The 71,696-nt window shown below is 50.6% G+C and overlaps 3 protein-coding genes across 4 annotated transcripts; all 3 read left to right on the plus strand.

The window, feature by feature from the left end:
- Positions 1 to 2,023: 2,023 nt before the first annotated feature.
- LOC119109531 (phenoloxidase-activating factor 3) lies at positions 2,024 to 23,861 on the plus strand. Its single transcript, XM_037233186.1, has 8 exons — positions 2,024 to 2,126; positions 8,459 to 8,616; positions 9,984 to 10,254; positions 10,562 to 10,736; positions 17,255 to 17,306; positions 20,298 to 20,469; positions 20,777 to 20,878; positions 23,131 to 23,861. The coding sequence occupies exons 1-8, from the start codon at positions 2,078 to 2,080 to the stop codon at positions 23,442 to 23,444; spliced, it is 1,293 nt and encodes a 430-aa protein (XP_037089081.1). The 5' UTR covers positions 2,024 to 2,077; the 3' UTR covers positions 23,445 to 23,861.
- A 3,794-nt stretch (positions 23,862 to 27,655) lies between these two features.
- LOC119110364 (mucin-19) lies at positions 27,656 to 40,089 on the plus strand. Its single transcript, XM_037234162.1, has 3 exons — positions 27,656 to 27,768; positions 35,096 to 35,186; positions 37,889 to 40,089. Exons 2-3 carry the CDS (start codon positions 35,096 to 35,098, stop codon positions 39,553 to 39,555), a joined length of 1,758 nt encoding a protein of 585 aa, XP_037090057.1. The 5' UTR covers positions 27,656 to 27,768; the 3' UTR covers positions 39,556 to 40,089.
- A 3,660-nt stretch (positions 40,090 to 43,749) lies between these two features.
- On the plus strand, positions 43,750 to 50,617 carry LOC119112163 (uncharacterized). Of its 2 annotated transcripts, XR_005095685.1 has the most exons (5): positions 43,750 to 43,990; positions 45,196 to 45,296; positions 49,055 to 49,203; positions 49,788 to 49,863; positions 50,168 to 50,617. XR_005095685.1 is itself a non-coding variant. In XM_037236225.1 (4 exons), exons 1-4 carry the CDS (start codon positions 43,949 to 43,951, stop codon positions 50,381 to 50,383), a joined length of 483 nt encoding a protein of 160 aa, XP_037092120.1. In that variant the 5' UTR covers positions 43,750 to 43,948; the 3' UTR covers positions 50,384 to 50,617. The 2 variants fall into 2 exon arrangements, 1 of the variants encoding a protein (XP_037092120.1); XM_037236225.1 differs by lacking the exon at positions 45,196 to 45,296.
- The last annotated feature ends 21,079 nt before the right edge of the window (positions 50,618 to 71,696 follow it).

The raw sequence follows: 71,696 nt of genomic DNA on the forward strand, positions 1-71,696 counted from the left end.
CTGTAATGGGCAATCTACAGGCCAAAACTAACCCTCCACAGTAAAAAATGGCCCGTCGACATATCAGGCCTCATTAGACCGGAAGAGCCTTTCACAGTTAATAATATGGGCCCTCCACGGTTAATAATATGGGCCATGTACAGCTAATAATGGGCCCTCTGCATACTCAGAATTGCGCTGTTTTGGTCAGGATGAAGCCTTAATAGGTCAGAATGAGCGATCGACGGGTCAAATGGACTCACATGCTTACATGATGTACTTGCAGCTCAGAATGATCCTCGACATACATTAGTAGGTTCTCTACAGGCCCTCCAAGTTAATTGGAGGGGAGCTGCCCCTACTGCCCTCTCGTCTTCCAGGTTTCCGGGTCCTCTCCATGAGGGTAGATTGTTGATCGAAATGGGACCACAAACATGTATCAACATGGCCGACCCATATTCCTTTGGGAATCTTTAGCCCTTAGCCAGAACAGCTTAGCGGAAAAACAATACATAACATAATGAGCATGCACGTTAGCAAGTCTACAAAACGAAAATCCGGCGCTGCTGTCTCCGCAGTCCACGCCGTGTCGGCCTTGCGGCGTATTCTAGGCGGTGACCGAAGTCACAATGACGAGACGTCCACAGTACTTACCTTTGAATGCTTTCGGGCATCAATTTATACGTTAAGAAGGTCGTCCTCTTGTATATGTGACCTGTGCTATTTTGTATTGATAATGGAGTTGGAATCCTGTGTTAGAACTGGCAGAGTAAAGGTATAAGTCTTTATTTCTAGTGTTGCTGCAACTGCTCACCTGTTCAGAGGACAGCCTGTAAGTTATTAAGGTAAAGGATGCATACCAGTCTAGTCTTTGAACGGCTCAAATTGATTTTAGAACACTTTAGGAGTCGATATTTCGCGACGATCGTTTTCGCCCGGCCGCCGCCCGCCGCCTGGTGTTATCTGCGGTGCCCAACCCCGCTCGATTTTACAGAGACTGCAACCGTGGCCATAGCTGTTTGTAACCCCGGCCATAGCTGAAATTTGTTTCAAAGGTAAATTCTACCAAAGGGTGGACGTTCTCATACAAACGTGGGCTGGCCATCTTTTCATTAACCAACTGAGTGAAATGATGCCGTAATTCACTCAACTGAGTAAAATGATTGGGTCAATTGGAACCTCGCATTGATGCGTGATTTCGTATACAAAATTCTGCGCGGGCACGGAGAAATGCAATAACGCGATGTGCTGCCTGAAGCTAAGTCCTGCAGCGACCGACGACTCGCTGCTTCGCCGAGCTAGCTCCTTCACCGCCCGATGAGTCGCTGCTTCGCCGAAGCCAGGTCCTCCAGCGACAAATGACTCGATGCTTCGCCGAAGCTAGGTCCTGCAGCGAACGATGACTCTCTGCTTCGTCCAAGCTAGGTCCTGCAGCGACCGATGACTCGCTGCCTCGCCGAGCTAGGTCCTGCAGCAACCGATGACTCGCTGCTCCGGCTAAACCCTGGGCCTTTGTCGGCAGCATCAGTAGCAAGGCAGCCGTTGTCCTATCCCGAGCGGTCTCGAGCTGATATGTCGTCTCCTTCTTCCCTTCGAGGATATTTTTTGCCCGACGCGCAGCTCCATACAGACAGCAGGATCAATCGCCCACCTCAATCGCCTGCCATCCTCTGTCAGCCAGCCTCTGAGGCTTACACCAGCGATGGGGGAGATAGCAAGTCACTGTGTCCAACTGTGGCTCAGTGTTCCGTTTCTTCGTGTGTGGGCAGTTGCATTAAAAACGGCTTCAATATGGCTCATTGCTCATTCATTGACGTACTTTTCCAACCTCCTGAACACTTTCATTGCGATGATTTCCCTGAGCTAAGCCGACATTTGGTCGACCCAGAGTGAGTCCGTCTCCGCGTCGGTTCTGGGATCAAGCGCCTGGCATTGCCCCGTCCTCGCTGCAGATCGCTACGCAGTGGCGGTTTTTCCATCGCACTGCTCGCGGTCCACCGCCGCCTGGCTGCGCTCCGACCATAAATATTTATCTGTGGACGGGGCAGCGGAGTGGCGACTCCTGCTGACGGGAGGGCCGCGGCGACCGGCACTCAGCATGGCGTACTTCTACCGCCTCCTTCTGGCTATCGTTGCAGCGCTCGCAGGTGAGTGAGATTCACCAGGATCCCAGTGGTGGCCCGGAGACCAAAACGCATCCGATGGTTAACTGGCATATTGTCAGTCCTGCAGCTTTTTTTTGACGACCTTGTCATCTTTCTGTTGGGGATCTGAACTTGTGTGGACAGTGTGGCCACTGGTGTGGACAGTGGACGTAGTTTCGTGGCATAAGATTGGGACCAAGCGGAGAAAAATGTCTAAACCCACATCAAAATCGTCCAAAAAAAAAGTTTGTGCCTCCGGCTCAGGCGCCGCTGGGCGCTGCGGTGCGGTCGGAGGGCGCGGCAACGCAATGACGGCGCGGCTGTCTGCCGTGGGCCCGCTGAAAGGACAAGTGGGAAGATGAGGGAGAACGGGGAGCGAAATGTGGGTTTCAAAACCGTTTGTTCCTTTTATGAGTTTGTCTCAGTCTTTTTCGAGTGACGCTGTCAAGGTATTCGAATGCCTTCATATCATCCAAATCGTACCGTCTAGCGTTTAGAACATCCAAAATGCCAGCAATTCCGTGCCCACTGGCGAAATTCATATCTCCTAAACTAACAACATCGAAAGTCGTTGCGTCCAGTTGCATGACATCCAGCGATCAAATCATTCAAAAAGGGTCCAGAATAATGAACAAGACTTGCTCAAAAACTAGCTCTGATTCCTGTCGCTAGACGACAGAACAATACCAAATTTTCGTCTTTATCCAGCAGATGGCACAGGTACCCCAGCGTTCAACTCACTGCCCCATGATCGCTACAGCGGAACATGGCCAGCGCGAATCACCTTAAGTGCCTGGCGGTTTGCGGTACCCCATTCCGTTCCAGCAATGGCTCCAATAGTATGGGGGCACCTTTGTCCCACCGGCGTCAGCAGATTTTCGATTCAACGTCACGCTTAGGACGCGTTCTCTCTATGACCCAAAGGTGGGTTCATTGGTTTCAAAAAGTCATTGACACCAATTGCTCCATATTTGGACAGCTATGCCAATCGTCCCTCATTGAAAAATCAAATATATTTCTGTTCACCATCTCCTTAAACATATTCTTGATCAAACCTGTGCGCTGAAATTTTTGTTTCGCGGGAATGATGGGTAAACACATTATCAACTTGAAGGTGTTGGGATGGGTTTCCCTTTTTCGCCTTTATATGCCAATTTCTTGATGGGATATGTGGAAGCTGACATGCTATCAAATGACGACTTGAGACCCGACACTGATTTTCGTTGGGTAGACGATATCTTTGTGGAGGTTAAGAACACCGAGCGGCTAAGAGGTCTAATAAACACATTTTTAGAGCGATCTGGCTTAAAACTCTCAAGAGTGTTAAGAGTAGAAGATGCTATACAGATGTTGTACGTGACTATAGAGACGACAATTTAGAACGGCTGTGGAACGATAGGCGATGTGTTAAAGCTGCGGAACTGAGGAACAACGGGCGATGTGTTAAAGCTGCCAGCTAATGTCCTCGACGCTACAAAGTTTCGGTCATAAGGTGGTTCCTTAGACATACATTTAGGCATTGTTCTGGTTGGGAAAGATCACATGCAAAAGTACGAATCAGACATACCTTGGTGAACAACGCTTGTTTTTGAAATTCTGACATTGGGAACGAAATACAATGCCACATGACACTTCACCCATAAATTAAGACAAGACAAACAGACATTTTTGCCGACTGTATTAACAAAATAAAAGAGCAACGGCACACAAACAATACGAAAAGGCTGCACAAAACTCCTCCTTTGGCATGAAAAAGCAAAAAATCATCCTCAAAATAAATATTGCTGTTAATTATCGCAATAGAAAAATATCCAACTTTCCTCCGAGAAGCAGCCCTGAAAAGCCAACATGCTTAAGTGCACCAATGCAATATATCAATTCAGATGTAATCTCGATGGCTACAAACTTAATTTCATACACTACATTGGTGTAACCGCAACGACGCTCTCACGACATCTGACAATGCATTTATGCGACGGGGCGCCTCTGGAGTACATGCGACATGAACGTGACAGGCAATTGGTTTCAAATAGGCATTTACACCAATTGCTCCATATCATTGTGTAGGCATGCCTACTGAACTGACGGGCAACACTTTCAGACATGCATTGACAAAAGACTCCTTCAAGTGTGTGAAATCGTATGCATAAACAAATCATTCCCAGTCCTAGACAAATAGACAATTTTTTTGCACAACTCTTGAGTTTTTAGGTGATGGGCGGTTACTACCGTTTATGTGATCGCGGCTATATGCCCTTGTAAAGTTTCTGCTACCGATGCATTTTATGCCCATCGAAGAAACCATAGCAATATTTGTCTCCTTTGTACTTAAAGATGCTTTGAAAATTGGGATGAACAACTGTCGTCCTCAAAACTCAAAATTCATCACTTGTGCCGGCTGTATTCCTCCGATGATGAAATACGGTCTCAAAAAGCTAGAATATACAGATGTAGAAGAATATATATATATATATATATATATATATATATATACATATATGCATACATATGCATTTTGTTTACTCGGGCAGTATGCTTTAATTAATGTAAGTTTTGTCCTGCGCGAAAACAAATGACATCTAATCGGCTTCCTTTGCGTTTTTTCGATTGATGCAATTAGTTCCTCGTTGTTTTCGGTGAGTCATGAATAAACTCGCCTGCAGTCATATACATTAGTTCAAACTAGCTTCCGTTTCAAGGACATTCGTTTCCTATTCTCAAAGTGATGTTAGAGGGTCGGACGGAAAACATTCGAATAAGGGAAATATGAGGCTTGCTTTACGGGCCATAATCAGGTGAGTCACAGATAACACATCTGAGTGTCTAATCAAATTACAAACCACATGCACACATGCACATCACTTTTCCAGGCACTTTAACACCTTTACGTCAGTTGTTCAGCGCATTTGCGAGGAACATTATTCACATAGATAAGACAGTAGTAAGAACCTTATTCCTCGAAGACGAAAAAACAGGAAAATGGAAATATCAACCCATCCACATTCCCATTCTCCTGATTTTTGTCCAGTTTAACACTACGGAAAGGCAAAAACATCGAATCAGCCCGCTGTCATCGGGTGACTGGACAGGTCCGAAGGGATGCATGGCAGAAGCTGTTTGTTTAAGTCAGACATTGTTTTCTGTGACGGGGATGGCCTTAAAAACTTGCAGACGACGCTTGTTTGGTCATGGCCTTAAAATGGGTATATTGTTTGGTCATGGTCTTAAAATGGGTATATTATCAGTCAGGTCAGAGCGTAGGAGTTTTTGGCTGCCGGTTTTGCGCATGTGTTGGTCTGGCGCTCGCTCCCGCAGGTGCCTAGCCATGCGTTGTGATAGGGATGTCGTGGTTAGTCCAGTATGGGTCGAGTTGCGGAGCCGACAGCCTCCGTACGGGCATTCAAGCTCATACACTAAATTGGTGCGCTTTAGTGATTTTGGTCCGTTGTCAGGTTGTTTTTCGTTATTAGGCTACTAGTTGTTCTATTCTTGTAACAGATGATGTTCTGCAATACTTTTTCATCCACCATATATGACGTGGACATTTGATTTCAATGAAAAAGTTGATAGACCGGTTTCTTGTCGAGTGGTTTCTGGTTTCGTCGATTCAAGATGGGTCAATATCGTTGTCAGTGCTCTGTTTGAATAGCCATCATTAACGAGTTATTGCTTACACCGTTCAAGTTCGTGGCGCGTACTGGACCAGCTGGAGCAGTATTTTAGGGCACGTCGCACAAACGAACGAGTGACGGCCGTGTGGTAACGCTTTGGGCATTTGCTAGCCGCGTTCATTTGCCAGCATCAGTGGGTTTACGGTGCACTTTAATGACGAAAGATCCGTTGTTTGCATCCACATCGATATCAAGAAAAGGTAAATGGATGTCGACACTCAGGTCGGTTGTAAATCATAATGATGATTGCCGCTGCATGGTGACCTGCAGTAAGTGGAGGTGGGCCTCGTCTCTGACATCAACAAATATGTCATCGACATATCTGCAGTACATGTGTGGTTTAAGGCTAAGATTTTTGAGGATGCGGTTCTCCAGCCAACACATGCATGTACATATTTACAAACAGGCGCTCGAGCGGTGACGCCATCGCGACACCATCTACTTGACGGTAGAGTTTTCTGTTCGGACAGCGGAAAGGTGCCTCTGTTGTGCAGCATCGGAGCATTTTTTCGAGAATGGGTCGTGACAGTTTCAGTGGTGGCAAGGTTGGATGACTGTAGGCGCAGTCTATTATTATTTGGATCGTTTCATCAACAGGCGCGTTTGTGAACAGAGTGTCAACTTTTAATGAAGCAAGTAAACCAATGGGATTGCCAGATTTGATAATGTCGATGAGCTCTCCTGCTGATTTCAAGCTATACTTTGCCGGTGAGAAGTGTTCAATAATGTCATTTAAAGCTTTTACCAACTGATAGGTAGGTGTTGGCATTTGAGATATAAGTGGTCTCAGGGGCTGCCCGTTTTATGGGTTTCACATTTTATATATATATATATATATATATATATATATATATACATATATATATATATATATTTTATATATATATATATACATATATCTGCATATATATATACATATATATATATATATCTCTCTCTCTCTCTCTCTCTCTCTCTCTCTCTCTCTCTCTCTCTCCTCTCTCTCTCTCTCTCTCTCTCTCTCTCTCTCCTCTCTCTCTCTCTCTCTCTCTCTCTCTCTCTCTCTCTCTCTCTCTCTCTCTCTCTTATTGCTGTTTTTGACCGACGGCAGGCAGACCAAGCAAACGCTTGCACGTTTGTTTCTCTGCGCGCTGATGTAATATGGTCAGGAGGACTGCGAGTGACCGGTGGCAACGCTGTGACGTCAACTCCCAGGTCTTTGAAGCGACGCAAGCTGGCAAAGCTCTTAAGACATGTAACGGGTAATCGTAAGGCATATAACTGAAGGGCCACGAGATGATCGTCGCCAGGCTCACCCGGGCCGGTCAGGGCGCCCGCATCTAGAACACGACATCCATTAACTCCAAACAACACTTGCGAGAGCACGGCAGTAACAGAGCGAATGTCCGTCTTGTAACGTCATTCGGCGCGCGACGGAAGGTCCATTTCAGCATTACATCACTATAACACGTATCCGCCGTCTGGTCCTCTGCGCGCTGCATTTTCATTTCACGGAGGGATTATTTCAGCATTATATCACTATAACACGTGTCCGTCATCTGGTCCTATGTGCGCTGCATTTTCATTTCACGGAAGGTTTATTTCAGCATTATATCACTATGACATTTGTCCGTCATCTGGTCCTCTGTGCGCTGCATTTTCAATGGCATTTCATCAGTGAAATAAATGCACAAAATGAGCAATGATAAGTGACGACCCCCGAGATAAGCCACAAAATAATAATAATATGATAATGAAACTGCGTTTGAATTTTTTCACAAATGAGGTCCTGTAGATAGTGAACTCCAGATATAAAATAATTCATGCAACATCACCAATGCAATGAACCAAGTAAGAAAGCCAAACACTGCATGGATTTTACCCACAATCCATAATAAAACAGAAGCCAATCCGACAAGATATTTACACGACCGGCACTGCCACAGCCGAACAGTCAGGAATTTCTGAGGACACGGACCGGGGATGATAAGTTCTGAACTTGTCAATGTGCCAGCTACGAACGCATGCAGACACGGCAGAGTTCGAATGTGTTAACAAAAAGCGTGTATGCCCATTATGTCCACTATTCGTGTCCACTATGTTCCCCATGTCCAATATGCATGTTCATGCACATGCATACTGGTATTAATTGGGCAACACCATATTGAATGACGTCTCTTGTCGTTACATCAGCGTAAAATTGGCGACGGTATACTTCTATCGGGTAGTATTCAAACCAACAGCTCACAATCGAACAAAAGATGACACTGCTCTCCAATGTTTGGACGCTGTGAACTTTGGATGTACGAAGGCTGGATGTTATAAACGCTAGATGTTATAAACTTTGGATTCTTGATTTAGAATGCTGCGAGCTTGGACGTTGTGATTCGCTCTATCGTGGAACATTGGACGCTTTTGGGGCATGGTGAACGTTGAGTGCTGCGATTCTTGACGTTTTGACCATCAGACGCTACGAACTGTGGATGTTTCAAGACGCATCCGTATAGGATAGGTGCGATGATAATGCATGTTCTTTGAAACGACTTTCCTAAACTGCTACGGGAATGCCTATGGTAAGCAGCCTTCCCTTTCGTCACCCCGACTCTGATCGACAGCCAGTCTCAGCCTTGCAGCCTCTACCGGCCTTGACCAACCCAACCTCACGACCTTGACCCCGACCGGCAGCGGCCGACCTCGTGGGCGGCCAGGCTTGCCGGGACGGCTGGGGCCGGGACGGCTTCTGCGTCGAACTGCGCTCCTGCGTCGCCATCTTCCGGCTGCTGCGTTCGAAGCCACCTTCCGAGGACGTGGCCCGGATCAGGAAGAGCCTCTGCCGCTCACCGGTACCGTTGCGCCGACACGGCCTGAGCTCGGATGGCTGACGCGCAGGATATGGAAAGGCTTCTAAATGTGTGTGTGTGGGGGGGGGGGGGGGCAATTGCTACCTTTTTTAATCAGCAGGTGCACGCCTTGACGGGATTACCCCGCTCCCCACGGGAGCTGTTTTTCAGCTTCACCTTACGACTAGGGGCTTAGAGGCCCTTTTCCATGATCTCGAGAACTAAGTGAGCCAGAATCACGCGGAAACAGCGTTGAAAAGCTCTCGTCAAACTGCAACAGCGGAATGTTCCTGAACAATGGTGAATGCCGCCTTTGACAGGTTAAACCACATCAAGGGTGACAGATTAGGACTTCATATATTTCTCCTGCAATCTCAAGAACTAAGGGTGATGCCACAGCGTGAAATATGACATTGAATACGTCTTGGAGACTATATCGGAGGCATTGGTAGACATCGACACATGTGACATGTCATGTCAGGTCAAATATGTGAAGTATGCTGCTTCATTCCTTAGTCCGCTTTTTCAAGAACCAAACAAGCCATATCAATACAAAGATATCGAAAGACCTTGTCACGCCTAAGAACATGTGGCGTTGAGATTTTCGTATGACCTTCAAACGGTAAAACTTGTCCACAGAGGTCAAACTTTGAAGTGGTTTAATTTTTAATAACCCGACCAAAAACCGCCAAAACGACAATAATGCGCAAAGTGGCAACGCAGATGAGATTTCATGTCCATAATTTTTTTGGGTGCATTTTCTGCGACAAATTACCTTTGGCTGTGATTCTTAACCAAGTGTCGATGACTCGTTCTCGGGAAAGATGTCATATATCATGAGCTGTTAAGATCAGGAACTTCAAATATCTACACCATGCGTGAAAAGTTGCGTAAAGTCAGACATTTCGGAGGCCCTGGTGGGAGGGGGGGGGGGGGGCTGATGGCGCTGACATCGTTACAATCCATGTGTGAATGGACCTATTTGAATGCATATAGATTGTACCAATCGTGAGCATGTTTTCTAATCATAAGAAAATCGTTGAATCACTTGTGCCTGAAAATGATAATTTTGAAATATTTCCGCGTTCCATAGCATGGGCACTCCGTGATGTAACCAAGACGTGTTATGCATTGTACTACGCAAAATGCGGCTTTCCTAGGCGACACATAGGCCTCGATTGCTGAGGTTAGAACTGTCATGGATTTGACCACACAATTGTGAACCTATGACATACCGTTTCAGTGCGTTTTTCTGTATCACTCCTTTTTACAGCCCGACGTGTAAGAAGTAACGCCAAACCGCGCACTTTCACACGTCTATTCTCGTCCATGTTGCTCGTATTTATCCACAACCTCTTGTCTTCCCACAGAGCAAAAAGCCGTTCGTGTGCTGTGCTACGCCTCCACCTTCACGCACGCCCTCAACCACCACCACCACAACCACAACCACAACCACCACCACCACGCCGGCACCGCTGGACCTCTCACAGTTTGATCCCAACACGCCCGAGGGGAACCCGAAGCGTCTGCTGCTGCCTGCGCCGCCCCAGTGCGGCCACCAGGGTGTCGACATTCGGATCGTGGGTGGCGAGGAGGCCACACTCGGGGAGTTCCCTTGGCTGGCCCTGCTCGGCTTCAAAGGTGCGCAACACGAGTGGAGACCTGCTGACGGCATCAAAGGCCACGTCGGCTGTCAATTAAGGAGCGTCTGTAAAAGAGGGGTGGCGGCCTTCGAAAGCGAGACATTTGACGATACACGCCAGCCGCCTGAGAGTCTAGTTGGGTCTCCAATGTCCCGGCTAGTAGAAACGCGTTTGGCTGCGACTGGCATACCGCTGCTGGTCATGCACACTGTTAGCACGGCATACAGATGTCCCCAGAGCCGTGGGTCCCTGTCCGGATTGCCGTTCGCAATGACACGTGACTTACGCGAAGCCTCCACAAATAGATGAGGAGCCAGAGTACGTTTACAACTATGACGACTACGGCTACGACACGCCGGCGGAGAGCACCGAAGAAGCCGAGCCACGCGTGCGGTACGACTGCGGTGCTGCACTCATCAGTGACCGCTACGTTGTGACGGCGGCCCACTGCATCCCGTCGCCGTCAGCGTCGAGCAAAATGTACGTGCTCGTGCGCCGCATGCTCCCGCCGATTCAGGTGACGCAAGCGTGCTGCTGCGGCAGTTAGTCCTTTTCACCGGTGATAGTGAATGCTGTTGCTGTACAAGATGTTCCCTAAGTTGTTTAAGCGATTCTCATGCGAATTATGGTGGACGCCGTGCACCTTGTACAATGGCTACTTGCTGTACTTTTACAGCATAATCATCGCACAGATGGACAGACCTTTCTCCCGTATTCGCTCAGGCGAGCGCAAGCCAGGCCTAAATCGTCGTGGCATTGCGGTTCGTTGAATCGAACCTGATCTTGCTGATCTCGCTTTTCCCATCCATGTATCAAAAAAGAAAAAAACCTTGTCCAGGAAAAAAGTCCATAGGCGCAAGCTTCATACCGGAAACTGTGTATGCGGATTCTCGTACGCAGATGTCCGTGATGGAAATGCTCGTTACGGATATGGTCCATTGCATAGGTGGCTCATGCCAACAATATCTGCATTGGAAAAGCCCGTTAAAAACCAGCGTGCATGCAAAAGGCTCGCAGGCAAACTGCTCGTAAAACCAAATGCTCGCGAAAGAAAGGGTGCAAAGCGAAACGTCACACACACATGCTCCCATCCGCAGAGCAGGGAACTTCACGGGTTAGATAAGCCCACGGGTATTCATATACAATGGTTGACGGGTTGCGTTGGTTACAGATTTTGGAGAATTACAGACGTGGATACAAGCTTAGGTAATCTCTTAACAAAAGCCCGGATAGATACACCAATGATGCTAGTTTTACTCACATTCAGCTCCATCTACACCACCTTTGTAATCATGAGCACCAGGAAGTAAGTGTGCTAGTAAAATCTACTGAAATTCTTTCTTATTTTAGAACCAAAGTACTGGCAAAAAACAAACAGGTAAGCAACAGGTGATTACAACTTAATTAAAATAACCAGCCGGTGGACATTGACACAGCCCCGTGGGTAACAGGTGGATTGAGTCAACAGAATGTTACCTGCAAAGTATCGGTGATCGTCTCAAAGCTTTCTGATGGGAAGTGTTCGCGGTGGAAGGTTTCTGCACTTTTTACATGTGCTCGGGTAGGAGCGGGTTCATTTCACCTGCAAGTTTTCCCAGAATGATTTCCAAACGGTGCGGCGTAGCCACGCCAGACTTTGCACAGTTGTAAAGCATCTAAAATATGATTTATAAGTCATTGTAAGCTCGCCGACCCATAGCAGGTCAACGTCAGGCCGTGGCTTTCGGCGGAAAGCATTTCAAGGGAATCGTTCTATGTCATGCGACAAAGGAGTGTTAGGCGAATCCATTCATATCTGAGACGGTTTCTTAAGCAATAAAACAATTGCATTTAGAGTTACAACGAATACCATTGACCTAGGGTCAGATATAAATGTCAAATCGGGATCAAAACTTACCTGCTTTTTCACTCGAGGGCTTGGCTTATGGGATAGGTTCTGGCATTTGTTTCGAATTGATCAATGAAAGGGACCGCAACGTACATGTTTTATGGTATTTTAAAGGTCACAGTAGGTCACTGACCAAAAACAACCCAGGTCAACGTGCTGCTTCTAAGGACATAACACATAGCGTCATCGTTGACGCTTTTTTTAATGGAAAAATAGCAGCAGCCTTGTGGTTACTTGGCGGTTGCATGCATGGGCGCATGCGGAACAGGGGGGGGGGGGGCAGGGGGGCCATGCCCCCATTTTTCAAGGTGGGGGGGGCAGCAATGTTAACTGGTCCCCCACTTTTCAGATTAAGGTTGCATTTGGTTTAGTTTTGCACTGCATTAAACATGCATGCCGACTTACATAGTTCACCAGCCATCTCTCTTAAGATGCGTCATCTTTTTGGTTTGCTCATTGGCCATTGCTTAGTGCTACAGCCACAAAGCCCACGCCGCACGGCCTGGAGACTGCAACGCCGGGCGTCGAGGCTGTTATTGCTATGACTTGCGAGCATGCATGTTCAACACCATATCACACAGTTTTCTTATCAGTAATCAGCTCTGATAGCATCTTGAGCATTTTAAGACGGACATGGGTTATCCATATTAACACAAGGAACCCCATTTCACCTACAATCTACAGTCAGGGAGAACTCAATGTCTCTGAAGAACACAGAAAAACACGGAATTGGAATCTATGTGACAACTATCGGACTATCTGCGCTGATCAGGGGTGTTGTTGCCTCATTGAGTGTTCCTGTGCTGATCCGGGGCTAACTGCGGGGGTCAGAAAGCTTCCCACGTCAGGGATGGGAACGATACGACATGATATACCCTGCTAATGGCCTCCGGATCGACCGTGAGATCCCGTCCCGTGCCACCAGAATGATGGCCAGAAGACACTTCGCGATGGGACAGAATGGCCTTCGGCCCTTGACCGGGAGCGGTAATGTACCCCTGGTGTTCTACTCAAGGGGCCCCTTGCCCGAAAGGAAGTAAGGGGTCTTATTATTGGTGAGTAGAGTAGGGGTCTCACTATTGTTGAATAGGTTGGGTCGAAATTAAGTTTAAAAATCAGCAAGGCCATGCCATGCTTGCCTGAGAACGTTTATTTTTTCAGAATGGATTATTGAAACAAATTACATTAGAAGATTTGAACATGTCCGCCCAAAACCTAGAGAGCAAGGACAAGGATGGCATGGGCTACAGCTTCCGTAAAACCGAACAGCTTCAGCCACTGCAAGTGCCACCAGACGGCGGGCGCTGTTTTAATCTGTCATCTGGATAAATAAATAGCTGTGAAAACACGACCAATAGAGATTTTGCTTTAGCTTTTCCAGTTCAACCACCAGATTCCAGCCCCACTTCGCGGTGCTTTAAGGGCCAATCCGTCTTTTTCATCAGTCTAAAAATTGCACACGTGAAATATGCGCTCTGACTGCCTTCTAAATGTAAGATCTGATGTCATGAAGCGTCCAAGGATACTTTTTTAGAAACGCAGTTATTTTCGTCCATCCGATGGCCACAACTTAATATTAGCTGCTAGGCCGACGTTGCGCGGCCTACGGAGACTGCAACGCCTGGGGAAGAGGCTCGTGTTTCTAAGCTTTCCGAGTGCGCATGCTCAAAATTACGCCACATAGCTTGTATACCCAGTTGATTAAAGTGTTTATAAATAATCATTTCAGAATGGCATCATTTCGTCCACCGGTGGGCCACGGCTAAATGACTAAAATAAAAGACTACTGGGCTAACGTTTCGCGGACTAAGGAGACCGCAAAGCCTGGTGTCGAGGTTTTTGTTGCGAAGATTTGCGAGCACGCATGTTAAAAACACGTTACATAAATTGTATCACTAATCGATTCTGACTGAATGGTGAACATTTTCAGGCAAACATGGCTTGGCCATGTTAATACACATTGTTGACCACTCGATCTGCAATCAACTTTTCATCTTCAAATTTGGATCAAACATATTGATCTACAATCTCCCTTCGCGATGTCCTCAATGTCTTTAGAACGCAGAAAACAAATTTTGACAAAGGTTCTAAATTCTATCGGTTTAGAAAGAGCCAACTAACCATTGTAAATTAAGAGCCCCGGTGATTTATTCCATGCAGTCGCTCAACGCCTGATTTCTGCCGCTGATTGACCTCAAAGTACAAACAGAAATGAGCTCACGGTAGCTCCTGGCTTCTGTTCTGGTTACAAGGTAAAAATAGTAATAAAGCAAAGAAAACTGTGTCACTTGCTAATAAGTAAGCTATACGCAGGGATTTTGAGGATCATCATGAGATGTGCTTTTGTCAACCTTGTGTTCCCCTTTGGCAAGGCTCTGGCTACGCCCCTACCTACGCCCAAAAGCAAATCAAGTCGTATAAGTCGCATGATAGGCAATGAATTGTCCGCTGGGCCAACTCCTTCCTAAAGCAGACAGCTTCCCGGAGGCTACTTTTCTGCGATGGCGTAGTGTGAGGGAAGATAGTTCGGAAAAAGACACTGTTGCAGGCGTACAACACGTATTTCATACATCGTGTAGTTCAAATCACGCTTGTCCAAAAGTATGCAACAAAGCAGCCACACGATCAGTTCGCAGTCAGCCATGCGGGAGACATCCGGGCCAGGGCAGTGGCCACCGACGGCGGACAGGAGCAGAGCCTAGATGAGGAGCATATGACAGATGGGCGTTGTTATGTGGCTTGATTCTTAATAGAGAATCTCCAGTTTTATGGCTTTTGTCACATTGATTCTAGCAGTTTCGAGCTCCCGAATTTGTTCCCGCCTAAAATGCTGCGACAAGTCTTGTCTCTTGAAAAGCCGCCAACGAAATGAAGGCGCATGAAAAAATATATCGCACTGTGAGCCACCGATTCACTTTCAAAATTCCCACCAGCCTGTATCCAGACCGCATTTTGGCATCTACACTGTGGAGGCAGATGCTCCCTTAATGACCCAAAATGCCTACCCGCTCGTGGAATTTCTCCTCCCCAGGAAAGAAAATGCTGAAATGGAAGAATGATCTAGGGAACCTGGATAGCCTTATTTGCCAAATAACATATGAGTTAAATAGGCAGGATTATGCACCAGTGATAAACAAGCAGCCATGACACTTGAGTAAAGAGCGATAACAACCTCCATCCCTGACCCCCTCCCCCGCCGGTCATCGGGCTCGCTTTCCAAAAAAAGTTCCTGAAGTACACCTTGAGCTTGGCCCCCCACTTTTTGAAACGTTCCTACGCCTGTAGTTACATGAGGTGATCTGGTGGCTCTTGAGACATCAATTTGGAGTTGATCTTGTTTGACCTAATTTGACCCTAAGGTCATGACCTAGAGGCCTCATATTTTGAGACAAGCGAGATGACATAAAGGCCGAAACATCCTGCGAATTTTGTGTCTCTAGCTATCTTAGTTCTTTGAGATATCAGGGGGCTAAATTGACCACCCACCCGAACGAAGGGCATGCAACCGGCCACCCGTGCGCGTGTTGAGATTCGAGGATAAAGACACGTTCTCGAAAAACCTCCCCCGTGGAAACCTTACAGCAAACATGGCTCAAAGCTTAAACCTCTTTGATAGATTCTTCAAAGTCAACGTTTGTGAGAAAAACGTTTAAAACTCAATTATTTGCCAAATGTTTCAATGAAGTCAATCTAGCCATGAGAAGTTGATCATATAATCAGCTCTTCATATGGAGAACAATATCTGGATTAGCTCCATTCAGCTCCAAGAAGCCTGGATTTTGATCTCTCTTTCGGTCCGACCCTTCTCAATGACATTTTGAAACTTAAACATTTTGAGTGCAGTGGAGATAAGTTACCAATAATTCATAAGTTACTAAGTTACCATAAGTTACATAAGTTAACTAATGAAGACAAGCGATACAGAGTTAATTGACCAGGCCTTGAGATACAATGATGACAATGGGTTGGCTCACGTCCCGTTGCCTGGGTCTATCTATCTATCGTATATCCTATGCCATTTATAGGTCACACAATGCATCACAAGACAATACGAGTTAGCATAGATCCGATCTTGGACTTAATGCGAAGGATTTCACGTTAACATAGGGCTTACGAAAAAAGTAGCGTTTCTTCAACATGTCTCACCAAAGCTCTCTGAGGCCGCCATGGACATGCTATGGGATCAACCCCACAGGCTACGCTGCGCGGCAGGATTGGAGTTTCCAAATACGTGGCTCCCATGAGAAACGTCTCACAAGCAGTTGCACGACGCCGAAATAACCGCAACCGCAACCGCAAAAAGATGCTTAAAAAGACGGCTCTTGATGCTGCCATCATGCATCTCCGGTTAAACACACCATTTGCTGACCAACCTCTGCCATGTGAACTGTGAACCTCGTTCTTAGCGCGGTGCGATAGGTGCATTATCAGAATAGAATATTTTGCCTTGTGAACGCTATTCACCGCCAACTCTCCACCACGAACTCCGAAGACGCGAGGCTTTGGAAAGGTCTTTTTGGAATGATGACTTATTATCATAAACCTGCATATCTAAAAAAGCTTGCTTGCGTGACTTTTAAACACGAACAGTTTCCGTTCTAAACATTCCTTAATGCGAATCGTATCCATCACGAACTTGTTCTTTCTTGAGAGATGTAACCGCTTCGAATATTTTCGATTACGAACCTTTGTGTGCACGAAATTTTCCATGCGAAAATTCTCTGGCCAACTTTCCAATAGGGACCCTTTTACTTTAACTGTGCTTTAACTTTAATCAGCTTGTAACTTGTCTATCGGTTATCTATATTCATCTATAATGAAATTAAGGTTGATCGCAATGGAAACTGTCGAAATCGTAACCATAGATCTTAAACATTGATTTGTACTCAAATCATTTCACTTTAAGAGCGTGACCTGGCATGCGGGTTTCAATAACGAATATTGCCTAGAATGCTTACACACGATGCTTTGAAAGACACATTTTGTACATACTATCCTTTCCTCACTAATTTTTATTATGAGTGTAATGTGAACTACCCGTTGTCCCGCTAGTGAAACGCCGACGAGCCCCGTGCGTGTCGTTAATGCGGCGTTCATGTCGTGTCCACAGAGTGAAGATCCGCCTTGGAGAACACAATCTGGATACAGAGACTGACTGCCAAGTAAGTTGATTATCTGCCGTTCTTAGTTTTACGCAATATGATTTCTGGTTACCTTTTTAAGCGATGTACTAAAAAACTGACACGCTCTCCGCCAGCATGAGAGGGTGAAGACTATGGGATAAGCTAACAGGAACGCTCACACTCCATGCAGTTTCGAACTTTAACGCGGTGTCTGTGGGCTTAGAGTATAAGTGATTAGATTAAAGCTTTATTATGAGTATGATGCGATTAAAAAAAAACACTGAACAATTTCACCTCAAATAGAGACCCAATCTCGAAGGACAGACAGAGGCGGGAGGGGAGAGGGGACGGCGGGGGGGGGGGGCGGTCTTCACCATTTCCTGTCTCTCCTTAAAATACAAACAACTTGAGCTTGGTCTTTCGGAGAGCATGCACATGAGCGCGATGACGGGTGTAATATGAGCCTTCGAGCCTTCAGTCCCCAAATGCTTCGGAAAATTGTGATTAACCTTGTGGCGGCGCATGACAAGACACAGATCACTTGGCTCCAGGCCCCTGATCTGGGACAAGCTTCCCTGCCCCGAAGTCTGACGAACCGTTCGGCGAAGCGGGATGAAATGCACGGCAGCTGTGTCTTCAAGCCTTTCCCATCTTACCTGACCTGTCAGCTTTCTATGATGCTAGGTCGACGGGCTGTGATCACAGGTCTGTTGGGCGAACATGTGTAAACTTGACGTGCTACGACGCTTCTAGCAGGTTTGAGCTGGGGCGGTTTGCAATATTTAAAACCATCCTTCCTCCAGCATTTTCTGCATCGAACCGGTACTAGAGAAATTAACGCCTGATGATAAAAGCAACTGTGCTCGCTTCCAGCATCGCTCTTGTCCATTAGTCGACTTCCGATCGATGAATAATTATTACCGCACTTCATCGTTTTTAGTTGATCAAACTATCCTTATGGCTGACCAGAACCTACGTCGATCTTCATGCAGTATGCCAGCCATGAAACACATGCATGTCGTCCTGCAACTAAAAGGCTAGGAAAGAGTATACAACCTGCATATGAAAATGCAGTAGCATCTTAAAAGCAACATCTTTTGTATTCACAATCGCACACATGCTACGATAGATGCCGGTCTAGATCAGTCGTTGATGACCAGATGGCTCGCCATACAGCCTAGTAGTTCGTTATTTATTCGAACCCAACTCGTACGTGTTCTCGACCATGGATATCCTACCGTCGGCCACCCGCTTCTCAGTGCCGACTCCTGAGTCTGCGAAGCCGCCTCGCGCGGATCGAACGGAGGATCCTCTGGCGGAGGGTAGGCGTAAGCCCTGATCCATCGTTCTGAGGATAGATGGCGCTAAAGGGAGACGGCACCAGAATCCGGAAGCCCAGCAGGCGGAGTAATGACAAGCGCTGTGGCGGTCTCCACACTTCCGCTCCAGCGCTGTAAAACAAGCTTGCATGAGACAAACAATCGATCCGCACGCTTTTCGGAATAACTGGCTGTCGCTTCTTATCTCCAAAGGTATGGCATGAAGCACATACCTACGCATAATGCACTTGCACAATAATGCCAAAAGTGATTCCTAACTTTGCGATAGAGATTGCATAATATTTCGCTCACGTTCCAAGGCATGCATTTGTCTATGAAAAGGTAGGCAGATGCAACGCTTTGGATGCAAAAGGGTGGGATGGGGTGGGGCGAGTACCAATGCATTAAAAAGCATCTGGACCAAGACAGAGCACGAGATTACGGCAACGCAATCACTGTCCGCACCTGGCAGCCCCTCACCTGATGAGCTGCTGATGCGGGTCGCCGCCGCCGGCCGCCTTCGCGACCCGCCTTCCGTGACACGCCGCCGCGTGAGATGGGTCAGGCGGGCACCGGGCCTGTCCCAGCGCCAGGCTCACCAGCAGCACCACAACTAGCGGGGGTAATACTTCTGCTCCCATGCTGCCCGGACGACTTTCTCCCGGCGTCTGGGGGCGACCGGGCTGGCCGTGGCCACGCACGGCCCGGCCGCCCGGCTGATCAAGATGGCCCGCCACGATCGACACTGCCAGCCCAGGGCATCTGACCCGCCCAAGGTCGACGTGGTCGCCGTCGGAGGCCCGGTCGTGGGATTGTGACATTTCCAGCGGGGGTGATTGATGCAGCGTGGTCACGCTATGGGCGGGGGAGGGGGGGGGGAAGGCGTATAGGCAGAAGGTCACAGCGCTCACTCTCTTTCTGGATACGCGTTGCATAGGGATGTTGTTGTATGATGATAGGAGGGCATAACGCGGAGTTCGGTCCGCGTACATTTAAATCCTCATCCTTTCCCAACGCACCAGAACCATGAAACAGGGGCGTAGTTTCTCTTTCAATTAGGGGGTCCCAGCCCCTTCTCACAATTGGACTCAAGCCCATCCATCCCCTAAAAAGGTAACAGAAGGCCAAATCCGCGGACAACCCGCGTGTTGGCGTAATTTAGCGGTAAATTGCTTGATTTTTTCACTGTTCAGCCTCCTCGACTCATTTCAGTTTCCTTCTACTCACTTTTATGCCCTTGCCACGAAATTGCACATTCTGATGCACATTGATCTGGTTAGTATTGCCAATCAAGGATGGGATCCATTTTGAGCGATTCATATTATGAATTTTTCCATTATATAATCCCGCCAGTGGATGATTTAAAGCATTTGTTTTCCTACCAGCTGAGTTTTCGTTTTTTGTTCCAGGCAAGTCATTGCTGTATATATGTTGTATTGTTCCCTTTATAGCTTTCGCAGGAGAACCGCAATCGAGGATTTTTTGACCATCGGGATTCTGTGTCAACAATGCGTCAATAATCATCCCTCTAGCCTTCATGTAAATCATCTACCGAAAAGAGCCTGCCTGTTTGTTTGCTACTGCCTGTTTGTTTGTTTGTTACTGCCTGTTTCTCGCATTCGACCGTCTCATGTCGGTAGTATACCGGTCGCATGCTTCCAACCCCCGTGGTTGTTCGCTACCTGACAACGACGACGGCTATGTCCTACAGGAGGAGGACGCCGCCATACCCGGCCAACCGCCAGGCGAAGGGAGAGTCTGCAACAACCCGCCGGTGGACGTGGCGCCAGAGTGGATTCTTCCGCACGAGGACTTCAACAAGCCTTACCGCAACAAGAATGATATCGCGCTGATCAAGCTCTCCCAGCCCGTCAACTTTACCAGTGAGTCGAAGCCAGCGGAGGGACGGGGTTAGAGAAGTTACAGCTTGCGGGAAAGGAAGCCACAGCATACGGGAAAAGAGGTCACAGTCCTGCCAGAAAGGCATACTGCATTGTGTATACACGAGGTGTACCTTGAAGCTCAGACCGCAATCGAGTTAAATAAATCTTTCATAGACTGCAGGACATAGTTTGAATATTTCTGCATAGCCATGCACCTCAAGTGGCTGCGTTTGTGCTGGAGGAGCGGAGCAGGTGCGGGTGTGGAGACGGTATGGAGCCTCTTTGCCTGACACTGCGATCGTTTCAGCGTGGATACGGCCCATATGCTTGCCGTTCGGAGACTGGCGGATCCAAGATCCCCCGCCAGGTCCCAGGCCGTATGTTGCTGGATTTGGGCTGACCAAGGCCTGTAAGTGCTGTGAATGCTGTTTCTCAGACTAGTGGCGTTCTCTAAAACTCTCAAATTGTCTAACCGCATGAGGCTTGTTATCACCGCCACCTGGCGTCGTTTGACGCCACTTGGCGTCAACCGCTGTCTCAAGGGAGCCACCATTCGAGTCGGCGTACCCATGACGGACTTCGTTTCGCAAGGTAGCTTTTTTGGGGAAGCTGAGCAGGGAAGAACCTACCCTTAGATACTAATACACGGGTTTCTCCCAGAAGTTGAACTACTCTCCTTGCTAATGATGATAATATCTTTAAACAGAAATTGCAGCTTTACCGGACATGTGCTCTTTCCTCCTTCCATGATAAGGAACACGTCCGTTATTTGTTTTGCATCTCTAGCCCAATCAGGGGCCAAACGGACGTTGTTTTTCGGAACGTTATCTTAACACTCACCCGGGTGGGGATGGGGTCAAACTGACCCCCCGAAGTTTTTTCCAAAATGGTTTCCGAACGGCGCGGCGTAGCCGCGCCACATTTTGCATAAATATAGACAATTGAATATCAAATCGTTTGACATCACAAAATTAGACGTACCTTATAAGGTCACTGACCTATGGCAGGTCAAAGTCAGGGCATGGTTTCAGCGAAGTCAATCTCTAGGGAATCGTTTAATCTGATGCAACAACGGAGTGTTAGACAACGCCATACATCTCTGAGATGCTTTCTTAGGCAACATAAATACTCAGTGAGCAATTCGTGTTGACCAAAGGTCAGGTATAAAGGTCGGACCAAGGCCAAAACCAACCTGTTTTAATACTGTAGGGATCCTTTTTTATTTAATGCTGCTGTGTTGGATAGGTTCTGGTGCTCATTTTGAGAATCTATTGATAGCAGGTACCGCATGATACATCTTCCACGGACTTCATAGAGGTCAGAATAGGACATTGACCTAAAATGGTCCAGTTCGACATTTTGCGTTTAGAAACATACTGCCTAGCGTAATCTTTGTCGCTTATTCAAGTGCAAAACTCACAACAGTCTTGCTTCACTTTGGTCACCATGACCTTCAGAAAGTCAAAAAAGGTCACTGGCTTTCCTGAGCATGTGACGTTTTGCTTAGAAACAGTTATCTAGGTTCTGGGGCCAATTTGGAGACCAACGAGGGATTCGACCTTGCTTCACCTTATTTGACCCAAAGGTCATGATCAACGAGCTTCAAACTTTGACCTAAGCAAGTTCACGTACAGAGAAATACACCCTATGAATTTAGTGTCTCTAGCTCTCTTAGTTCCGAGGTCTTAGGGGGTCAAACTGACCCCCACCCGAGCGAAGGGTATCTAGCCAGCCACCCGGACGCGTGTTAACACATCATATTCTTAACACAATTTATGGACAGTCCATGTGACGTCGATTGCACTAATATGGAGTTGAGAAGCATTGCAAAGGTCGCATTCTCGCTTAAAAACAATGTTCAACATTTAAATATATCGATGTGAGCATCAGACATGGTGACACAAGCTCACGCACAACTGTTGTTATCGTTTTAAGTAGAAAAGAATGCTCCGGAGAACAAAATTTCTCTGTGAAGTAAATCTGCGCCTAGATATGTCTTTGTTTGATTACGTCATCGTAAATTACACGACATTTATTGATAACCATTTGACGGTCGTTATGTTTGCAAATCGTGCTCTCGAATGCCAGATATGCATGACTTGACCATCATGTTTTTATTGGTCCAGATCACCGCATATTTTTTACATGACACAATTTGAATGACGTTATTATAACGCCATGAATGCCGAGATGGTCTTCAATTACTCTCCAATATTGCTCTCCCTCATCTTTGCGAAATTTAAGCTAAAGAACCAGAGAGCTTTATGTCTTAAAAAGGGCATGGCTGTGAGCTGCATCAAAGGGTCTTCAATATGGCTACCTCAGTTCAAGACCACAGATAAATTTGGAACTCACTTTAACATGTTAATGTATTCTTCCAGTGCTTCGTAGTTGATGACTTGCGTTGTTCCTCCTGTGATATCGGCCCCGGCAAGGATGCGTTCTTCAGGTTTTCAGTCGGTTTTGTGTCACAAGCCAGTCACCCGGACCATGTACCGTCGTTTCCCATGTTTTAAATGGAGATGTAGAGTGGGATGCAGCATGACCGATGTGTGCAGCCCCGTTGACCTCCCCGCGGTCGCCCTGATGGTACTGACGATACTGATGGTATGGTACCTGATGACGATGTGGTCACCCTGATGACACTTTGTCCGCCTCCAGACGGCGACATAAGTCCAACGCTGCAGATGCTGCGTGTGCCCATCGTGGATACGCAGCAGTGTGCGCGCCAGTTCCGCCGGCTGCGCGCCAAGGTCGGCCAAGGTCAGATGTGCGCCGGGGGCGAGAAAGGCAAGGACTCGTGCAAGGGCGACTCGGGCGGCCCACTGATGATGCACGGGTCCTACGGGCCGCCCTACTACTTGGTGGGCGTCGTCTCGTACGGCACGCTTCGCTGTGGCGGCGGCAACATGCCCGGTATCTACACGAGAGTCGCCGACTACATGGACTGGATCCTCGACAAGATGACATACTGAGCATCCGCAGGGACCGCCACCGGACACTGAGACACCGTCTGGAGGCGCCCGTTCCGAGTCACGTCTCGGTCGTCGGGTGGGGGGGGGATCATCAGGGGGGGGGGGGATGGTGCTCAGCGTCGGCGGAACTTGGAGCTTTGGCCACCGGAGTGTAGCCACTGGTGACGCGCGGCGTTTGAGCTGGAGGCATGGGGCTCGGTGCGCACGAATCGCCGAGTGTGACTGGTGCTGGAGGATCGGTCACGTGGTGTTTCAAAGGCAGGAAACAGTGCCCGCTGCCAATAGCAGATATGAACTGTGTTTGAAACGCGTTGTGCAGAATGACGCTACAGTTTCCTAAATTCACCGTTACCGAATAATCTGCGACCTGGACAACCGTGCCCGGGATGACAGCAATACAAGCGTAGGGGCCACTGAGAGCGTTTTCACTCAGGACGACCAGGCAGGACGCGGAGGTTGCCTGCTTCCATGGCGTTTGCTACCGCTACCGAAGCGGATGAAAATAGGTACGTTCATTCAACTCACATGCGACACAACATCCAAGGCTCTCCTGAAGAATGGTTGGGGGGAGGGGATACCGCAGTTTGTGTTGCAGTAAGCCTCGTTCGCCGTTTGTGTTGACAAATATACGTACACACATGTGTCTCCCACTTGATTTCACCGGGAAGAAATCATCGTATTCGAGTGCTTGATGCTGCAAGAGTAAGTAGCTTGAATTGGAATGAATAGGCATTGTCTAGCACTGTCCGCGATAAACTCCAATAATTTGTGTTTAAACAGAGCAGTGCAGCTGCACCACAACACTTAGCGTAATTGTCGGCATGTTCAACACCTGGTGACTAAGGCTCAACGACAAATTATGTAGGCATTGCCGCGTAATGTAAGCCATTTACATTATGCACGCCTGTGTGACATAGAAATAATATATATATATATATATATATATATATATATATATATATATATGTATATATATATATATATTGTTTAGTTTAGTTTGTCTGTCTGTTTAGGGCAGGAGAGAGTTCGTTAATGAATATGCTTTCCCAAATTTGAAGGCGTCTTCTGTCATTGCATGTTCGTGAAATTTCAGTGCTGTCTGTCAGTTGTTGCCGTGTCAATGTCATGTCGTGTTCGTGTCGCATGTGGTCGAGAGGTGCCCCGTCACGTAAGTGCATTGTCAGGCGTCGTGAGAGTGTCGTTATGGTCACACCAATGTAGTGTATGGGATGACGTTTGCAGCCTTCGATGCTGCATATATATATATATATATATATATATATATATATATATATATATATATATATATATATATATATATATATGGATCACGTGCCATTTCAAGTTATTTTCTGGCCTGCACAACTTTAGTCTTATTTGGTGAGGTTTCTGCGCTACCATGCTTCAACTAGTGTGCACATATGGAAAGCACTGGTCTTGCCTGGCTATTGCTTTTTCACACGGTGTGTGAAAAGGAGGACCGCTGCTCTTCCAACACGTGATACTTCCTGCAATGCTTTTCGATCAAATGCCTAGCAAAAGTGGTCATTTTAAGCGTCATTTTTAAGGAAACGGCATTTAAGGACATTAGAGCTTCATCGCTAACGCTGTTGTGAACAAAATAGGGTTCATTTACACTTGTAGCATGCCTCATGTATTCAAGGTAGAGAAGAGTAGGAATAGAGAGATTTGAATCAGTTTGTACTCTAAGCTCCCTCATGTCATAACTACTGACGACCAGACTGATATATCTATATTAACAGACATCTGTAGCTTTCAGGTACGTATGAAGTGGTACTATTTTGGAGAATTATGACCTCCGAATGAGCTTCTTTGAAATGGTATAACCTGCCCCACCTTGGGGTAAATCATTTCACCTGGTGGGGAAGTTGTATTATGTTTTACTGCCTGGAGCAGGTCGATTCAGAAGCAAACTGGATGGATTGATGTGTAAACAAAACAAACAAAAACGCTCGTGTCTGCCAGCTGACCATTGGTCGTAGATACGTCAAGGCAGATGTTTCTCCCTTTTACAATTTCGTTTACTAATTTTTAACCCTTTCTTGTAAGTGTTGCTTAATTCCGATGCCTATTTGAGTTTTATCCTCCCAGTGTCTTAGACTTCTCTCCAATGTTTAGATCATTCCAGTGTTTGTTTAGAAATTGTGGTCACCTCGATTTCGGTTGTTCGGGTGGGAGTCACAGACCTACCTAGATACCGTCAAGGCCGCCTTATTGTCTGGATGACAGTAAGTCAAGTCAATCATATCATTCAATCATTGACGGCAAATCATCTAATTGATCCTTTCGGGTTCATTGTACCACAGTTACAACATGCCCTATATACACGGCTGATACAACATGCACCGCCCGACACTTCGGAAGAAAGTCCGGAACACTCCTAAATCCTAGGCATATAGACGCCAAGTTTTTCATAGTGTATGCAGTACATGTACCTCCCACCGCTCAGTAGCACATCCAAAAAACTCTGGCTGTACTGTAATATTTTAAATCCACATTTCATTCGACTACTAGAGCTTTCAGGAATATAAAAATTGTCGCGCTCATCCTTAGATGCATGCACGCATGCAGCCTGAAGAACACTAAAAAATAGAGAACGCCGCTGTGCGTCAGCCAAGTGGCTCTCAAAACCGGCACCTGTTGCACGGATTTAGAGTAAATCGCCCTGATACTTCTTGAACATGATACAACTTACCTCTCTTCCACTTGTGTCAGCCCCTCATAAACTTGTAAGAGAATCTCAGAATCGCGCAGCGGCAGACAATGCTGATCGCTGGTAAGCATCGTTACTCACTCAAGTTATCGGCATAGGCTTTTTCTCAGGCAGATATAAATGAAAAAGTCCTTAGGTTTTCACAGTCGGCACAAATATCGTCTGTTATTTTCTTGCGAGCTGTCATAGCTTACAAGTTATGAGGCTGTACATGCAATTATACGACGAAATATACGAAATAGAACGTGTAATTACTAGACTTGACGGCAGTCGTACGGGGGAGGGCGGGGGGGGGGAGGGGTTGCGAGTGTTTTCCATACTATTACTTGCCATATATGCCTATATGCTGAGTGTTCGGCCATGTCATACGTGTTGCAAAAAGTACTTTAAAGTTTTAATGGCCCACTGACCACAGTCATGTAGTTTCAAAAACGCCTTCCACTGAAGTAAGACCGGTAGCAATCAAGGGAAATTATGTTCAGCTGATGAAATGCTTCTGGTGTGCTGCTGATGAAACTGAGCATGCGCTTGGGACCAGGCATTTGGAACTCAAAATAGCATTACTCAGTAAGCTATTTGAATTTGCCAATTTTTCTGTCACAAAATGTAGTTATGTTCAGGAGAATGTGGAATAGACGGGGTATACCCTATCATTAATGGCATCGGAATATCGGGTCCATGAGAAAGACCGTTGTTGAGGTTGAACGCGGCAAAGTCTTCATGTTATTCCCACGTGCGTAACTTACTGGCTGACCTCGCACCACAACATAGTACCCGCTTAGATCATTGTGGCCAATCAACTTCCTCACCATCTTATGACGTATCTCGCCTGCTATAACTCTTTCGATCTCAGCTTTTCATTATTTTTCTCTAATTCTTGTTTTGAACATGGGGCCCACTGATTTCGGTGCTCAAAAATCCACAGAATCCAAAGGTTTTGTGGAATATTCAGATGCTCTGATTACGAATACTGGTTTCTAGTTGCAACCAACTGTATGAAAGTCACTGCACTTTACCACGACAAGCTGAGTTTCTCAACATACGCTTAAGGTTAGCGGCGCAGACCAAACGGACCACAGCACCTGCTCTTGGAGCGGCGATAACATGGCTCCCAATGAAAACGGCAACCTTAGGAACAGTTCCAGAGTCCATCAACAGTTATGTCGTCGCCTGATTTATTTGTATTTCCCAGCGGTGGAACCAACACCTAATTCAGCTGCTTCGACTTTATAACCATAAGCGCAGCACCCAAGCCCCGAAAATTTCTGCGACCCGCTGGTCAAACGCGCCGCGGACGAAAAACGCCACCGGATCAGGCGTTGTTTGTCACCCTTGCCTGCGCCTTGCCCTGCTCGGCGCCCGACCGACGGAGGGAAGCGTCGCCAGGCGCCGCCACCTGTTCCTTGTTTACGGTCGCCGTTGGATTGGGTGACCTGCACCCGATGTAGGTCGCCTAGATGGCGCCAGCGCCGCGCCGGCCGGACGCCGGGCCACCGACCGGCCGACAGTGAAGATCCAGAACCGGTGTCACCGACAACGCAGCGTCGTTGTCGACTGCCGACCGGACTCGACCGTCTCCAACTACCACCGGTCAGTGGTCACTGCCGTTACCTCCGACCAGCCAAGCTGCCTGAAGTCGGTGCATACCGGTTCGGAACGGGTTTAACGACTGTCCGGCACTAAACACGCCCGAGGCTGCTTTCGATGGTTATGTGTTGCCAAACTTGAACGGTCCTCGTAAAAACGTCACCTGCGAGTGTACAAATCAGAGAGTCCGAGAGTGTAACAATAAGAAACTAATTAATGCACCAGACTCTTGGTATCGCATTTGCCTCATTGCTTCATTGCGGCTCCAGCGGCTGCTAACCGTTTATGTGGTACGGATGTGCCCATTGCTCTGAATGTGGTCTTTATCAGGTGTGTTCGTATGTACACTGCAGCGTGTACAAAGGTGCTAACACAGCGGACGAGGACGATGGAGCAATGATACTATCCGTAATAACATTGCGCTATATCAATTATTTCGTTAAGCTGTAATGATTGACACACCGAATAAAGTTGAAAAAATGATTTACCGATAGATCGTAACAAGAAATATTGATCATAACAAACATAGCGCATAATCTGTCTCGTTGCGTTCAGCCCCTAGCACCCCCGTTTTGCACCATGTATTTTTGCTTCGGATAAGCCATAACGCTTTCGCAATGCATAATTTTACACCACCATCATGGACAAATTGCGCAAAATTATCGTAAGAGTGCGCTTAATACCAGTTTGTCCGATCATGCTGGCCAGAAAAGCTTTGTTGGAAACAACAGAGTATGAAATCGTCCTGAATGTGTGCGGGGATTGGCGGAATGGTCCGATGGCGCGTAGGGCAGGAGCTGCTTAACGGTTGTCAACAGGACTTTGCTAAGAGACCTGGTCATGATTTCACACTCAGATAGTTGTTTTATGACCGCGTAGCTCTCATAGGTTGTCAAATCAAAAGCTTTCGTCAAAATAAGAGATATTTGCATTCACCTCCAGCCATAGCACTCTTGCTATGGCAAGGCATGTCTGCGCTTTAAGGAATACGTTCTCCATGCACGGTCTCTTTTCGCGGGAGGGCTCACGGCGCGCATTACGTAACTCCCTAACAGCATTCTCATGTGTCGCTCCAGTAGTCGCACGAGCCCGAAGCCGTCCTCTCACATGCCCAGCTCACGCCTCGCCGGGTCGTTCGGTCCGAGCCCCATCTGGCGCCCGCAGCTCGGTAACTGTTTTGGTGACCCGGTGATGTTGTGACGTCACTGCCGGTCAGCCGGCGCCGGTGTGCTGCGGCCCGGGCCGGCGGCGCGGCCGGGCGTGCTCCACAGTCAGTGCCGGTCAGCCGGCGCCGGTCTGCTGCGGCACGGGCTCGCGGCGCGGCCGGGCGTGCTCCACAGTCAGTGCCGGTCAGCCGGCGCCGGTCTGCTGCGGCCCGGGCCCGCGGCGCGGCCGGGCGTGCTCCACAGTCATGGCTGCCAGCCCTGTGACGCGCGATGAGATCCTGGACGTCACGGCACCTTAACTGGGCTGATCGGACGAGCATAAGCGGGTCATCACGGTACAGAGCAGTGAGCGTCACGAGAGCCTTCGTGGCAATGACCGAAAAAAACAGGCGATACGATTCCCTGGCACGCCATGGGGACATGTGATTGTTTTATGAAGTCGCGTTCGAAGGAATCTATTGTCATCTCAGTAAATGTCCCCGAAATTGATTAAAACAAGTGCTTTTAGCATGCCTGACACACGTTGCACATTTCAAAACAAGGTATGGTCTGCATATTTTAGGTCTGCGTTTCAAAAAATTTAGATGTGCTCCACAGCTTATCAGTCGAGAAAAAAATTAACTGGATGCTTGATTACTCACGAGTTAGGAAGTTTCTTGAATCATCTGTGATACCGATGCGCCGTTGCTCAGCCGCCTGAGCCCCTCGGATCCTATGCCCCTCGTCCAAACCCAAGCTCGATCTCCCAGCAGACACTATGGTCAGTGGACGCTCCCATGTTGTCTCTGGCACTCCATGAAAGGCTGCGTGAAGACGGGTGTCACGCTCTGCCTTCAGTCTGCGATGCAATGCATTGTGTGGAGAGCTGCTAGCGGCGATGACCTTTAAGGATGGAACCACCTAAGACGGTGATCAAGAACTAGAAGAGACGTTTGAAATCCTCCGTTCATTGCCATTCACATCTGTGACACCTGATATGGGAAGAGGAAACGTTTGCATCATTTCGTAAAAGTAATCCTTGGGTTCTTGCTATTCAATAAATTTCGCCCGCTACGCTGACCACATCCATTTAATTCGAAATTAGGAACAGTTTCTATCAAATGTACGACACGCAGAAGCAGAAGGAAACGCACGCAGCATATTTTTGCATTAATCCAAATCTTCAGACTTAGCATGAAGCCTATGAAAGGTCTTAACAACTTCCAATGAATAATACCCGCGTTTAAAGCATTTTGACTAAATTTGACGAAACTCATAGAAGTCTAAATGTCTTGAAATGAAACTTTTTGTGCAATTGATGTATTGGAATGTTGGTCAGAATAGAGAACACATCGCTCCATATATGGAGATGATCACTCCACCATCGCCCTATGTATGGAGATGGTCACTCCACCACCGCCCTATGTATGGAGATGGTCACTCCGCCATAACTCTATGTGTGGAAATGGCTACTCCACCTCATTATGCGTACTTGCTCGATTTATCCACATTCATATCGCTATTGCAAGTTGATATTCCAACACGATAAAACAGCACGGACATGTCACCACACCCCACAACAGAATATAGCTACAGGACGCTCTCATTAAATCATGCTTGTCACCAGCGGGCCGAGGTGTGAACTGTGCGGATCGTCATTGACAACAGTCGTGCGCATCGAGGACTGGCTGCGACCACAGTCTACGAACTGCCGTTCCGAACGGATTCTCATGATAATTTCAGCGCACTGCGTTGATAACAGATTTAAGCACGCAGGAAAAAGGCGAGCAATGACTTTCAAGGAGCAAAGCTATTGTTCCTCCATCATAATGGTGGCAAATTTATTATAATTGGGAAACTTCGCAGGCATAAGGACCCCAAATCTGCTAGAAAAGCTACCGTTAATATGACGATCTAGTCTCTAAAAGTTATCTGGCTGTCGTATGAATAACAGCCTTCGCACTTCTTGGGGCGAATGATTGAACGGTACTACAGCTGATCATCGGGAGTCCACGCTTCAGGCATCAATCGCCACCCGTTTCCACGGTCGGGGAAGATGGCGTGGCGATCGGGGAAGAGCTTTCGATGCCACGGCATTCAAATACGCCGAAGCACAGCTGGCACTCTACATTCAGCCGGTGGTCTGTCGTGCGCCAGGGCGGCCCAGCCTCCCTCTCTCCGACGGAAACTGTCACGCCCAACCAGATGGCCGGCTGGGGACTGCATCCGTGGGTGTGCCGCTATCCCGGCACCATTCATCCACCTGGCTGCCAGCTGCGGTATCCGTAAATCTCGGCAGCTCCGCCGCCGCCGCCGCCGCCGCCGCCGCCGCCGCCGCCGCCGCCGCTGCCACCGGGCTCGCCGCTGGCCTACCTGGTCTCGCCGTCGTCTGACTGCAGCCCCGCCGAGGGGTGAGGGACCCCGAAAGGGGGGCAGCCGCGCGCGCCCGGCTGGCGGCCGTGTAGGCGTAACGGTGCGGCCAGATGCAAATCGGTCGGCGGACGGGCGCGCGCGCTGCCAACATACCGCCTTACGGTACTAGCCGCCACCCGCCGCCGGCGCCGGCGCTGTCTCCGCCGCTGCCGTCCACTGCCAGTGCCTGCGCTGGCGCCGGCGCCGCCTCCCACCACTGGTGACCGCGCCGGGTCTGTCTCCGCCACTGCCGTTCATCGCCGCCACCGCCGGCACCATCTCCGCCACTGCTGGACATCCCATCCTGGTAACGCACCCCACGTGGGGCGTGTCCGTCGTACTGAAAGTAAGAAATGTCTGCAGAAACAGGTTGTTCGCATCAAGTCGATGGCGGCTGCGGTGGGCAGTGGTAACGCAGCGGTGGCGCAGTGGATGAGCCAGCTCGGCGAGCTCTTGGTCAGCTTCATAAAGCAGTCGAGCCAACACCACCGGCGAGCGGGCGGGGAGCAGCGAACCTGCCTTTGCGCAGCCCTCTGCGCAGCGCACTGTCTTGGGAGCACGCCTGAGCCGGGCCGACCCCGTTCACTCAGCAGGCCCGGCACCGCGCCTCAGCTCCGGCGGCAGATGGCGCGGTACCGCCCCAGACTGAGCCGATGCTGCACGGCGCCCGCCCCCAGAACCGACCGTGGGAGCGGGCGGCGGATGCGGAGCCGGGCCGAGCTCTCTCCGCCCATCTCCCACGACCGACATCGCTGGCGGCGGCGCCTCTGCAGCGCGACCGGCGCCGCCCGCACACCCGCCCGCAGCTGACCCCGAAACGCGCCGGCCGGGGCGGTGGAATGGCATTGGGGCCCGATCAAGCAAGACGCCATCGCCCCGGAAAACGGGGTGCTCTTTGATAGCTGGGCCGCAGGGCATTTTGCCGCGAGGAATCGGCGCTGCAGATTGCGGTCAGACGGATTAATGGACTGTAATTTCGGCGTCGTTTAAAGGCACTTAGTGCGGCACACATTCCGGTTATTTGGAGCCCGGCTGTCGGCCGCTGTTACAATGACATTCCGGCACGTGTCGCTGGCTAATCGCGACACAACTTCCAGCGGCCTGGATGAGTGTGAGCTAGTTCCTGGAAATATAAAGCCTTCACGGCGTCCTTGATTAGCAGACTGGAACACCTGGTGTGCGAACTGAAGCTTTGTTCAAAGGAAGCACGGCCACTGAGCAGAAGCAGAGAAGGCTCGGAATGGACTGTTTGAAGGAGACATTTCAGCTGATAAGAACATTTTTTTCTGGGATATGAACCTACCTGGGGGCAACATGCACGTCTATGTTTTTGACGGTTAATAGTTGTAAACTGCATGCTTATTGGCTTGCATGTTCTTTTGGTAACATACCATACTTGGACAATCGCCATTGAATTTATACGCGTTTGTGAAGCTTTTTAACAAACGTATATATGTCTTGTGTTCTGTTGACGCAAAGCAAATCTGCTGAAAGTTGACGAAATCCTAAAGGAATCTGAACTCTAAAGGTACAACTTATAAACAACGGTACGAAAGCTCATCGACATAATATAGAATAGGATAAGATTAGTCTACTTCAATTGCGTGAGGTACTTTCGTAGCACAATGTGCAAGAGCATCGAAATTATTCTCCCATTACACGGAAACGTTTATGTCTTTACGATCCTATAAGCTTTGTTGATCTGATCCTAACTCTTCTTTAGCGATCCCGATTACGATTACGAGGCCACATCAGCCATAATCAGGCCCGCCAATCGGTCCAGCTGCCCGTGAAAGCACGGTCACTGCGCCACTCCCCGCCATCGACAAGTCGGCAACAGAAGCTCCTTTATTTCCCCTAATGCACAAGTTAAGAACAAGCGGGAGGAAAGCCAGTTTGTTTCACAACCATGCCATTAAAGTTCACTGGACTGGGGTCAAGGCCCTAGAAATACGACTGGGGTGTGTCTGGGTCATAATAACCTACCGGCTCGACTGGTACATGAGTGAAGCCCGACAGTCAGCTGACCTGACCGGCATGTCTCTGGGCCTGCGACCCTAAGCAGACGCGGACTGAAGTGCGACTGACACACTCGGTCTCCAGCTCCGATTGCCATACCTGACACAGCCGAGTCGCTGCACCGCACCGCGGACTGCCGCGCGTCTGAGGCGAGGAAGGCCCCGCCCCAGCTAAGTCCGAGCAGGCGCGGCCCGAGCGCTAAGACGTCACCGACAGAACGCCAGGTCTGGCAGCCCGACACCGATCTCGCGCGCCGCACCGCTGGCGGGCCCCGCACGAGGCGCACGGTCGGCCGCCCGCCGCGAAGCGGGCCACGGGGCGCCGCCGCCACCGCCGCACTGGGTCATCGACCGTGACCCCGCTGCGCAGGACCACCGTGTCAGCCGAGGCTGGGGCTGACCCAGACAGCGCGTACAATGACACCCGTCTGATTCATGCGACTTTCTAGCGGCGCCCAATGTTTCCAAGAGCGGCTCTTCCGGGATGATGAATGTCAGGGTCGGAGAACTGAAAACTGTTCAGCGGTGGACGAGAGAAGCGGCGGGAAAACCCGGGCTGGCGTAGCTGCAGTATATAACACGGTCTCCACGAACAGCTGTAAAAGCAAGCCATTTTGACTGACATTCGACTAACTACGATACGTAAACCAGTTGTGTGCATGGTTGTTGCTTATGTTATTTCATCAAGAGTCTGGCAGGCATCTCGCAATCCCGAACTGACGTACGGAAAACGTGTCAAAACATAACTTAGTTAAGTTCACTCCCAGTTGTATTAAACAACATTGCCTCGATCATTCACTGCCTCGCCGAGAACCTAGAAAACAAACGCAATCTTCAAATCGTTGAATTAGCAGCTTCCAGTCCAATATAGCATGTCTGTGTCTTTGGTCCTATGGCTGAGACCATTTGACTACGGCAAGACTTTCTTCAACGTAACAATAACGGTCCAAAAGTTGGCACCCTAACCTTGAGCCCGCCCACTTCTCTGCACAAGTTGGACCGTCTCCAATGCGGTCTTCTCGCTTTTCTGGAATCTTCGCCTTGGTGTGGGCCCTCGTGTGGCGGATGACGCGGAGCAACAAATATCACCGACGTGTGTGGTCCGTTTGTGGCAGATGATGCCGGGCAGCAGGCATCACTAAAGTCTGTATATGGCAGATAATGCCGAGCAGCAGGCATCACTGACCTGTGTGGTCCGTTTGTGGCAGATGATGCCGAGCAGCAGGCATCACTGACGTGTGTGGCTCGTTTGTGGCAGATGATGCCGGGCAGCAGGCATCACTTAAGTCCGTATATGGCAGATAATGCCGAGCAGCAGGCATCACTGACGTGTGTGGTCCGTTTGTGGCAGATGATGCCGAGCAGCAGGCATCACTGACGTGTGCGGTCCGTTCGTGGCAGATGATGCCGGGCAGCAGGCATCACTTAAGTCCGTATATGGCAGATAATGCCGAGCAGCAGGCATCACTGACGTGTGTGGCCCGTTTGTGGCAGATGATGCCGAGCAGCAGGCATCACTAAAGTCCGTATATGGCAGATGACGCCGAGCAGCAGGCATCACTAAAGTCCGTATATGACAGATGATGCCGAGCAGCAGGCATCACTAAAGTCCGTATATGACAGATGATGCCGAGCAGCAGGCATCACTAAAGTCCGTATATGAGAGATGACGCCGAGCAGAAGGCATCACTGACGTATGTGGAAGATGATGCCAAGCAGCAGGCATCACTGACGTGCGTGGTTCGCGTGTTGCAGATGACGCGCAGCAGCAGGCACGGTATGCGGTGGCTGGCGCTCTGCGTGGCTGCGGCAGCGGTCGTCTGCGCCGCTGGCCTGCCGACCAACGGTGAGCATCGGCTGACGGCCGCCGTCACGCGCCATCGCCCGCCCGGCCCGCGCCACACCGTCCCCGACACAGACACACACACACACACACACACACACACACACACACACACACACACACACACACACACACACACACACACACACACACACACACACACACACACACACACACACACACACACACACACACACACAGTCCTCCGCCCGGCCCGCGCCACACCGTCCCCGACACAGACACACACACACACACACACACACACACACACACACACACACACACACACACACACACACACACACACACACACACACACACACACACACACACACACACACACACACACCACACGCGCACACACACATACACACACGCACACACACGCACGCACACGCACACACACACACACACACACACACACACACACACACACACACACACACACACACACACACACACACACACACACACACACACACACACACGCAAGCATGGGGAAAATAACCAACTGCCTACAAACGCACAATGTCTACGGTTTGCACATCAATGTATCGTGGTGTTCTCGTTGTCAACAAATTTGTTTGGTTTCATTTTCGTTCCTTGCAGTGGTATGAAGAGTGTGATTTTACGTATCAAAGGTAAAAGCCATCGTACACAAGCGAAAGATGCATATTCAAATAACCATTTCATTTGCTGCTTTCGCCGTTTTGACCACTTTTGCAAAAGCTTTTAACGCGGTATGTTTGGAATATTTTGCAACCATGATCTTTTTAGTCCAAAGATGCATTTATTGCTGCAATGTTTCTCACGTGAGTGCATTGACATGCGTTACGTACAGAATAACCCGTTAAAAGTGTATAGCAGTTGAATTTAACTGCTTATTTTCCGAAACTCTCCGCAAATTCCAGAATGTTCCACAGAAGAAGCTTTTGTAAAAGCGGCTCTTGCCTAACGCGCTCTGTCAGTCTTGTCAGTGTAGCAGCTTGTGGTGCTTGCCCTGTGACTAACCCACGGCCGACCCGCTCCCGCGTGGTCCTGTATCTCGGTTGCGCTTTCAGAGTCCCCCGACCCGCACACAGAGCGCAGGTTTAACTACCGGCTGCCGGAGAACCACTACCTGCGGCGCTCGACGACGGCGCGGCCGCGGCGACGCTGGCCCACCGGCACCTACGAACGCCTGCCGAGCCGGCCGCGGCCGCCAGCGGCCCGGCCGAGCCCCCTCCAGTCAGCCGACCTGCTGAGCCAGCTGGCCGGCGGAACGGCGCAGCTCCAGCCGGCCTTCCAGCCGCACGTGGACACGTTCAACGTGGTGGTGACGTCCAACGGCACGGACAACACGGCGCCGAAGGTGACGGTGCTGCCGCCTGGCGCCCAGCTCGGCATTGTCCGCGTGCTGGACATGATGGCCGGGCACCATCAGGTTGGCGACCAGCGCTATAAGGTGGAGGAGGCGACGGCGCAGCTTATCAAGCATCCCGACTCGGACCTGGTGGTGGCCACCATGAACAACACCATGGTGGACAAGGAGTATCTGCGAATGATCATGAAGGGACTGCTGGGTCAGCAGATCGACCCGAGCCAGGACCAGGCGGTGCTGAGTCGTCGCGAAGTCGACCAGTCCTACCTCAGCCAGCTTCTCAACACCACCATCCGCAGGAACAACAACTTCTACATCAACTCCACGGCCAAGACGAACGTGGTCAACATATACGTGATCAACATCGTGGCCGAAGAAGAGGGCGCTACGGACGGGTCGCTTGGCGCCCAGAGCCACAGCTACGCGGCCCCCAGCGTCCCCTCCACCTCCTACATCCCTCACGGCGGACACGCACACGCATCTAGTGCGGCCGGCCCCGCCACGGGGCCACCAATGGCGTACGGGCCGCCGTCTGCCGCGCCCTCCCCGCAGCCCTCCTCGCCTCCACCCCGCCCGTCCACCATCTACGGTCCGCCGCGGCCGTCCGCTAACCACAGCCCGCCCAGCCCATCCACCCAGTACGGAACACCTCGTCCGGCCGCCGCGTACGCCCCGCCCAAGCCGTCCGCCCAGTACGGTCCGCCGCCGCCGTCGACGAAGTACGGCGCGCCCACGGCGCGGCCGCCGTACGAGTTCGAGAAGCCGGACACGGGCGGGCCGCCGCGGCTGCCGAGTCAAGGTCTGCTGCCGCCGACCCCGCGACCGGCCACCGCTTCCACCACGCCCCGGGACCCACTGTACGCCTTCACCGTCACCATTACGCCACACACGACGACCACCACGACGCCGGCGCCGGGCTCGCCGCAGTTCAACAGTCAGAACATGACGGTCGGCAGCATCCTGTCGCTGCTGCCCAACGTCTTCCCGGCCGCTTCCAACGCCTTCGCCAACGTGCCCTTCCCCAACGTGTCCGCCGTCGAGGACGGCAACGTCCTCAAGCTGCTTCCGCATGACTTTAACCCTGCTAATTACACCCACAGCGTGCCAGAGACGGTTAACCCGATGCAGCAGCTCTTTGGGCACAACTATGATTACAAACACGCTCTGGGTGCTAACCCGCCGCCGCCGCAGCCGCTGCGCCCGTTTCAGCCGCCGCCCCCTTCTAATGATGCTTTGACTAACACCGTTCCTAATCGGCCCACCAGCAGCGTGCTCACCACCCTGATGCCGACTGTGGCGGCGGGCGCTTTGGCTTTCTCACCGCTCTGGCTGCCTCTGTTTCTAGGTCGGAGGAAGCGCAGCACGCAGATCATAAACCCAGCCTCGGGCGGCGGCGCGGCCGGCGGGCCCGAGCAGCGGGCGCAGATCCCACAGGCGTGGCTGGGCTACTTACGCGGCGAGCGGCGGCCGAGCGACCTGCGCGGCCGGCTGGCGCTCGGCGCTGCAGCCCCGGCCGCGGCGCCGCCCAAGCAGAGCAAGGCGGACGTGGTGTCGCGGCCGCTGATGGTGATGGACGCGCGGGGGCAGGAGCAGGAGGCGACAGACGCCAGCCTGGCGCCGTACAGCGGCCAGAGCCGGCGACCGGTGCTGCCGGCGCCGCAGCATGACATGGTGAGTCAGATCATCAGCTCGACGCTGAACGGCGGCTTCAGCGGCGCCAACACGGCCGCCTCCGTCAGCGAGCGCTACCCGAGCCTGCAGGGCTACGAGGCGTTGCAGCAGGGCGTCATCAACTCGATCCAGACGCTGCGCGACCAGATCGAGACGGCCGGTGAGCCGATGGTGACCGAGGCCAGCGGCGACGGCCCGGAGGAGGAGCAGGCGCAAGAGGAGGCCGAGGCGTCGCCCGCGCCGCCAGCCGACCGGCTCGACACGACCAACAGCCCGATCACGTTCATCACGCTGAGCGCGGCTTCGCAGCAGGCGACCGAGGCCTCGCAGGGCGCCAGTACGGACGGCATGGCGTCAATGGTGCGCGGCCCGACCACCAGCGCGCCGCAGCCGGCGGCGGCGGAGCTCTCCGAGCCGGTCACGTTCCCCCTGCGGCCGCGGCCCTCGCTCCGGCCGCGCCCCATCCCCACCATCCTCTCGCAGGAGAACGCGGCGGCGCTGGGCGTGACGCTGACGACGGCACCGACGCCGGCGGCGACGGAGCCGGCGCCGGCCGGTGCACCCATCTCCTCGCTGGCGTCCATTTTCGGCGTCAGCCAGCCGCCGCCGTCGCTGCTGTTCAGTCGGCTGACCACCCCGCCGCCGGACGGCCAGCAGCGGCCGACCGTGTTCGTCAACAACCGGCCAGTATTCGAGGCCACTAGGGCGCCGCTTCTCGGCGCGGCGCAGAACACCGACAAGGACAAGATTATGATTATTACCTCACCTGGGGGAAGCGCTGGTTCGACCAAGGACCAAATGAAAAAGCAGCAAACCGACAAGGACGGTCAAAAAGCCCCGAAGCCGGAAAAGAATAAAACCAAGGTAAAAGACGCGGCGGTTAAGGACAAGAACATGAACAAGGACTCGGACGAGGTTCAGCTGAGGCCGGCGCTCAACCCCGTCACCGCCACCACCACCACCACCACCACCACCACCACCACAACCACCACCACCCCGGCGCCCACCACCACCACAACCACCACCCCGGCGCCCACCACCACCACCCCAGCGCCGATCACGTTCCTTGATACGCTGAGTCGGGCTGTGCCAATCATGGCCGGCGTGGTAGTAGCAGGGGGTGCCGCCATGATTCCCATCTACTTGGCATTCGGCAAGAGGAGGCGTCGGAGGAAGAGGAGCGCCGAAGGCTCCGAGTGGCCTATCGACCTGGACGCCGTGTTCGGCCAGCTGCTCGCCGGTCAGCAAACCTTCGAAGACCTGAAGCACCCGAAAGAGCTGTACAGGAAGAACGGCAAAAAGTACAGGTCTTCGCAGAAGACCAAGGCCAAGGCAGGGTGAGCCGAGAGGATGCACTTGCAAGCAGCTGCTGTAAACTTATGTGGGAGAAGCGTTTTAGCCTGTCGTTATGAAATAGCGGACCGATGAATGATGAGGCGGAGGAAGGGGAGAAAGTGGCTTTGGGCATGGTTTTTTGCCTTGATATGTTTGTAGTGCAAACTACGTAACAATGGTGTGATTTGGAAAATATTTGTCTGTTCTCTAGCGTATAGCATTGGTACTCACGTGCAAGATGCAGTGTGTATGAAGTAAATGTCCATTTTATGTTCTATCTCATTGTTATCATATGTTGTTTTACTATGCGCAGTAACCGTTGTAGTCACGGGTGTTGAAGTTTTATCATGTCTAGAACCTCAGTTAGAGGCCTGGACGTCTGGAATAGCGTAGATGCTCATGGTGTTCCCATCAGGAGATGCGCTATTTATTACTGCGTCACGTAGTTTCCGCAGGATATCATGCAGTTTAGTTATTGTGCCGATATGAGCACACTTCATGAGATCTGGTAAAGCCAATAAATCTCCGAGACGAATTTTTCCCCCTTGGGTACTATCTTGACTGAAACGGAAAGTGGGCAAAAAAGCTCAAGCACACCGCTGACAAGAACGACCACCACTTCAACGTCTGAAAAAGCAGAGTTTGCTTAGTATGGCCGCCTCGGCGGTGTATTGCGGTGGTGTATCGCTCAGATCACTGTCAGGGACAGACGCGGCGAGGCCGAACCCGACTTCAGATGTCGCAATGCATTCAAAACAAAGCGAATCTCTGGCACCGGCTGATGTGTCATAACAGTAAGCGAGACTTTAAGTCGCCGAAACTATTCACTACTGACTGGAACAAACTAACCCATAGCTCTTTCACCACTTGAATGATGAGGTCAGGGCTCAAGTAACAAACTCTGCTTGGCGAGGACCCCGGTCTCTCACCGTCCGAGCGAACAGGCCATGTGACTTAATCACAAGGCTGCTAATCCAACCGTTCGGGCCGTTTGAGCAGTCATGCGATTAAGTCGAAAAGATGGCAGACACACCACCACTGGCCACAGTGTGTTTGTGGCCTGGTGCTGGAATGGGCAGGCTGACATCTGCTAGCAGCCGCCTGTGCCGGCTGATGGCCGAGATCGTCCTGCCACCGCCCTCCACGATCCGGTGAGATCTTGTGAAGCCTCACCAAGCTGCCGCCATCGCCGAGCTTTGCCGACCACTGACCAGGTATGTGCGTGCATGCACAGATTAATGCTTATATTCATGCATTCAGGCATTTGCATACACACGGATTCGTGCATTCATAGATGCATACCATAGGGAACGTCTTCAAAAGTGAAGATACTCAAGCAAAACAACCTGTTTCATAAATTGAAGTAAGACACAAATAATACGAGCCTTTTCATTTTTTTTCAAAGTTAAGCAATTCCCTTTGGAACGTTTGGGAATCTAAGTTTGTCTATGTTTTCTAATCTTGTTTTCTAAAACAGCTCCAGATACGCCGCCCCGTTGCGATGTATCTGAATAGGATAGCAAGTTAAACTAAATATAAACGTTTGCCATTTGATTATGGCTATAGCGTAATGCGTTGATGAGGAACAAAATATGAATGTTGACTTCTGTAGTCAAGTCAAAGGTGGCAACATTTTTACTAACGAGTAGTTTGATGTTAATGAAGCCTACCTCTGTAGCTAAATGGATTAAACCCCTATAGAGGATTTTGAGTGAAACGCTCCCTATAGATTTTGACTTTTGGGAAGCAGCGATATCATAATAAGGGATCATCCATATGATATCATGTAGAGCCAACTTATTGACCTTGGTTATAAGTAAACAGATATCAAAACCAACATGGTCGGGAGTAAGTAATGATGTAGCTTGGGAGTAAGTGGAATGCGAAGCACGACCGGCACACCTACGTATGTTCTACGTCCATATCAATTGTAAAAAATGTTCTAAAAGATCGATTTTACATTTCCTAGAAATCCCAACTGTCCGACGACAACAAGCCGACGCCGAGGAACAGGCTCAGGATCACAACAGTCCGAGGCGGGGCACTGTGTCAACAATACGAATATCTGAATGTCTGCGTAAGACTGTCAGTGCGCTGGAAGCCCAAGCACGAGACTTTGCTTCTGCCAGCCTTTAAAATACAATGATTAAAGGCCTTTGTGGCATTCGCCCAAGACCCTAGGCATTCGCCGCGTTCGCCTATGACTGCTTCATGCGACTCAAGACCCTATGTTCCTGTATACTCTGCTAGTACTGTAGGTGTGAATCGTGTTAGACAAATGCTGTTGGGGCCTTTTGGGCTTCTTAGGGCACTTTGACTGTCGAGCGCATAGCTGTTCACCAGTTATTTATACTGCATTTGTTGTAATAAGTCTTCCTATTGTCACACGTGCATATAAGGGCTGTGTTCAGGATTTCTCGCTCATAGATCTTTCTTTCATCCAGGTCTGTGGCACACTGTTCTGTGGCAATGGTCCTTTGCTTTTCGGATGCTGGTAGCCTGCCCCGCTCTTGAAGACGATCCGCTTTTTATAGTGGCTTAATATTCCCCAAAATGTATCACTTCTTGGGCAATCTGTGGGGCGCAGTTTCACTAAGCTTTCTTACAAGAATAATCTCGGAAGCTCTGAACGACTTGAAGGCAGGTAAAAATGATTTACCAGCGCTGTAGTTAAAACGAGAAGGTGAAGCCAACAAATAGGTAAAACTTCATGTGGAACAGAAACAAAAAATTGACGCTGTTTGCAATGAGACGAAACAGGCACGTATACTAGCATCTCTGGACCAAAAGTATGACATCCCTGGCTACCGCAAACTGTAGTTGGCAATAGCTTTCAAAGTTACATTTCTGACAAATAACAATTATAAATTCCAGTCATTGGCATCACTGGTATGCAATGCATCTACCTGCATACTACGCGTTTGAACTAAAATGTTAATGCACTCTGATTATCGAAGTATCAGTCAGAGAAAAGGATGAATCTCCAATCTCCTTTGGTCGAGGCGCACCAACAAGAGCTATAGCGACGAGTGTAATGAGACTATAAACTTGCGCTAGAACATACGCTAAGGACTAAACCAGAAGGAAACGGCTGAGCCGATCTTTGACGTGATTGCTTTGATGGTGTTCCTTTGGTGCTCGAGGAGCTGTCCGCAGATGAAAAAGATATGCGAAGCAGGCAGGTCAAACAGCCAAATAATGCTTTCATGTACGATCGGACCACCTGCACGGATTTGACGGCAGTCATCCAGCAGGACCAAATGACGTTAAAGGTTTACCATTGAATTTGATGCGTCAAACGCAGTTGGATGCTAAGCCGGCAAGCGCATCGACCCTTTTGGAATCGATCAAAATATGAAATTGAATTGAAATGAACTACCATTTCTGTTGCCTTCTAAAGTTTCACTTTTTCCGAAGCGGAAGGCACTTTACCACGCCAGCAGTGACATGAAACATCTTCGCAAAGGCAGCGGACATGCTTGTCCAAAGCACCGATCGCATCACCGCTCGAGCGGACAGTTTCGATGGGACTATATTTATTTTAAGGACGTGCCTACTCACCGGCATAAATCTTACCACCAGTGGCATTTCTGAACCCATGGCAACAGTAAACAAGGACGAGGGCTCATTGGCATTTGAGACTATGTGCTGAAACATATCAAAGTGTATTTTATATTCTGCATTTTGAGCATCTCGTTGTCCTGCAGGGAAACATTATTGGCGTATAAGTGCTGCCAGACACAACAGGATTTATGATATTCAAATGCTATCGGATGGCGAGCTGGAGTTCTGCGTCAACAAGGACAGCGGTACAACTATCGCAATTCAGCACTGACTTTGTTCTGCTCGTCTCCTGGTAAACACACCTCACCATGAGGCAAATGTGTCCCAAAATAATTATGCCATGACGTTGAAATCATATGCTTGCTAGCGAAGGGCGGGATCTGCCACCACCTGCTGAAGTACGGGGGTAAAACCTCGCATGCATTATACTCATGGTGAGGCCTCGCGAGAACATAAGATTCCTATTTTCCTATTGGTTTCCTATCAAACCCTCATTTTCCCTACATCCCATTGCAAATTTCCGGAATGTGCGTGATCCTGCAGAGCTTGAGCACTTTAATCCAAATATCACGTGAGTGTGCTTAATTATTTTAAACGCGTCGTTTCTGGCACAAAACAAGGCCCGTATAAACAATACTTCTAGCAAAGCTGCAACATACGGTCTTGTCTCAATCCATGTTGTTAGGATACTTTCCTATACTCAGATGAAAATGCTGACATGTGATGAATTGCAGTCGTAACTTTTTCATTTCTAGCTCATGCAAATCATGATGCTTGATGGGCACATGGTGTTCCAAACTTAGACAATTCGTGCCATTCAGAAAGTTTCGCTTTCATGTGCAAAACCAAGAAGTATTGTATGATCTTTCCTCTGCAGGTAAGTTGACATTTGGTTTCTGTTATAATTTACTATTACGCTGTTTTTTAAGATAAGTCCAAGTAAAAACCCACACAAAATTATGCTCACCATGAAATTGTTCCTAATGTTTGTTCTTCCGGCAGACATGCAGGCCGCAGAGCACACACGTACACTGCATACTCATTCGCGGAACAAAATAGCCCTCGTCTTTTTTCGATATTAACGACGTGGTTAAAAGGAATTTTTGAAAATGAGCAAGCGTTGCTTCCAATAGTTCATCAGAGTCGTCTGTTTATCGCGATAAACGTGCAATCGATGATAGTCTTCAGTTTCTTCAGACCATGCCGAATGCTGCGAACCACTGAAGTTGATGGAAGTTAAATATCGCACGCAGGTTTTTATTCCACTCCGAAGTCAGGTTGGAAAGGAAAGGCCCAATTTGGAATACTCACGCACGCCTCTCTTGCTGAGCGGAAGAAGCCATACGCAATGACATCCACCACATTCTGATATTGTTTTTGCTGCCGAACATTCTGCAAGGACCACCGAGCTTGTTTGTCCGGCGTGTTAGCCTGCCCCAACGGGCAAACAAAATGCGAACAGGCTCTCACCAGTCGTGGAGTACTCTTCTTTGGTCTTCTTGGACTAAATACGCAGGCTCCGAGTCAGCCAATCTGACGAGAGCTCCTGCGTTCCATTTACGTTGCTCCGTCCCTCCGGATGCTCCATGTGACTAAAGCTACCACTTTTTTGTATCCTTGGATCACCTTTTGAAATTGATTAGAATTAATTGGGAGGTTCCAGTCCCCCCGCCAGCTTTCATTACCATTGTGCCCCGCCCTTGTTAAGTGGGAGCTATTTCGACTGGCGTAATGGCCGACAGAGGCAATGTCCCTTCTCACTGGTGTGCTCCAGGTTCATGAAACAAAATCTATTGGGTAGTCCATTGCATGGACAATTTAATGTCTCCTATATCTCTTGTGGCCAACCGGTGATCCTTCAGGTCATGTTAGTATTAATACTTGATAACGTGATGATAACAAGCTACTTAACTGTGACAGCCTGAAGCTTGTTCTTAGCTCTGAAGTGATAGCCTGAGCGTTGGGATATTAACACGTTTGTGAATGCTGCGAGCTCGTTTTATTGGTGAAATAGCTATACTTTTGTTTGCGCTATCAAAGATATATCACTCCCTTTTAATTGCCTCTGAATATTCATTGCAGAGCTTGAGCAAGCTCCTGAAGGACCCGTCATCAAAGGGTTCGATCGTCTCCCGCCTAAAGCCTACAACAAGATGCTTCACAGCAGAGCAAAAATGCATCAGGTAATACTCGTTCTTGCAATCGATCTCTCGCCTTCTCTGTTTTGCTTTTTAAGCCCAAATGTGTGACGTCCCCTTTTGAAAGATAGCCAGAACATTGGCTTTTTATGTCACTATTTCACGGCTTAATATGATTTGAGGAATCCTTGGTTCGCAGCACGGGCTTACAGGTCATTCATTTCTAGATCAGTGCGCACCAAGGTAGATAGCGTGATAATCATATGTTTCCTGTTGATTAAAATGGACATCGCATGAGATCGCCAAACATAATTAAGCTTTCGACGTGTGGGACAAGTTTTCTCGTCATTTTGTTACTACCACATTCAGCCAGAATCCTTCAACTGGATTTCTGGAATCAGAGTTCACACCGAGCAGCCCTTGTTTTGTGAGTTCTGCCCTTGGCATCCGATCAAGAATAAAATTTGCGGTGTGAAATGTTCCGCACCGTCGGCCCTTCGTCCTGACCCCAGCTGACATTGAGTGCTCGCTGCCATCTGCCGCAAGCCTTCCCAGTCAGGGACACATAAACGTGGACGTGTAGCTACACGAACCCCCACCCGGCCATCGGATAGGCTGGGAGACACGCGCTCCACCCGATTGAGCCACGGGGCGGGCGAAAACGTACCTGTAAACGTGCTATTGGACGACTTATATTATACAACATTGAACAATTCAAATATTACTGTTCCTTGCAATGAAAAGTAAAACCGTTGATTTTCATTGCACCTGGCTGATTTCTGGCATTCTGCTTGTTTTGCCATGCCTACAGTTATTTTTTCGTCAAAGAATCTGAGCGGACATTGAAACGGCCAATTCATCTGGGAATATACGGTTGTTGGCTCTTCAGCGTGAATCAAGGGATAGGCAGTGAGTGGCCATTGATACCAGAAAACGTTGCCACTGTTAGATACATGGCGGGGTACAATGCATGCTTGTTTATGAAAAACTACTGCGGTGTGGGAGCAGCTGGAAATCCCCGTCGGCCTTTCGAGAATGAAGGGAAAGCAGCCAGACGCTGGTTCACAAAACGATTGTGTATTTGTCTTTGCCTACAGTCTTTTGGCATGTATTGCTTCATCGTAATGTCTCTTCCATGCCTCATCATTGTCCGGTGACACAAACCGATCACTTCCAATTCTATGACATGCGTAATGCTACTGTCCCACAGAATCTGGCATCCACAATGTTTAGAGAAGGTCATAAGTCATTTACCTGAGGTGAGCATCTGGAATCTTCTGCTTGATACAAGCAAAATAGGCCTTTCTGGTATTTTGTATCATGAGCTCTTGTGCCAAAAGTAACCAAAATTTGATGCGTCAGGAGTTAATGACAAACCGAGAATAAAATTGATCATCCCCACATTAAACAAATATTCAACGTTGCTAGCAGTACCATGTTCACAGGCGCCTCACGGAGGCTTGATACCACGTGGACTTAGGGGCATAGTCACCCGTGACCAGAAGCGGTGTTAGATACTCTGGGTATCCTCATTATATATTCCAAAAATCATGTGATGTCGACGTTAGCTCAGCACCTCCGGTTTCATTTATTTCTGTTATTTTCAGCATCAAAGCTGATAATCCTGCAATTTTTCAGTTTGTGAAAACAAATGCAGCTGAACAAATGCTGGAAATGGGGTGAGCATCAAAGTTAAGAATGCAACGCAAAATGATAAAGTAACATATTAGAAGTACCCTGAAGAAAAAAAGTTCACAGCATTTCTAACCCCAGACTAGATCAAACCTCAGGTTGATTTTTTTTTAGTTGTCCTTTAAAGGTTTGCGATAGTGTTTGTCGCGTGCGTATGTCTGAGTGGCTTTGAAATGCCTTCTGAATGTTTTAGACGTTGCAGGGGTAAAATAAGGAAACAAATAAATGCTCATGACCTTTTCCACGGTCATGCGAATGCATAACCATATTGGGTTTGGAAGCTCCTGAACTCATGTGGCTAGACATTTAGCAGTGCATATTGGTGACATATGAAGATTGATTTATCGATTGATATCAAGTGCTAGGTCATCCGGTATAAAGATCATGATAGGCCATAATTTCTGCCTTAAGTGAACACACATTACAACTCTACAATGCATTGAAATTGGTGATTGCCATCCTCATGTTACCACTGTCATGATGCTCGGTATAATGCCGACTACATTTACGTCGGGTGGCTTTCTTGATCTGACCTGGTGTAACTTGGACCTCGAATGAGCATCTAAAAGAGCACGGAAAATTATGCCGTTTGATAGTGAGCCATACGTTATGCCGCATAACATTATAGAACCTCAAAACCATCAGTTAAAGCTCGGCGTGTTCAGTGCCAAGTGCACACCTCAAACCGTCAAGGTTCGGGATATTCTCCACTCAGACATCGAGGTCATAGCTCAGTGGTCTGCCAAATAAGAAATCGTACAAACATTTTGAGGTCAATCTTGCTAGCCAACAGAGGGCTGAAAAGTTTTGGTTCCAGCCTACAACGCGACCAAGCGAGTTATCTTAACTGCAATCCCATCAAAGTGTGTTGTTGAAACAGTGCTGAGTCCTAAATTTTCGTACACCTTTACACCTTGTTAGATGTAAAGTTTTCTCCGGTTTTCCAAGCGCGCAGATGTAATTTTGAAGAAAAAAACATTGGTTCCCTATCTCAGGACAATTTTGGTTTGTCTGCCAGGGCACACACACACACACACACACACACACACACACACACACACACACACACACACACACACACACACACACACACACACACACACACACACACACACACACACACACACACACACACACACACACACACACACACACACACACCGTCCCCCGCCCGGCCCGCGCCACACCGTCCCCGACACACACACACACACACACACACACACACACACACATATATATATATATATATATATATATATATATATATATATATATAATATGCGATAAACGTACCTATACGCAACGCTGTGTAATATTAAAATGCACTCATCGACCAAGTGACCCACCCCGAAGGCAGTCTCACTATGGGTCCCGGAGGAGCCCTTTGACCATCGGCCCAAGAAATCGAAATAGGTCCGTTGCATGCATAATTGCATACGTGCTACAGTGGGCGCCCTGACAGCAAGTAAATGGTTAAGTCTGTCCAGTACCGGTGCTGCTCCACGTGCATATACATGTATATATATATGCAATACTCAACACTATAGAAGGCAAAGGCTTCATTTTTTCCTTACCGGTGCCATTACCGTACCGTTACTGGAGGGTCTTAACCATTTACTTCCAGTCAGGACGCCCACTGTAGCACGTATGCAGTTATGCATGCGACGGGCCTATCTCGATTTCTTGAGCGGGTGGTCAAAGGGTTTCTCTGGGACCCATAGTGAGACTGTGCCCTAGAGGTGTGTCACTTGGTCGGTGGGTCTTTTTAAAGGCAGACGATGCCCGTGAACCCTCTGCCGCCGGCACTGGCCGGCACAGCGCTAAGCCCGCGGCAGGGCGGTTACTCCCCAGATGCTACCATCTCCTGGGTTTGATCAAGGAAACGCTCACCTAAGTCAGACTCAGACCAAATAACTCCCACCTGTATCGACACGCGCTTTAGCCAACTACGTCGCCGAGGAAGTCGGCACAAACGCACCTTAAAATTTAAGGTGTGATAGTACTTACCACATGTAATCAAACGGCTGTACATTCACCTACAGGAATGATTCGCGAGCTATTTACCTTAGCACCTATTCCCAACATATCATAACTTTTTTGCACATTTTCAGGCGATGGGTAAGTTCCACGACGGCGCATCAAGCCTAGCTCGACTACACCAGACCTGTCCCGGCTGGGACGATGCCACGATAGCCGACGTGCGGGGCATCTTTCAGATGCTGGATGACAACGGTGATGGGGTGCTGGATGTCAATGAGTTGTAAGTGAAATTTACGATCTCTCTACGAAAGGCCTCCAATAAACGAAACAAATGCATAAAGTAGATAACTACTTGTACGATCGTCATTGTTTTGATCGTGATCTATGCATAACGTTGTTTGTGCAAGCATTAACAGCTAAAGCCATTAAAATTATATCTATGAGACTGGGTTTATAGGTCATGCGTCTGTGAAGTTTGCACGTGGAACCATTGTTTAACTTTCCGTGGAAATCAGACCACCAAAAAGCAAGTTGTGAAATAAGGGTCGGTGCAGGTAGCTTCAAGCATTGCAATGTTTCTACCTCTGTCACCTCTGTCAGATTTCAATCTGATTTTTACCTGTCCGGTAAATGCCCCAAAAAAGGAATAGCACCTGACCACCTCTGTAACACGTCCAGCACACTTTGCCTTTAGCACCCTTTAGTCCGGCTGCCTACGCACAACGTAACTGAAAGATATCCGTGTTGTGTGAACGGATGCCACAATACGACGCCGATTCCAGTCACCAGCGCATGCGGTTGCTTCATGCGCGATGCGCTACATCTGAGCTACCGTCCATTTGCTACATTGTGTCGACTTTTCAGTGCTGCCGGGCCGGAAGATGGACGCTCAGATACCACCGAGGCTTTGCTATATATGGACTTTGAAGGGTTCATGAAGGTTAGTAGGACGTCTGAACCGTTTGATGACTTTTGTAATCCAAAATGTTGTCAATTACTCAGGTATAGCGATGGAAAACCTTGAAAAGACAATATCATAATTTGTCAATTAGTCTTATAACAAGTGACGCAGCCTATGAATACTGGCTGTTGTGTTCAAGCGTGCGTTTTCTTCCTGTGTGACTGATCTTTGGGAACTGTCTAATCAAGACCCATTCACGGGCTCAGCTTTGCAATGCTGTGGTCGCCATATCTTTTGGTCGCCATATATTTTGAATAATAATGCGTGATTGTATTTATCCCAGTGCACATATGACATGGCACAAAATTGGACACACGGGGGAAAGGCTCCTGTTGAAGTCGACCTGGTGGAGACCTTCCTGATGTTTGCACAGCACGATGAAAAAGGCACGCAGTACTCGCTGAATGACCTCAAAAACCTCTTCTACGTCAATAACTTCTACGTTCGAAAAATACGGAGCCAAAGCATAGGGTTTCAAATCCAGCATGGCTTCATTTGATTAGCAATTTTGCTTCGAAATGAACTCATCGGATGGTAAGTGAGATTCGCGGACATGATCACAAACATTGAAAACTGTTTGGTGTTGTGCTATGCATTGGGACAATGTTTTAAACTTTCCCAGCATACCATAGGCTCTCACAGCTTACTCGTGAAGAATGCCTGTATAATAAGCATTTGATCGGAGCTTTGCTATGTGTGTGTGTTATTGCAATACAACTACGCATTGGCTTGTCCTAATCTCTATACGTCCAAGACCATAGCCGTGCAAGATTGCGCGTTCCGCTGAAAAAGACGATGTCAAGAATCGCGTCGCTCCAGCCATAGGCACCCCAAGGGCCGTCCCCACGATCGCAGATAATCCAACCGAGTGAGCATAACTGGAAAAGAACATCGCGAAAAGGTTAGCTTTGCTCGCAATGCAGCAACAAAATAGCCAGACAGTCCTGTGACATCAACTCAAACAAACCCGTGCTTTGATCATAAAACCGTAAAACGAAAGAAACAAAGGTAATCGGAACCATTCATATTCCATATCGCCCGAGCCATCGCCGTCTAATTACCCTCGCGCCGGGTGCCACGGTCGAGGCCGAGGTTGGGGAGCGGGGAGAGGGGGGGGGGGGCACCGCCGGAAGTGGCGGGAGCCGGCGCACCTGCCCGTCGCCGCCGCTCCCTCCAAGGCTCTGACCCGCTCCGATCGCGCCAATTACGTTGGTGGGGGCACGTTCCCACGGCCAGCGTCCGGTCTGCGCGCGGCGCCCGCCGGCCGTCAGTGGCGAAGGTTCGCCGGTCGCGTCCGCCCGCCGCCGCCCGTCCGCCGCCGCCGCCGCCCCGGCCGGCCGCTGCCCTCTGCCGTGCAGGTCACCGCCAGCAGCTGACCCGCCGTCGGTGCAGCCAGCCGTGCCCCGCCCGCCGGTCGCTTGGCGGCCGGTCCGCGGGTGGGGGGAGCAGCGCCGGCGACAAGCTTCGGCGGCTGTCGTGCCATCCGCAGACGGGTGCGGCGCCGGTCACGGGTCACAAGTCACGGGTCAGCTGACCGGTGACGCGGAGGTGGCGACTGGCCGAGCGCCGCGCGTGGCTAGCGTTGTCGCCGCTCAGTGCTGGGGACGGGCCGGCGGCGGGGGAGTGAGGGGTGTCGGCGACCGGGCAGTCTACAGACCGTCGCTAACCGTCAACGTCAATCGCATCTTCGCGAGGAGACGCAGGGAAGAGGCCCGGCGTCGGGACGGGAACAGACCGTCAAACTGTGTCGCTGCCGCTGCTCAGGTGCAGCTGCCAGCGAGCAGTTGGGCGTCTAAGTTCAGTCGTCAGTCATCGCAGTGCAGTTCGAGGCCTGGTGCAGGGTTCACAGCCACCCGTTGAAGCGCAGGGTGTCCTGAAAACAGGTGAGAGGCTGACGGGACGAGATATGTAATGTCGGAACGCATTCACGTGCGATTACGGCTTTCATCTTTTGGTCCTGTATTCTGGCTTTTTGAGCATAGAAGCTTGCACTGTTTGATATCAATAGGAGACGAAACAAAGTAACCTGGAAAAGGTTGCAGTCTTAATCAACCTGTTAGTGTGATACGACCAAGAATCACCAGCAGTGCGAGGGTACTTTTCCTGTTCAATCCCTGTAATAAGAGTAAATGCCCGCCCAAAACATCGTTCATTTCTCCTTGTGCAATATATCAACCAGATACCACATACCAAACGCGCTCCCTTAGGTTCAATTAGCATTTTGTACTTACTGGAAAAGTTAATTTGTCAATGCAAAGTAAGTCATTGGGTTATACGTTTATTAGTATTTAGCAGCTATCTATATATTTTCTATATCTCATTGTGTTATACAATAGATCGCCCTGGTAACTATCCAGGTGTTATCGTTGTCTATCGTTTTGGAGGCGTCAAGTAGTCGGCTTCCCTAGAATATTTGGTACGAACATTACCGGAACAGAAACGGAGGGTAACGGAATAACGAAAGAAGCGTTTCACGAACCTAGTGGTGATGGCATTTCCGTCGAAAGGTTTCGGTATCTTTAAATCGGATTTGCTTCAAGGTGACTGGCTCCTTAGCATTGATTGCTACATCTATCTTGCGTGAGGGTAACGCGTGCGTTGCAGTGCGGTTCTCTGCATCATGGTGGGTCGGAACGGGAGTGTTCCTGGTTTTCTGTCTTTGGCTAGCTGACAAATGCGTACCTGATTTTGTGACGCTAACAGGCACCAAATTTAATTGTGAGTGCACGGCGATGTGCCATCACGCGGCTCGTGCAGCGACAGTGTCTGAATCCCTGCTCGAAAGGCTCGTGCAGCGACAGCGTCTGAATCCCTGCTCGAAAGGCTTGTGCAGCGACAGCGTCTGAATCTCTGCTCGAAAGGCTCGTGCAGCGACAGCGTCTGAATCCCTGCCTGAAAGGCTCGTGCAGCGACAGCGTCCGAATCCTCGCTCAAAAGGCTCGCGATCAACCACCGCCCCACAAGCGCGCTGGACACGAGCAGGGGGAGAGCCTACCAGCATGCGTATCAATGGAATGCATGTCCAGAAAGAACGGAACCCTGGTGGTAAAGACCGACCTCCCGTTGGCAGGGCTTTGACATTTCTCACATAAATACTTCAATGACATTTATTTTGGTCTGCGTGTCAACGCACCAGGTGCCATCATGATATAATCCACATGCTTAATTTGAACACAGAGTCGAAGATGCCGTAGTCTTCCGAAACTTTAGGACTGTTATTTGATTGGTGCGTATACCTGATACCGCATGACCTTAAAACTCGTCATTGGTGCGTATACTTGATACCGCATGACCTTAAAACTCGTCATTGGTGCGTATACCTGATACCACATGACCTTAAAACTCGTCATTGGTGCGTATGAAAGCCAGTAGCCGCCATATAAGCAGCTGCACTTCGCACGCCGCTTGTAAACAAAGAGCTCACAGCAATACGCGGTCAGGAGGACCCTTGAAGAGAGTGTGTGACATGTGTGATGGTCATGCCGTGGACGTTCGGTGAGCTAATTCATGACTCGATGACTTATCAGAATGATTATAACTAGTCATGCTCCTACATGCATCGGAATTCACGTATATTATTCACCTTCGCTGAGCCAGCGTTTCCGCCACCATTCTCCCAGGAAGAGCCCCCAAAGCTGTAACCCGGGAACAGATTTTGATAGATCAAATGGCTGGGGGATATCACTCAGTCCTTGCAAAACTGTATCAGACATGTGTCATGGAAAACTAATGTGAATGATCTTTGAAAGGCCAAGTCGCGTCCTTGCCGACACGCCGGGGCCTGCCTCCGCAGTGCAGGGCTTCTGCTTTTACTTAAACAGTACAGGCGTTATGTCTCACAGCAACACTGAAAGCAGTTTTGAACACCCCATGGCTCGCTGCGCCCCACAGTTGCAATCACCTCTCGCTAAGCGTGACCAGTGACATGTTATATCAAGCCCTTCTAGTCAAGCTTAGCGCATATCTATATCGGTTCTGACCTCGGATAACTTCATCTGCCAGCTGATTTAACAGAGCCGCCTCGTCATGTGGTTGCGATAGAACTTGGGGTGATTGCTTGCACCCGAACACCTCGTGGCTAGCTAACAGCCTGGCTGGGTAAGAGCTCCTGTTGACGTGTACACGTAGAGCCCATTTTTGGACGGGGAGATGATGGAGGCCGGTAATAAGTGGGATGAGACACCTGTCCCTCTGCTGACCGCAGACGGCATACCCCAGAGCGGCCAGCTGCAGCCGCCAAGAATAACAACCATCGGGCGAGGCCTGCAGGGACGCAAAGGCAGGAGCGCTGGACATTGAGCGGAAAGGAAACAAGGGTGGTGCTTGGGCAACTCAGAAACATGTAGAACAAGTACGCATCTGGTTTCAGGATCAACCCCTGGACTGCTCACAGTTGGATGCTGGGGAATGATCCCACTGTGTTGTTACTCATGGAGTTATGATCGCACGCCTGACACCAGCGTTCAGATCTAACCAAACGCCCAAACAAGTATCATGAAGGGGTGAGACGTTTCACCAGATCGGATCCGGCCACCTGTAGCAGAATACGGGAAACAGTAGTTCTTTCCGTGGCCGCGGTGCCTGATGATTACCTTTGGCTCCGCGCCACGACACTCGCCTCGTTTCGTGAAGGCCGCGCCGTGGGTGACGTGATGGCCCGCTGAGCCAAATGAATACGTGAGTCATGAGGTCTTTAGAACAAAGGCTTACCTCCGTCGCCGCCGGGTACCATATTATCATAAAATATCATTCTGAAAGAAAATAAATGAAAAAGCGCAACCCAAATTTGTCTCGATCTTATCTCTCCTCTTTGTTGACATCAAATCAGATAGTCATACTTCCACGAATGCGAATTTTAATGATACGGCCAGTTAATCTTGGGGCGCCCTTGCATCACTGGAATCGACTGACATGTCATCCACTTTCCAGGTTTCTGTGCACGGTGACCATGAAGATGAAAAATATCAACACGGATCCGACTAACCAGATCGCTGAGTTGAAGGTATATAAATGAATTTATTGATAGACCGCCTGCGTACCTGAAGGTTGAAAGGTGCTCTACTACCTTACATGCGCCATATTAAGGCAATGCTTCATATGCAGGTTGGCACCAGTCCGAAGTACGAAAAACTTGGGCGCGTTTTAAGCAGAGCTGCTACAGCCGATGAGTGCGTGTCTTCCCCAGCCGTTGAGCAATGGGTATTCACATGCCTGTAAAAATATGCTGCCCTGACAAACATCCACGACAGGTGAGCCACTTGAATTCCAGCTGTGATCAGTAGTTACAAATATAGCTTGTTGAAGTGCCATCCAGCAATAAGCTCGACACACCGGCCGTGTTCGTCTGGTGGGTCGGGTTTTGGTATCCAGCGGCGTAATGCCCCTCGGTTGGGATCTGGTTCACAGATGGCGCTGTCGAGCACGGCCTCGGAGGTGGTCGGCACGAGAGCGGCATGCCAGGGACCGCCCCTGCCGCCGCGGCAGCGTCAGGCCTCCTCGCCGCCGGCGCGAGGCACAGGTAGGCAAGCCGCCGTCCTTCACTGGTCCAGGTGCTGATGACTCTACAGCTACACGAGACGGCTTTCGTCCCACCGGCGCAGCTGTGCGGACGGCATCGATTTTTTCGAGGCGGAGACTCGCGCCACATCCGTTGACGGACATTAAGGATGCTTCGGTCTTATAACCGTATATACAGCAGTATTCCACTAGATTTCATTACTCACCATTTCATCCGATTTATGGTACGCATACTTCTTGATTCTAGAATAATTCTAGATAATCGTAAGCTTAAACAATTTTAGATTCTAGACGCCAGAGGCCCTCCAACAATACAAAATGATATCAAATCCTCACAAGGCTTCACATTATCGAGCATGCCGCTCCGCCAGCCAGGAGCAGGGACCCCCGTTCCGGCCAGAGGGCCAGCCATGAGCAGGGACCTCCACTCCGACCAGAGATCTGCCTGGGCGCCTGCTCAGACCTCCGAGAGGGGCCGCTCTGTGTCGTAAGGCTTGGCAGCGGAGACCTCACGAGATAGCCGCAGTACTACCGTTCCACTCATCTCTTTTCTCGATCTCCCAGTCAAGCTTCCAATGCCCGTTGCTGGCCGATAGAGCCCCAGCGAAGCCGAGCCGAACAAAAAACATGAACGGCCACGAAGCGTAGCGGTCGGCCTGCAATACAGAGGTCCCAGACAGACAGCCGCAATGGGTCCATAGCACCTAAGCCGTGGCCACCGATCAGCGGCCAATTGCCTCAAAAGGCACGCATCAGTACTTTTGTAATGTGATCAGGGGCGCAGCCAGCGCCATGGCAACGGGGTGGGGGCAGAGCTTGATGAAGGGCCCCGGTGAAAGACCACCGGAACAGTCACAAGGAGGAGCAATTTTGTTAATATTTTGTACCGCCATGCAGGCAGCGCGTTCATGGAGAGGCCCCATGAATTGACTGACAAGGCGACCCATACCTTTTACGGGTAGCGGGCTACCTACGTATATAAACACTAGTGGCACATTACCTCTCCTGGTCAGGGGCTGGAGGGCTCTGCCACCCCAGCCCGGGGTACTTACCGTCGGTCCCTCTGGCGACACGGAGGTCGGTCTTCTGGTCAATTCGAAGGCCCTCGGAGGGATACATCATGCCTCGTGGCACTTCTTGACGCAGGAGGCCCTCTGACCGGAACAGTTGGTCCCTGATCAACGCTGCGTCCCTCGTTTACACAAAACATAGCTTACCGCCGCAGGAAATAATTGTAATAGTGACCCCAGGTCGGCTAACCCGCCTCCTGACAGCACTGGGACTGAGTGTCTCCGTTTGCTGTCACCCTCCCCGGACCGACGAAGGACACTTTCATGATCTCACCTTGGACTCTTTCAGTATCATTTAGCATATCTCCTTTCATTGTCAGAGGTCCCGACCAACGCAAAGGCCCTTCTGATATTCAGAATTGTCCCAATTGTCCTACTTCAGTAAACAGACATCTCGCCATGTCGGAGCCCCTTGCCGACACAGGATCCCTACATAGGCACTGAGGGTCTTTTGATCGACGCAGGAACCCCTCGTCGTCGCAGGGGCCCCTCGTCGTCGCAGAGGCCCCTCGTCGTCGCAGGGACCCGACCAATGCAAGGGATTTTCTGACCAGCATTAGCGAATCCCGGCCTTGTTCCTGACTGAGAGTGTGCCGCGAGGCGGACACGGCCCCGGCCGTCCTTTGTTAGTGGGCTCTGACCGACATAGGGGGAGGGGCTCGCACCCCTCCTCCCCAGACGTCTCTGCGCTCCGGACTGAAATTTGCAATGTCGTGATGAATATTTTTTTTCATCTTCTTGTTGCATTTGCTATCAGTCACACCTCATCTTTTCAACGAACTCTAACCACGGGTACCCGAATTTGCCAGTGAGCCGGCAGGTCTGAAGCCAAACGCAAAAGGAAACGAACCTACCGATCGGATCTACACATGTCCGCGGTTTTCGGGGGAGCACAACGCTTTGGCGTCCGTCCAAGAAGGCCGTGGCTGAGGCAGAACCATGCACAGGGATGCGTCCCCGCCCAACCGACACCTCACCCGGACTGTGCCCGCTTCGAGCTGGCATCAGTTACCCGACACGGTCGGTCACTGTCATTGTCGTTGTCACTGTCGCTCTCAGCTATGGCCGATTCGCTAAATACCGTCCCTCAAGTATTAGACGGCAGGCGCCTGTTCAAGCTGAACAAATTGTTCGGGGCTTTCAGCCATCTTGACAGCTTTTCTAATTACACTCCGATAAGTACCACTACCACTAGGTCTAATGCAGCTCATTTATTCTGTAGTCAGTCAAAATAACGCTGAAGTATCAGGTATTGGCTACCCAGAACAATATGCATCAGCAATACAAAATGAACAACCGCGGAATAGCGCGGCCCGATCCTGCTTGAAAGCCATTGTTGAATTTTTCCGTACCGAAATACATCAAACACTACTTCTGCACCCATTTGAAACGTTGAAATTTACAGGTGTGAGGGATTTTATTCAATGACTTCAAATCGTCAAATACATGCATTGCTTTTTACTCAGAAGCGAAATCTCACCGCGAATGTCCTGATCTTGCAGTAACCTCCAGAGCCACATGTGACTAGTCTACATCTCTAGCCGTGTTCTCATTCACCAGAGATGCTCCGAGCGTTTCTGGGCGGCGTGGAACAAAGGGACGCTAGTCGCTGATCCAGAGCTCAAATACCGGCCGCTGACGAAGGCTGCACGCGTCTACTGCCGTGTCCTCATCCTAAAGCAAAGGACCTTGGAATCTGGGCTGGCTTTTCGTGGAAGCGCGGGCGTTTATTGTTTAGCCTACGTGACAGCGTTCGAAAGCATGCGCTGACGTAACTGGCCTGATTAACATGCTAATGATATGCGCGGACGACGGAGGGTCGGGTGCGTTTGCATTTTACGGCTCCAGGGCTTAACATCCCCTTTCATCAATCTAAAAATACGTGAACCACATTGAGCCACCCCGCACCGCCACCTAATAGTTTTCAAATAGTTTGAGACGTCTGCATAGAAACATAGGAGCAAGAAGAAATCCTATTTCACAAATTGACACAATCAGTGCTTTATGAAAAATATATTCATATTTGCAATAATTCGCAAAAAATTAATGAAAGTGATGTTGACACCAACACTAACAAACTGAAGTTTATTAGTAAGCTAAATTAGGTCTATTAGCACCAACGAGCCGAACGCTCTGCTCTCATGCACCTGGTGAGCACGGCTCGGTGGTGCGTACAGCACAGCCTCTTGATCCGGACCTGTAACTGCGCACGGCAATGCCATAACAACTAGAACGACTCTAGGCCAGTCTGACCAACGCTTTGTTCTTTAAGATTCGCACTTTCTCGTTCTGATCGTCTAAGCGTCACTCCCTTTTCTTCCCTCCCACCCTCCCTCTTGTGCCCTCTCTCTTTCCACACTCCGTCGCAGATGTACGCCGACTGCGATCCCCAAACACCATTTTACCCCCATGTCCGTGCTGGGGTGCGTTCCCCAAACACCATTTCACCCACGTATCCGTGCTGGCGTGCGGTCCCCAAACGCCATTTTACCCCCGTATCCGTGCTGGCGTGCGATCCCGACAGCTCAGGGATTACGACGCCAGCGGCGCCGATATAAACGCCGGTCAGGCGCCGCAATACGAGGCCCCGGCCACGCAACAGGTCCTGGTATCGGACCGGACAATACGAGGCCCTGGCCACGCCGCAGGTCCTGGTATCGGACCGGACAATACGAGGCCCCGGCCACGCCGCAGCCCCCGGTATCGGACCGGACAATACGAGGCCCTGGCCACGCCGCAGCCCCGGTATCGGACCGGACAGTCGAGTCACGTCCAGTCGCCGACACTCCGACCATAATCCGACAGCTGACGTCCAATCACACACCCGACACCCGAATCCGACCTGTCGTTCTAGCCATTCATACGTGACCCACGAATGGACCGCGTGCCGAATCAATGAGCTGTGGATTTGCATGCAGCTACGAACTATAGCTTGTCGAACAAAATAGCTCGACGTATGTCAATAACCACGCAGCGTGGAAGCTATGAGCAGACCTATTCTAACTACCGCGCCGCCTCCCGCGATTTTGTTCAACGGGAGGTGCTTACAATCTGCGTTTCATTTGCTCTAAGAAAAAGCTATCGTTCTTGACTGATGCCATATGCACCGCTTTGAACGACAAATTAAGGATATCAGACAACTCCCACAGCACCTGTGACCTCGCCATAAGAAAAAGTCGGCCTATTGCTTTTTGGACGTGTCGATGTCGGGAGACGTTCTGACATCACATTTTCGGAAGTGTTCCGGAAACTTTTTTTCTCGATGGGATACACACTCTTCTGCGGTCTGATGATGGACCGGTGGGATGCAGACTGCCGTGTGATCCCGTGATGTCGCGAGGATGATCTCATGATTGGCGTGTGTTGGCCGGGTAATGGTGGAGTCCGGCTATGTCGGGCCGATCGTTAACACTTGAGAAGCCCGGAAGAACGGCGGTGGACGGCAGCCCACAACAGCAAGCCGCGCTCGGTCAGTCCCGGCAAGGCGAGCACGATCACACCCGGCAACACGGCCACGGCGCCAGCGTCTTCCGCGCCGCAGCGGTCATGCACTCTGCAACCGTTAGGTACGCGAGCACTGCACAGTGCACACGTCATGGTGAAGAACATACACCTGCCTCTCCTGCAGGCGTGCCTTCCATGCATACACTCTCGGGTTAAATAGCCAGCACACGTCCTCGGTACATGACCTCTGCGCCCCTCCGCATACCTCTGCGCTGCCGGAGGCGGTGTCGGCGCCAGGCCCGCCTGCAATTCCGCACGCTCCCTGTTCGGCGGAGCTTCCCGTGATCGCCGCCAGGCGGCGGTGGCGCGCTGCTGATCAAGGTCGCGCGGCGGCGGCGGCGGCACGCGTGCCCCGGCTGGCGAGAGCCGCCCCGACGCGGTGTGTGGCGTGTGGCCGCGTGCGACCGGCGGCAGTCCGGCCCGGCCTGGGGAGACCGCCGGCCGCGTGGTAATGTGGTGGGGTGGGGTGCGGCCTGGGGAAGAGGTGACGGTTCTCCTGTCAGGCTTCGGTGCTGCGTCAAGGGCGAACGAGTGAAATAGTGGCTCTGGGATACGGACGAGGTAAACCTGTTGAGTTTTACCCCGTCAAGAAAGAAGAAGTCTGATTCGGATCGGAGTAGGCTTTCCTCACACGAAAGGTTAGTGAAGCATTCGTATTTCTGTCATCGTTCTCCCTTTGCGCTTGCGGACGATGCGGTGAGTCAAAATGTTGCATCGTGTTATTTCGCCTGCACGTCCGGTCATCTGCTGTTCCTCAGGTTTGATACAAGCGACACACGTCGCTACATAGCCGCATTCCACGCGGTCCATAGCATTCCTCGCCGCCTGCCGGACTAATCAACGCGTGACATTGGCATCCGAGGCGGAGCGCCTCCTCGTCTGCTTGGAGTCCTCCGTTTCGGGAGAGCTGAGCGATACAAGGACTTGTCAAGAGATAAGAGCTTTTGTCCTCCGATGGTGACGGCTGCGTGATGTGTCAAGATATTGTCACCAAAAACGCAGCTGTCTTCGTCTTAGCCAGTGGCATGACATCTCTAAAATATTTTTGATCTGAAAAAAGAGCGTGCTGCATGGCCAAAGCGCCACCCGTGGAAGGCAGTCATATTAACTCACGCACAGTTCATTGAAAAGGCCTTAACCTGTCTCCATTTATTAGATACCAAACCAATTTCCCGCTTTATTTCTATATATTTGCAATGCATGCAACCAGCTATGGTATTCATTGCCGACCCCCAGACCCGTTACAACTGAGAGAGCAGACATTCGAACGATTATGTGGCATAAGCTCCTGGGCTCTTAGTCAGGAGACAGTTTGGAGGTCATGAGCCGATGAGATAATCGCTGCCTCACTGAGCTATGACGATCGCCAAGAACTTCACGCCAATGGGGAGGTATTCTGCCGCTCAGTGCCGACCAGCACAAACTATACATGTGAGCAGTTAGCGAAACGGGGGCCGAAAGCACGTGAGTCACTTCCGGCGCTACCCCCTGCTCGTCCGGCTGGGAGCAGACAGGCAGCAGTAACTGGTCCGGCAGGGGAATGGTGTCAGGCGCGGGCAGCGCTGCCGCACAGCCACCTGCCGTCACCGGCTGCCGGCGCCAGCGCGGGCCGCGTGCGCGCACACCGGAACAGCCCCGCGTCAGGGCCGGGCCTCCTCACCGGAACACCCCACCCTGCGGCCGCCGTCGAGGAACGCGACCGCTTCCGGAGCTGGGCAGCCGCTGAGCTGGCGCGGGGGCCGGCCGGCCGGCCGGCGAAAGCTGACGGGACGAACGGCTCTGCACAGGTCACGTGCGGCCTGCCACCGGCGGGCGGGTGGGCTGCAAGGGCCGCCGGTCACGTCTGGCCGGCAACGGGCACGGACCGACCCGGACCGCCGCGCGTGGGTCGGCTCTGGCGCCGGCAGTATTTCACTTTTACGGTACTCGTGACAGCTATGACCGTCGGCTGCTTCGCCTGTCACGTCAGCCGCAGTGCGGAGGTTCAGCACGCAGTCGGCCGCGCGTCCTGCACCCACCTCCTCCAGGCCTGAGCTTCGGCCTTCTCGTCCTGAACCTCGGCTTACTCGGGTCAGATTTGCAGCCAATCCATGCATTGTAAGCGTGTCCGCGGGAAGAACCAGATCCAGATCCTACAGTAGCAGGTCTGTGCACGAACATGCCGGATCTCGAACCTCAGAACTACCGTGGACACGGTCAGACCAGCTGTCGGAGATTGGAGAGCACCGGCCTGAAATCCAGTCGCCGACGGTGCGAGCCAGCCCAGCCCAGCCCAGCCCAGCCCAGACCAGACCAGACCAGACCAGCTGTCGTACCTCTGGAGAGCACCGATATGAAGTCCGGTCGCCGACAGTGCGAGCCATACCAGACTAGACTAGCTGTCGGAGATGGGAGAGCACCGGGATGAAGTCCGGTCGCCGACGGTGCGAGCCAGGCCTCCGAACGTGCCGGCCCTGAGCCGGTGCACCGGCGGCCGACGCGGCCGGCGCTATTGAGGAAGCGGCCATTAGATACGCTGCTCGGACCAGCGGTTCCGCCGCGACTCTGGCGGGTCCGCTCGACCGAGCACAGGGCCGCCCGCTCGTGCCCACGCGGCCGCCGCCCGCCGTCGGGCAGAGGCAGCAGCCGGGTGTGGTTACAGGGACCGGGCAGCTGGGGGCAGTCGGATGCCCTAGCGGAGACCGGACGCCCAAGCGCTGCGCCGTGGCACTCGGTTGGCATCATCGCGTGCACAACACAGAGGCAGCAGGCAGACGTCCTCGGATTTGTATAAGGCGTAAGACAGGTGGCTCATTGTTTGTGTCGGAGCTGTTTCGTCACCCGTGCAGTAAGCACGCTCCTGGAGGGAAAGCGCACATGCCTGCATTAATTGTGCTTGGCCCCTAGTGTAGACGCACACCTGCTGCGGCATACAACACCCGTCGCGTCGACACGTTCACCAGGGTCAGGGTCACCCGCGCCTCGTGCCCATCCGCCGCGACAAACAGCGACAAACACCGCCATCCCGCCGTGCGATCCGCTTCAATTTGCGCTCGGCCGGGGCCAGGACCGGGGCGTGAGGCGGCGGCGGCGCGAGACGGCGGCGGCTGGCGGCGCTGCCCGGCGTCCAGGGCCCGGGCAACCGCCGCCGCCGGCGCGGCCCGGAGAAAGTTTGACGGCGTCGTTGTTTTTCTGCGCCGCCGCCGGGCCGGAGAGAGGGGCGGATAATTTCTGCGCCGCCCGCCGGGTCCGGTCGAGGGTCGGCGCAGATGATGGACCGGCCACAAAGGGCGGGGCATGAGTCGTGGGTGACCGGTCTGTCTTTGTCCCCTGGAGTGCGCGGACGGCTCTGTGCGTGGGGCGTGTAGACCTGGCGACAGAAGGGACGGCCGCGGTGGGCGCGCCATGACGACTGCCGCAGGCGTTTTGGCGGCCACGATGTGATGGAAACGAAGTATGAGTCGTCTGCTCCTGCAGGCTGCAGATGCAGTTTAATTTAATATGTAGACCGCACTTAAAGCTTCGCTGCAATAGAATCGGGACCATCGCGTTTTTCCGAGAAGAAGCGATCACCCGCTGCTGTCCGGGGTGAATACAAAAATATGGCAGACGGGTATTCCAGTCCACGTCCATGGAACTTCGGAATTTTTACGCGAGTCACTGGAATTCTGGGACGGGGTCGAAAGACGTTCAACCAGTTTCGACTGACCTGAAAAGCCGCCGTGCAGGCTGAACGGATTAGAGCGACCGCGGGACAGTGTGGGGCCGGCGTGACGTGGGTGCTGTCAGCGGCGTGTCGAAGGACCGCCTGTCCAAACACATCAGCCTCATCTCGCAGGTAGTGGCTATTACGTCAGGCCCGCCGCCAGCTCTCGTTGTGTCGAAATGTGGCCGCTAATTAAGGCCAGGCAGCAAAAACTGGGAGCCGGCCGGCCGCGTGGCCGGCTCGTATAGCATCGGTCCCCAGCCACCCCACCGCGGGTCGGACCGCCTGCCGCCGGCCGGGCCCGTACCGTCCGAGGGGAGGAGGAGGGCAGGGGTGCACGGGAGAGGGCGGCTCGCTGGCAGTGGCCAGAGGCGGGCCGACATATCCACACACTCGTTTTGAGTTCGAACACACACACTCAAACAGACACACGAATATAAGTGCTCAATCAATCACAAAATCGAGCGCTCATGCACTCATGCAGTTACAAGCTGATGGTCTCACGCACTCGCAAAATGACGCCACCCCCACACGCCCCTTCCCCCCCCCCCCCCCCCAGCGGCACGCCACAGGCTGTCGACGTTAACGGATCACACTGAAGGGACGCGGGGCTGAGTTGGCCCGGACGGATCCCGTGCCGCCACGGCCGGCGCCGGGATCGCACGGAGGGACGTGGACGGCGGCGGCGCCGGCGGTCGCCCGGGAGAGGGCGCTCGCACCAGGTCCACTCGGCTTAGGCCCCGCCCGGGGCGGCGGCATACGCTCTATATCGGCCTCCATTTTTTTTTTTTAATCTGTGATGAGGTTTACCGGTCCATAGGGCTCAGTGAATCTGACAGAGGCGCAGGCACGGGGGCCTTCCAACGTGTGGGAGGGTGTGGGGATGCGTTACATGGAATGACAGGAAAGAGATCAGTGAAGGAAATGGTCTTCGAACAGGTCTGGCTGATAGAAGTGGTCATCTTAGAGCTTGGCTGTCTTGATCCCTCCCGTGGCTGCAGGACTGACCTTCCCGCCATCTCTTGAACAACACAGTGATAGTCTTACCCATCTCAGGGCCACTGACTTGTTTGGTGTCTCTCCCTCAGCAATTAAAGAACTGTTTTATCTCTACAGCGGCATGCTGACCATCTAGGAGCCTAGACGTGATCGTGGACTCCTTCAGCGCCACGTAAAACTCAGCGAACTGCAGATGACTAAAGGGAATAAGCGACTGTGTATTAAAACAATCTTGGAACTGATAACGATTAAAAGCACTGGCATTGTTCTTACGCTGGGACATGGCGAAGATACGACACGAACGAAGCGACCGGAAAGGACTGAAACGTCTCCTGACCTCCAAGATAGTCGAGGGTTAAAAAACAACGTGAAAAAAGCACCTTGAGGGGGTGAATTATATGTAATACCACCCGAGTCTAGAGAGAGAAAAGGAACAAGAGAGAGAGAGAGAAAGAAGGAGAAAGAGAAAGAAGGAGAAAGAGAAAGAGAAAGAGAAAGAGAAAGAGAAAGAGAGAGAGAGAGAGAGGAGAGAGAGAGAGAGAGAGAGAGAGAGAGAGAGAGAGAGATGAGAGAGAGAGAGAGAGAGAGAGGAGAGAGAGAGAGAGAGAGAGAGAGAGAGAGAGAGAGAGAGAGAGAGAAGAGAGAGAGAGAGAGAGAGAGAGAGATAGAGAGGAGAGAGATATAGAGAGATAGATAGAGATATATCGAGAGAGAGAGAGAGAGTCAGTACGGTCAAAGCATCACAAGACGGCAGATGTCTCAAGTTTTGAAACGGCCATGGTGCTTTCACACACACCCCATTGTCAAATGCTCCCTCATGTAATGACGGTCGTGCGCGATGATAAGCCAACACCAAAGGATTTAATTCCGTTTTTGACCAATCTCTCCCGACCCACCTTGGCGCGGCCCCGCCCCTGGTTTATTCGAGTAGCTGTCTCATAGCTAACCAGGCCTTTTCCGCCGGCTCGGCGGGAGGGGTTTAAATTCATCTAACCTTGTTACCGTCCGCAGAAGATACGCAGGGTGTCTCGTGTATATCATCTTCAGGGTAACCTGGATTCTACTGTATTTGTGTTGCATAACTAAGACGTTTGCGTGATGTTTAAACCAAAATACACAGCACTTTGATCGTTAGTTTTCGAGGTTCATCACGTTAAGATGAAGTGTATATACTAGCGTAGCAACAAATTAAATGCAACTGAAGGACGGCTTTAGGAACACCGACTTGTGGGAGCGACATGCGATGATGGTACGCGGTGCGCAGAACACTGCTTCTGTAAATCCATTGAACCACAAGGAGATAACACCAGAAACTGCAATATTGCAGCGGTAGCGAACACACGTGCATGCACGCAGCGTATTTTTTAATGCTAGGTCTTATTCCGACAAATGCTACATTAAAGTATAATGGTACAGACTAAGGAACAATGCTACCCTGTGCGTGGGGCCGTCTGCCAAGCAGCTCATTGGGACGAAGTCAGATAGCTTGTGGTGAAGCTTGTACTACGTCTTGGCTCAGTGACTTGAATAGAGACAAATATATGTCATCGTAAGTTTCTTTTATAAATACAAAAGGAATACTACCAATTTTCGCTTCTATGTTTGAGTTGCATTTTGTCATTTCACATCAAGATGTACACTGGCGCCATGACAGGTGAACGAAGCGTTGTGTTTCTTTCGTACATATGGCTCATGGAAAGAGCACATGCAGAGGTATTCTATGGAACTCATTTAGTTGTAAATTAAGTGAGCTTCTATTTGTGCCTGTCATATAACTTAAATGACCGTTAGTTTTGTTGCAAAAGACTGATTTTAACAAGTGGGGCTATGCTTATAGTTTCACCCCAAATAGACTTCCGGAGAATGTGCGACGATGATCCGACCCGAGGCTGCCGTGAGGCAAACCCGCGGCTGCCGCGAGACCGACCCGTGGCTGCCGTGAGACGAACCCGTAGCTGCCGTGAGACCTACTCGTGGCTGACAGGAGACCTAACCGTGCCTGCCATGGGACAAACCCGCGGGTACCGTAAGACCCATCCGTGGCTGCCGTGAGACCTAACCGTGGCTGCCGTGAGACGAACCCGCGGCTACCGTGCGACCGACCCGCGGCTGCCGTGCGACCGACCCGCGGCTGTCGTGAGGCCGACCCGCGGCTGTCGTGAGGCCGACCCGTGGCTGTCGTGAGGCCGACCCGTGGCTGCCGTGAGACCGACCCGTGGCTGCCGCGAGACCAACCTGTGGTTGCCGCAAGACCGACTTCTGCATGTCGTGAGACCGACCCGGGGGTGCCGTGAGACCGACCCGCGGCTGCCGTGAGACCGTTTCGTGACTTCCGTGAGACCGACCCGTGACTGACGACTGCAGCACGCTCACAGTGAGACGGCAGGTGCAGGGATACAGAGTGAAGAGTGCCGAGCAAAGACTGGGTAGGAATTAGTCTTGATGCTTTTATGTATGCAACGCCTGGGTGATGGTTTCGCTATCCCAGCAATGTTGCCAAGGGTCTCCTATTTTGCGTTGAACAATCGAAATGCGGCTGCCATATTCATCCAGGCCATGGTTACCGTCGGGACTACTTTGGTTTGTTATACCAGGCCATGGTTACCGTCGGGACTAATTTGGTTTATTATACCGGGCCATGGTTGCCGTCGGGACTACTTCGATTTGTTATACAAAGCAATGGTTACCGTCGGGACTACTTTGGTTTGTTATACCGCGTCATTGTTACCGTCAGGACTACCTTGTCTTGTTATACCGGGCCATGGTTACTGTCGGGACTACTTTGGTTTGTTATACCAGGCCATGGTTACCGTCGGGACCACTTTGGATTGCCATACCAGGCCATGGTTACCGTCGGGACTACTTTGGTTTGTTATACCGGGTCATGGTTACCGTCGGGACCACTTTGGTTTGTTATACCAGGCCATGGTTACCGTCGGGACTACTTTGTGTTTTATGCCAGAGCTCTCACCGCCCTGATTGACAACCGCAGATCGGAGAGGTCAGCTAGAGGGCTAAATGATAGAACACCGTTGCGGCCATTGTCGGCTGCCGCCGCTCCTGTGTGTTACCATCTCGGGGTGTCACCACTGCCGTGTCTTACGCTGTCCAGGGAGTAGGCGGCGCCCCTACGGGACCCCCGCCAGGGTGGCCTGTGGGCCGACTCGCGACCGACGGGCGCGGCGTGGCTGGCGGCGCGGCGCGGCGCGGCGCCGGCCGCAATCTACGACGGAGCGGCGATTGAGGAAAACAGGGCGGTGTTCGGGACTGGCATCTTTCGCCATCCTTACGTGTCACGCTATGGTTCAGGACTACAAGATAAATTTCCGGCTGGCCCACAATCCTCGTACGCCGAGACTAAGCGTGTTGCGTCATATGCCACGGCTACAGTCGCCTGTCAGGTTAGCTGCTCGCCTGAAAGAAAACGACAAAGCTTGGGCTTACCAGGCTTCAGGTAGCTTAAGTGCCTTTGAGCCAGATTACGGTGCCATTTCAAATGAAGATCAATCAACAGCGTACAATTTCCTTGCCCCACGTTTTTGCTAAAACGTATGCACCGGGCTGAGTATCACCCAAGGTACTGGACGGTGAAGGATAGACCACATTAAGTGCGCATTTAGGCTGCCCATAAAACTTAAGGGGAAAAATAATTGAAGTACCGAATTGTCTGAAGCATATTCGCCAATCGAGACTGTGCGCTGGTATGGATCGGTGTCATCGATGGACGCTTGCTGACGCTGCGTTGTCACACTGATGTACCTGTTAGATTCGAAGTCTTTTCAACAGGTCAATAACAATAAATGTAAGCATCCGCTATGCCCACTGCAGTGTGTTGTGAGATTTTGTCAGATGGCGCCGGCAAGCACTACCAGTTCCGAAATGCTCAGAAGGCCGTGCTTTCATCCCTGACGGCCAGCTTCAAACTTCAAGTGTTTGGTTCACCTGCTAGGTGGCGCTGCAGTCCGTAGCCTTAGAGCGCCAGCGCGCCCGAGAACGTCTGCGCTTTGTTTAACCACCGGAGACGCAAGATCGTGTGGCATGACAAAAAGTGGGTTTTCATTTGAATTAGTCGAAGATGGGATATGGATGGGAGGGCTTCTTCATTACGTTGAATGACACCGAATGTTTCCTGGATGTTTGATGATGGCAGATACCTGGACTGTTTTGTGCACTGAAAACGTGCGCGCATATCATTCGCTGCCTGAACTCTAAATACGTTTACACGCGATCTCGTATTTAACTAATTTAGTAGATGGTGCGGTCTTTTTGGGCGAAACAAATTGTTTAACTCAGACATAACATGATTCGGCTCCGATCGTAGTCCAGAAACAGCTGTGTACTCACTTACCCGTAGAAGCCCCGCAGAATTTGCTCTGCGACTGCGCATTTCTTGCTTCTTCTGACCAGTGCTGGTCAGCCGGAAGGTCGTCTGTAGAACACTAGAGGGAAAATTTGCTATCCTACATCAATGCATTATTCGACTATATTCTAATGTCTATCTTTCATGGGTATTCTCCCGTGGGGGTGAGGTGGTGAGCTTGCTTTCGCCCTCCTTGTGACAGGTGCTTAAGCGAATATCTTTCACGGCGACGAGATCGAAGGGTTTCGACTAAACGAGCTTCCTCAGTTCAAGATACGCGAAAACTCGCTGCCCGCTGTACCGCTAACAAAGTCGTTTAGTTTGTGATTCACTTCGTTTCCGAATCCAACACGTGTTTGTAGTTTGGGTTTAAACCAAAATTCCTAATGCGATCGATGTAGCAAACCACATAAGAACTGCACCAGAGATAAAGGAGACCCAGAGAGCCGCGTCCTTTGATTTCTTGGTTGCGAGAAAGATACTGCTGTTACCCATGTCCGCCTTACATGCAAGTAGGCCAGGGGTACAGCGTGGCATTTTGCGGAGGGCTCGAGCCCCACCCCGATGTGTATCGCTTAGCCCCAAACTTAAAAGCAATCCCTCGCAAACTGAGCCACCATACTCAATAAGCATTAGAGCAATGGAGGAAAAATAAGAAAAAAAGAAAAAAACCGCACTTTGATTTGCTTCGAATGAAAAAAGGACGGCGATCCAAAATAGCAAGAAACCAAAATGTGGGGTGCTCGAGGTTCAGTGACATTGATCAGAGTCCTTCCTCCTCCTCAACTGGTTTTGCGAAGCCATACCCCTGAACTAGGTCACAGGGTTGGTGCTGTTGCCTTCCACCTCACTGCTCTAGGGGAAAAGCTTATTTACGTACCTATATGGAATCCGGTTTCTTATCTCGAGCTTAACGAAGAGGCGGCTGCTAAGACCCTGCATTGACCTTGCACGCTGTAGACAGTGACAGCACAGGTGTGCTGCATGATCTTCTGTGGAAAAGGCCGCTGTAACGTGGTGCCTTTATGGGATAGCAATGATATAAGGTGAAAAGCACATTTCCGAGATTGTTTGAGTAACCACCACCTTGTCAACGTCACCTTTATCCGACATGGACGGTATTACCGCTCGGGAATGAAAAGAGATGCCACGAACAGAGATTTAAAGCAAACATAACACCAGCGGTGTAGTTTTGTTTTGCGTTGCGTTAATGCTTAAGTACTCTGCATTTGTATTTTCGACTCTGGCACACAACGCCAACCAAATGTATTCGTTAGACGAAGGCACTACACATCCATGCCTGCCACAAAATAGATATGGCCAGTCTATGGCAGATGGGGTTCATTTACACGTTACCTCCGTATGACCACGCGCATACAGTGCACTTCCGTTAGCTCAAACTACCGCTCAACCGACCGTTTCCATTAAAACGCTGTTACACGCCGCCCGTCCTGCCCCGGGCTACCGCTAGCACCCTGCAGATTTACCATAGGAGCGCCGCCAAGCAGTCGGTTTACGAGAGGAGGCTACCCGCACCGATTCCGACTCACTCCGCTCTGCGCTTCATGCATCCAGGATGAAGGGACGGCTGGGCGCTCCATATTCATGACACCCGTCGTGCTGCCGGCTTTGTTTTTGCGTCCAGGCTGCCCGTTTGGAAATGGCCGGATTTCTCCGAGAGCGAGCCGCCGGCCTGCGCTGCGCGCCGCCACCTGCACACGCGGAGAAGTGCCGCGAGAAGCGGGGGATCGCTGGCTGTGGTCGGGTCACGCCGGGTCAGTGACACCGGCCAGGTCACATGGGCACGCCCGTTGACACTGGCACCGACCGGGGCTCGTGGCTGCTGGCACCCAGAGCCTCCCTCTCACCACGCATACGCGTGTACACTTACCTGAAATACTTTCCTGAAATACACCATCTGCTGGTCACTCCCTCAGTTTGTCTCCGTCCAGGCCAGCTTCAGTATGGAAGAAATGTGTACAGAGCAACTAAGGAATGCAATTTTCGCTTGACCCCCCGCTCTTAACAACGCCGCCTAGCCGTCTCCCTCAATCTAGGCTCGTTCTATCAGCTTCAAATACGCAACGCACGCAGGGGTGTACTTGCGCAAAGTGTTCTGGTGCCGAACAGTGGTGATTGGCTAAAGCCGCGCCGAAGTACGCAAAAAGCGGGATTCTCCCAAACTGGGCAACTTTCTTATCAAAGTTAGAGCGAAGGGGAGAGGGGATGAAGCCCCAACTGAATGGGATGCCACACCTTTGGGCGCATATTAAAACCGCCCAGTTTTCAATATTGGGTGCCGTTTGTGGTAGCTTCGAACCAGGGGCATTACTTTGTATACTTTCAGGTGGGCCTGAGCCTCCTGATGCTGTCTTGAGCCCCCTCCCAACGCTCCTCTGAGCACCCCTCTCAATGCATATGAACAAGGAAAGAATACTGGGCCAAACTAAACGATTACGGAACAATTGTCTTAACTACTGGTATGCTAGTTAGTAGGTGTCTAAGCACGTCTCTAGAAGTATCGTTAGTTGATTTTGTATTATCATTAGTTAATTTTGTACCAAATAGTATTCTTTATATGCTTAAGTTTCTTATCATGCTAACTAATTCAGTTCAATCAGTGTGCAAATGTTTGACAAGTTCTGCAGATGCTAACCATTGATTGGGATAAATAATA

This window comes from Pollicipes pollicipes, unplaced genomic scaffold (genome assembly GCF_011947565.3).
Source record: "Pollicipes pollicipes isolate AB1234 unplaced genomic scaffold, Ppol_2.1 Scaffold_2555;HRSCAF=2994_pilon_pilon_pilon, whole genome shotgun sequence".
NCBI lineage: Eukaryota > Metazoa > Arthropoda > Thecostraca > Pollicipedomorpha > Pollicipedidae > Pollicipes > Pollicipes pollicipes.

Excerpts from the sequence above, each read along its gene's own strand:
- LOC119109531 (XM_037233186.1), top strand. The coding sequence starts at position 2,078 with ATGGCGTACTTCTACCGCCTCCTTCTGGCTATCGTTGCAGCGCTCGCA. Across the intron at positions 8,617-9,983 it reads AGAGCCTCTGCCGCTCACCG|AGCAAAAAGCCGTTCGTGTG; the intron begins GTACCGTTGCGC and ends GTCTTCCCACAG. Across the intron at positions 20,470-20,776 it reads CCAGCCCGTCAACTTTACCA|CGTGGATACGGCCCATATGC; the intron begins GTGAGTCGAAGC and ends CGATCGTTTCAG.
- LOC119110364 (XM_037234162.1), top strand. The coding sequence starts at position 35,096 with ATGACGCGCAGCAGCAGGCACGGTATGCGGTGGCTGGCGCTCTGCGTG. Across the intron at positions 35,187-37,888 it reads CGCTGGCCTGCCGACCAACG|GTCGGAGGAAGCGCAGCACG; the intron begins GTGAGCATCGGC and ends CTCTGTTTCTAG.
- LOC119112163 (XM_037236225.1), top strand. The coding sequence starts at position 43,949 with ATGTGCAAAACCAAGAAGTATTGTATGATCTTTCCTCTGCAG. Across the intron at positions 43,991-49,054 it reads GTATGATCTTTCCTCTGCAG|GCGATGGGTAAGTTCCACGA; the intron begins GTAAGTTGACAT and ends GCACATTTTCAG. Across the intron at positions 49,204-49,787 it reads GTGCTGGATGTCAATGAGTT|TGCTGCCGGGCCGGAAGATG; the intron begins GTAAGTGAAATT and ends TCGACTTTTCAG.